Source organism: Pteropus vampyrus, unplaced genomic scaffold (assembly GCF_000151845.1).
Source record: "Pteropus vampyrus isolate Shadow unplaced genomic scaffold, Pvam_2.0 Scaffold149, whole genome shotgun sequence".
Taxonomy (NCBI): Eukaryota; Metazoa; Chordata; class Mammalia; order Chiroptera; family Pteropodidae; genus Pteropus; species Pteropus vampyrus.
Window position 1 is genome coordinate 2,777,542 of NW_011888930.1, and position 72,089 is coordinate 2,849,630.

General features: G+C 34.2%; 1 protein-coding gene, 1 non-coding gene and 1 pseudogene across 2 annotated transcripts; 1 reads left to right on the forward strand and 2 right to left on the reverse strand.

Moving 5' to 3' along the window:
• Positions 1-3,475: 3,475 nt before the first annotated feature.
• EIF3E (eukaryotic translation initiation factor 3 subunit E) lies at positions 3,476-48,490 on the reverse strand. Its single transcript, XM_011369458.2, has 13 exons — positions 48,307-48,490; positions 43,674-43,788; positions 42,062-42,179; positions 39,417-39,459; positions 38,243-38,347; positions 34,176-34,301; positions 33,385-33,509; positions 21,020-21,146; positions 20,115-20,216; positions 18,665-18,774; positions 5,090-5,192; positions 4,662-4,796; positions 3,476-3,666 (listed from the first exon to the last, which is right to left on the reverse strand). Exons 1-13 carry the CDS (start codon positions 48,394-48,396, stop codon positions 3,628-3,630), a joined length of 1,338 nt encoding a protein of 445 aa, XP_011367760.1. The 5' UTR covers positions 48,397-48,490; the 3' UTR covers positions 3,476-3,627.
• LOC111745229 lies at positions 22,826-22,944 on the reverse strand (annotated as a pseudogene).
• Positions 48,491-65,997: 17,507 nt separating the features above from the next.
• On the forward strand, positions 65,998-66,070 carry TRNAG-UCC. Its single transcript has one exon. It is a non-coding gene; the product is annotated as a tRNA-Gly (tRNA).
• The last annotated feature ends 6,019 nt before the right edge of the window (positions 66,071-72,089 follow it).

Genomic DNA, 72,089 nt, shown 5'->3' on the forward strand with positions numbered 1-72,089 from the left:
TGCAGCACAGATGACAAAGATACAAAAATATGGTAGGGAGGTTTTTTTGGACGGGTAACTCAAACACCTGAGGAACTAGGAAGAGAAATATCTATAGAGAATTTTCTAGAATTGATGCAAGACAAAAGCCACTTTTAGAATCAAGATTAACTCCCAACCAATGCAGAACATCGATAAAAGGGAGATCCTAAAAGCAATCTGAGAAAAAAGTCTAATTACAAGAGGAATAAACAAGAAAAATGGTATTGTGCAAAATGTCTAATTTTTGAGGTTACAATAAAAAAGATAGCATATGGACAAAAATAACAATATGGGAGGAAGATGGCTTCAGTAAAAGCCTTCCTCATATTGTTGGAGAAACAGAGATATTAATTTTAAGACTTCAAATTAAAAATTATGTTACAATTTCTAGCGTGACCCCTATAAAAATAGAATGTTTAGTTGTCCAACTAGTAGGAGAGGAAAATGAAACCTTATGAAGAAATGCAGGGGTCAGGGGAAAGCCAAATTGAGACAAACAGAAAGCTCATAAAATGGTAGAAACAAGCCCATATGTTAGTAATCTTAATAAAAGGAAAAGGATTTAACTCTCCAGTTAACATACACATATCAGGCTGATTCCAAAAACTCCAGATAAGCAAATTGGAAATATCCAGTGTTCAACACTTCAGTGAATTAATATGGTATATTCAGACAATGTAGTACTACAAAGCAGTGAAAAAGAACTACAGCTGAACATATTAGCATGAATAAATCAACATGGATATCTGTGTTGAGAAAAGCAAGCCACAGAATATCAAGTATGATTTCATCTAAACACATCAAAATATATTTAATGTGTGTATGTGTATATATATATATGTGTATATATATGTACATATATATTTGTATGTATATAGATATATGGTAGATAGGAGGCATATAATCTTGTATATCTCATATTTTAAAAAGCATAAACGCAAATGCTTATGAATGCAGGGAAACTTAAAAAAGGACACCTCTTCACCGTTTTCATAAACTCTTGTTCTTCGATATAGTCCCAGTGCCTGTAAAAGCTGCTAACATATAGGAGGGTCTCACTATCTATTAAATGGACACAAAGAGCGCAAAGAAAGATATTTAACCAGTACACAGTTTGTGCTCAACATCTTACTGGGACAGTTTACCTGTTATGAAATCTTAAGGTTAAATCCAGAACCAAGTAATTTGTTTTTATGCAAATTTCAAATGCATCTTAGTGTTGAACAAATGTTTGGCAATGTATAAAAATAGTCAGTTGTATTTTTTTCCTGATATTAGTAGTCCATAGTGGCATTCTCCCTCAAGTTTAAAGGGTAACAATATTTGAAAAGCAAAAAGTGTTTAAAAAAAAAGTGAATAATTATGCATATAATAGATAAAGAGCATAAATAAAAAAAAAATCAGGAGGTTTTCATCAAAGTTTTCTGTTACAATAGGTTTTATTGTAGGGCCACTATAGTGATTATACTGGTAGAAAAAAATATAATACTCTTTGCTCTCATTTGAAGATAATGGTGCCAAGAGACTGGAATAATTTTGTGGCTCACGATCCTCATTTACAACTTACTAAACATATATCCCTTAACCCTAAATTTGTAAATTTAGACTGGAAGGATTCATAAGGCAATAATGATGTAAGGAGGGGCAGTGTGATATAAAAAGCCTGTTTCCAATGCCTTGCTTTAACACTTACTAGATAGATATGACCTTGAGTAATCATCTACATTTCCTCATCATTAATATACAAATGTTAGAACCAAAATTTCAGTGTTTCTAGGCATAAGTGAGGTACTCAAATGTTTAATTCCTTTCCTTCTCCTTAGGGTTGTTTGGAGATACAGATGTGAAAATGCCTAACACAGAGTAAATGTTCAACATTAGCTTTTTCTTTTTCTTCCCTGTGGTTTGTATTAGGCCACTAAGGCACATTAAATATCTGTTAGACTTGCTTTTAACTGATGGCTATGTAATCACCTAGAAATCTTTGCTACTAATGTGGCTTGGCTGAGCTACAGTCTTAAGATAAAAATTGAAGATTAATGATGCCTCTAAGAATATTTTGCCCTTAGGTCACTGGTGAAGAGAGAAACAGGCATTTTAACATCCATCCCATTTCTACATAGCTTGAGTAATGCATGCAATTTTATATAGTTTTATGTAACTATAGCTCTATTTCTCATAGGTCTATATTTGCGATTTACGGAATTAGCTCCTACAAATGAATTGAGGAAGGTCTATTTCTATGTACTGATGTCAATTTTTGGTACTTTATGAACCTCAACCATTTTGTACTACGAATGATCCTTAAAACGTGGCATTTTCATATTGGTTATTAATGAATAAAAAATTAGCAGTTGGCTTACCCTGACCACTAACGTTCCTCCTAACTTCAGCACCTTTGGGCTACAACTAGTTTAGAACTAATAATACTGCAAATGAGGGGTCTGAAACCACAGCCCATGGGCCAAACCTGGCCCGTATTTTCTAAACTTAACTAAATGTAAAGGGTAGCCTGATCAGACAGCAAATAAAAGAAAAATATGAATATATCTGTTATGTCTGTACCATGCCTTAGAAGCAGAAACAGAAATTTCTACTATTGGACTGGGTTTTAGTTCAACAGGCAAAGAAAAAAAATCAAACCACTTCCTTGTAAAAGAAACTCAATCAGGGCTTTACATTCTTAAATGTCTTGGGTATCCAGTAAAGCGTGTTTGTGTGTGTTGGGAGTATATTTAAATATTCAAGGAGGCATTTATAAAATTCAACTTATTCCTATTTAATAGTCTCTGTAGCTGACTAGTGAGTGACTAAGGATTTACTTTAAGAAATTAAGAAACAGCATCTTTCTTTGTAATAGCCCCAAACTGGACACAACCAAAATACCATTCAATAGGTACAAGGTTAAACAAGGTGGTACATCGATACCATCGAATACAACTTAGCAACAAAAAGGAACAAATTACTGATATTTTTCTTACAACTTAGATCTTAAGGGCATTATGGTGAGTAAAAAAAAGCTAATCTTAAAAGGCCACATATTATATAATTCCTATAACATTCTCATAATGACAAAATTATAGAGATGGAGAATAGTTTAGTGGTTGCCAGGGGTTAGAGCTGGTGGGGGTGGTGGGGGGTAGGTGTGACTACAAAAGGGTAGCATGAGGAAAATATCTGTGATGATGATAGTTCTGTATCTTGATTGCAGTGGTTACACAACCCTACACATGTGATAAAATGGCATAAAGCTGTTCATACATGTTGTATCAGTGACAATATCCTGGTTTTGATATTGCACTATAGTAACATAAGATGAAAAAATTAAGAGAAACTACGTTTAGGTTACATGGGACTTCTCTATATACTCTTTTTGCAACTTCCTATGAATTTATAATTATTCCAAAATAAAAAGTGGGGGGGGGGAACCCACACATTTGTATACACAAGGAAGTTCACAAAATAATGAAACACAGCCAATTTTATTCAAATTCTCCAAAATTTACTCAATATGTTAATTGTTTCTAAAATGTATGTCACCCTTTATATAATGGTTTTATTATTTCATTTTCTTTTATAGTTTTTTCATCTTTTCTTTATAGTTCTTCAGTAGAAGCCAGAGTCCTGAGTTGCCCAGTTAGGAGCCTAAAATACACAGAGAGACAGGGTGAAAAGAAAGTATCTTCTGAAAAACTTTAGAACAAACTAATACTAGCGTTTCCTTTCAGCACTACTCCTGTCAAATCATTTTCTAAGATTTTAACAGTTTCTATAATTACTAAATGTCAGGTGTCTCACCTAGAACAAAATACATTAAAATACTATCTGATACAGTTTTTGACCAATTATAAAGTATAACAATGACAATATCACCAATACTGTAACAAAAATCAATGCAAATTGATCTTAAAGCATACAAAAAAACCTCATTATGTAGAAGTTATTTTTTAGGCCCAGTTATTCTAGAGTTGGTTCAAATAGGCATTGACAATAATTTCCTAATTCCTTCTTCTCTTTTAAAACTGAAAGACTATTCTAAGGCTACAAACCTGTTGCTAAAACTTCAAATCAAACAGGGTTCTTGAATATTCCACAATATTCCACAACTGCTTCTTAAAAACTTCCTATCCTCTAGTTACACATAAACATAATGGCTAAAAGGCATTTAAGGTGGTTTGGGATTCTAAAATACAAAGCCATTCAAGTTCTTTTAATATTAAATATGTAGGATCTCTATTAAAAAAGGGAATATATTTTTTGACATAGTTAAATATGAATATCAGAATACAAATTTCAAGCACTTGATAGAGGTCTACAGATGTAAGTTATCAGCAATAGCAAAATGATGTGTTGAAAACCCTGAGGATTTAAGTTACTGAAATCCATAGGAAGAATAAGAGGAAAAGAAAAATAGTTATAATTAACTAGGAACACTTAATTTTTTTCAGTTTCCTTAATACATATAATACATCTAAGAAAAATTCTTGTAGTTTAGTAATTTCTTAAACAAATGTTTCTACCCTTGACAAACAGAAATACAAAATAAGAAACTGATATTATGTTCTCAAATTAAGTCAATATAACAGTTATGTTACTTTATCACTAAATCCCATACAGAATAGAAAATGTGTGATTCTTACCTCTGACCTACTATTCTGATTAAGTTTCTTCTCAATATTCATGGCCAACATCTGGCTTCTAAATGAAAGGCTTTTGGTCTTTTCTATCACTTGCTGGTAGGGTGAGACTGCATTGTTACCCATAACCACATGACCCTGAAATGAGAGAGAGGGGAACTGATCTTGTACTGTTAATGACTAAGTTTCCCAGGTAAGTCACAAGCAGGACATCACACCACCACATAACTGCTGCAATCACATATTTTTATGCACTCCAAAGAGATAACATTATTCCAGCAAAAAATAGGAGGATGCTATTGCCTTCAAAGAGCTACTACATTAAAACAAATTCTTAATAGAATAAAATACCCTAATAAAAATTCTCCCCCAAAGCATAAAATAATCAGCAACTTATGTCTAGCATGTGGGATAGCTAACAGAATACTCACTAATTTAGAATCAATCTTGGCATCCAGTCGTGCATTTCTAATCAAATTTACAATCCACCTTTCAGCTTCTTCTGGAGTCATGTTCAGTTTATCTGCTAACATGCTAATGAAAAAAGTAAAAATGACATTAACCAAGTCTAAAAACTTAGTATTAAGTTTTAAGTAGATAGTCTTTGACCTACATTCCACATAGAGACTTTTAGGTATTTATGGGTCACCTTCTCTTAAGTACTATGAGTCTTAACAGATGCTTTTTTATGTTTGTGCTATTATCCATGTACATGACTATCCCATTTCACCAAACAGACTGTAAGATCCTTGAGAGCAAGGCACTATATTCTGCATTTAGAGAAATCCTTCTAGCTTCTAGAAAAGTATCTTACACTTAACAGGTGACTCAACTAGTAATGATCTAAGAGAGAAAGTGTTTTATAATGTGTAATGATTATTCAAATTAAAAATATACAAGGAGCATCAGCGATAATTATAATGAAAAACATAACTAAAACTCAGGGCTGCTGTGCATGTTTATGTTGTAAACTCTGAGAGCACTCCCTGGAATTGTACATTATATAACCTAAAAGGTCACTACATTTAAGAGACAACAGGCATGTACATGCGTGCACACACACATGCACCATGGGAGGGAAGGAAGGATGAAGGGAGGGAAGGAGGTGACAGACACCAAGACCCTGATCTACAATCTCTGATATCAATCAAATTATGATCAAGTTGAAACAGAGGCCATTGAAGGGCTTAATTTAATAAGTCTAAAGGCAAGCCCCAGCCCTTTTAATAGGTAAGTCAGTCAGTCAGCTGATGAAAAAGTATCTATGTTTGCATAGATAGTATTTAACAGTATATAGTATACATATATATACATATATGGGTGTTTACAAACATCTTTTCACCTGTCTTCACTGAAGATATTGTACACTTGCCAGGCCTTCTAATATTATTATCACTGGTTTGATGAAAAGAACTAGAATATCAAAAACAAAATCATTCCTTAGAATATTATAAACTAAAATTTCCAATCTGATAGCATTCCCAATTTTAAAATATAAATATTCACGACATTGATACTTATGTAATTATGTGATTCCAGAGTTCTCAATCCAAATGTAACCAACCTATTTAATAAAAATATCTTATGGGACTAATACTATCTGTGCTATCCCTATAAATTTTGAAAAAGAGCTAATAAAATTTCATTCAAAATGTCAAAATTAAGTTAGGCTATTAATAAAATATTACAAACTAAATTTATAAAGACATACTCATTTAAAATCTGTCCTTAGAATATGCTTGGAGTTAAAAACATCATGGTAAGTACGAGCCAACTCAACTATAAAATTCCCTGGATTTAGGCATCAAAATTTTGTTTTCTGTTTTTATGACCAATTTTGCTGCAACTGCACATTCTCAGTAAACATAAAGAATAATTAATCCATGACTATTACTTCGATTTCATGAACAGATTTCATTTTATTCTCTTTACTGCTGTTTTCTAACTCAACCTTATTTTATTTAAGCTACTAAAGACAGCGAAGTGCATCATTTTACTCAAATAAGCAGGCAGTTTTTTTAGACCAGGAAAAATTCCTAACCCTATTGTTTCCTGTGGCTTCCCAATAAACTCCTTGTGTTTCCTACTGGTGTTTGACTTTAGAGGTGTGAATTCCATTCTTTTGTACTGCTCAGGTAAACCAATATCTGATACTTTTACCTGAAGCTGCTACTCTAAAAGAACAGATTTTCTAAAACATACTTATTATTTTATCACCTCCTATAGTAATTTATCTTTTGTATGCCTCCCGCATCCTCCAAAATACAACTCTTTAAAGTAAGGCCAAGGCCATTTTACTCTGAAAAGCACAAATGAAACAATTTACACTAAATATATTAAAACTCCAATCTCCAAAATCTCTACAGTCTGCTTTTAAAAAGCAGAAACATTATTCCCAGTAAGTCACTAATTATGTGTAGTAAGCATCATGAAGATTTTTTAAAAATTATAATATAAAACCTGATTACGAAGGCTGTTTATAACTAATATTATAATGAAATATTCAGTAACTAATATTATAATGAAATATTCAGTCTTGAAGCTTAGATTACTGGATTCCTCTTCTTGCTATCTATATCCAACTGAGAAGTCTTATCAATTATCTCTTTAACCATTATGTCTTACCTAAGGTCCTTACCAATGTACTCTCATTTCAAACTCTCCTCTCCACCAGCCATACTATACCTCTAGGTTCATCAGTTAAACATGTCTTGTTTTTTAACTATTTCAGGGCCTTTGCACACATTGTGTCTTCTGCTTTCATCCACCTTTCTTCATTTAGCTTTGTTACATGGGTTTCGGCTAAAACACCATCCCTTAAGCCTTATAAGACCTCTCTCAACTGTGACAGATCTGTCTGATGCTTTCATGGCCCCTTACTTTTTTTTTTTTAATAGCATTCGTAACAGCTGTTGTTGTTTTTGTTGAATATCTGCTTTCATGATAGACTGCATATGTAACCCAAGAGCATGCACCATAGCTTCCTCGTCCACTGCAATATATCCCACAATTAGGACAATGCCCAGTACACAGAAGGCAATTAAATTTACTCCTAGGTTCCTACCCTAATCGCTACCCTAGTTCAGACTCCATTACTATTTACTAGTTTTCCAAGTAATCTACCTCTTGAGTATCTCCTTAATCTATTTTACATAGTTGAAAGGTTAGTCCTAAAACCCAACTAATCAGTTTATTCCTATGTTCCTTTCGAAACTTTGACTGGATTTAAAACTTCTACCAAAACAATAAAATTCTAAATTTTATGTTTCTCATTCATGTTTTTCTACAATCTAGCTACAATCTAACTTTCCAACCTCTTATTATTCTCTCTCATGAATACTAGATGCCAGCCAATCCAAATCATTTCTCTTCCTTCCCTGTCATTCATTCAACAAAATATCAACTGTGTTAGATGCTACGCTGGTGACAAAATAGTCTGTTCTCCGCCTTTATAAAGTTTAAGCAGAGGGTCAGAGTAGAAGACAATCATCTAATCCCCAAAATACATATAAACTATTTTAAGTGTAATGATAAACAAAGTGGAAGAAGTTATGGGAGATGCAGAGGGTTTACCGGTTCTAGCCTGGAGGTTTAGGGACAACTTATCTAAGAAAATATTTATGGTCAGCTTTTAAGATAAAAGAAAGAAAATTCTATTTTAACTCCACCTAGAATTCTTCATCTCTACCCTTTCTTTACACTCATAGTCTAAATTTCATATTCCAATGTGGCGGGGGCAATTTGTCAACATGTATCAAGGCCCATAAACGTCTGCATGCTCTGACCCAGAATCCCGCTTTGGGAATTCAGTGGTTTGCATTGTGCTTGTTGATCCTTTACTTATTAAATCAAGTGAGAAAAAAACTTGAAATAAGGTCCAATAAGTATGAATAAATTATTGATGGCATCTCAGGTTATCTAGGCTATCAATCACTCTGAGAATGAATTAAAGCAGGGGTTCCCAGTCCTCTGGCCGTGGCCTGTTAGGAACTGGGCCACACAAGAGAAGGTTAGTGAACCAAGCTTCATCTCTATTTGCAGCTGCTAGGATCATCGCCTCAGCTCCACCTCAGATCATCAGGCATTAGATTCTCATAGGAGCACTGGTCTCTGGTGCCAAAAAGGTTTGGGCTCACTGAATTAAAGAAACATGACAATAGTGCAGTTTCTTTTAAGTAACAGAAAAATATACACAGTAAAAGAAATTAATAAAAAAAAAAAAATCCTCAACTGTTCTTCCATTCTAATGATTTTATGCAAAAATAGTAAAGATTAGAAAATAAAAATGTAATATCTTATTAAAGCTGAAAAAATGAAGTTGCCATAAGCTATTCTACACCATGCTTACCTTGCGTTATTTAAAATAATTGTTTATTAATAAGCTAAAATATAAAATGTATCAAAATGCAGAATTTCTGAAAAAATATCTGATTCAATCTAGATTTTAAACACAAAAATAATTTCCAGATTATTCAGATTACACTAAAAATATCAACCTTGTCTGCAGGCAGTATAAAGTATATATTGAAATATTTTTGTAATCCCTTATACACATCTTTTAGTTGACTAGCTCTCCTGCTCAAATGACACATTATAGTGAATATATGTTAAATAAGAAATACATATTGAACCACAAAAGACCCCGAAAAACCAAAGCAATCTTGAGAAAGACGAACAAACCTGGAGGCATCAGGCTTTGTGATTTCAAACTACATTAAAAGCTATAGTAATCAAACTACTTTTGGCATTAAAAACAGACACAATGGAACAGAATACAGAGCTTCTGCAAAGTGAAGGAAACTATCTGCAAAATGAAAAGGCAACCTACCAAATGGGAGAAAATATTGTAAACCATATAACTATCCAAAATATATTCAGATATATAATATATCCGAAATATATAAGGAACTCATATAACTCAACAGTATTTTTCCAAAGACATAAGAGACTGGCCAACAGGTACATGAAAAGGTGCTCAATATCATTAATCATCAAAGAAATGCAAATCAAAACTACAATAAGATATCACCTTATACCTGTTAGAATGGCCATTATCAAAAAGTCAAGAAATAACAAGAGTGCGCAAGAAAGTGGACAAAAGAGAACGCTTGTATATGGTTGGTGGCAATATAAACTGTGCAACTAGTATGGAAAACAGCATGGAGGCTCCTCAGACAATTAAAAATTGAACTACCATATGATCCAGCAATTCTGTTCTGGACATTTATCCAAAGGAAACAAAATCACTAACTCAAAAAGCTATATGCACAACTATGTTTGCTGCAGTATTATTTACAATTATAGCCAAAACATGGAAGCAACCTAAATACCCATAGGTGGATGAATAGATAAAGAAAATGAGACACAAACGCACACATGAATATCATTCAGCCACAAAAAAGAATGAAATCTTTCCATTTGGGACAACATGGACAGATCTTGAGGGCATTATGTTATGTGAAATAAGTCAGATAGGGAAAAAAATTACTGTATGATCATACTTATATGTGTAATCTAAAACAAACAAACAAACAAACAATCAAAACCAAGCTCAAAGATACACAGAATGGATGGTGGTTGCCATAGGCAATGTTTGAGGACTAGAGGAAATGGGAGAAAGGAGTCAAAAGGTACAAGCTTTCAGTTATAAAATAAACAAGCCTTGGAATATAATGTACAACATGATGACTATAGTAAATAATATTGTACTGTATATTTTAAAGTTGCCAAGAGAGTATATCTTAAAAGTTCTCATTAGAAGGAAAAAAAATTGTTAACTGTGTGGTGATGGATGTTTACTACTTATTATATGTACAAATATTGAATCATGTACACATGCAGCTAATACAATGTTGTATGTCAATTATCTCAATAAAAAAACTAAAATAAAAATTATCCTTAAAATCCTTTAAAAATTAAAAACTATTGCAATATTGCATACATAAAATAAAAAGTTGGAAAAAAGATGCTGAGAAAATCTCAGAATGTAGAGCAAAAAAACAAAAAGATGAAAAATAGGAGAAAAAAATATTAGAAGCCTGGTCCAGGAGGTCCAATATTCAAACAGGAATTCTAGAAAGAACAAACAGTGAACGTAAAAGAGAAGAAATCATTACAGAACTAATTCAAGAAAACTTCCCAGAACTGAGAGCATGCGTTTCCAAACTAAAAGAGTCCAGTACGAAAAATTAAAATAGAGCTATACTACAGCATATCACTGTAAAATTTCAGAGCAATGGGACAAACTAAAAAAAAAAAAAAAAAAAATTCCTCCACATTTCTAGAGAGGACCCATATAAAGGATCAGAGATAAAAATGGCTTCTGACTTCTCTAACAGGAAGCAAGAAAGCAATAGAACAATATCTTCAAAATTCTGGAATAGTTTTCAAACCAGAGTACCACGCTTTGCAATACATTATTGAAGTATTAGAGTAAAATAAGACAATTTTAGATGTGAAAAAAATTTACCTCCAAAGCACCGTTCCCTATAAAGTTACTGAAGGATATGCTTTGCCAAAATATGATAGTAAACCAAGAAAAAAAAAGGTATATTGTCCAGGAAACTGGAGCTCTATAGCAGGACACGAGCTAAGGTAAGGGGACTCCCCAGGACAAATAAATGACAGAGGGAGACAAATACGAATCAGACAGAGAGATCAACGAGTCTAGATTTTTTTCCAGGAAGATAAAACTGATAAAACAATCTTGAGAAGAAATTTATAAACTGGCAGAGTTTGAAGTGGAATTAATGATAAAAATATTAAGAAAAAAATGAGGACAAAAGTGGTGATTATCAATTCCAGGACAAATAAACACTGAATACTAAAACACTCTACAAATCTACCTTATTTCAAACAATCTAGTGCTGACTCAAAAATCAAAAGACAATTATAATAGATTAAAGAGTGCAGAAAAGTCCCATATACAAATGAGAATTCATAATGTGATATTGGTGGCATTTCAAAACAGTGGGAGAAAAGAGTTTTTCAATATATCATGTTGCCTAGCTATTTAGGGGGGGAAAAGTAGATGTCTTCCTTACTCTCTATTCCCAAAATAAAACCTAGATGGATTTCCAGAGAAGAAATAAAGCTATAAAAGTCTTAGAAGAAAACACAGGTAAAAAAATATATAAACCTACTGTGAGAAAAAACTTTGAAATACAACAATTCAGTACCATAAAGGAAAAGATGAATAACTTTGACTACATAATTATGTAAATCATTCCCTCCAGGGGAAAAAATACATAGAATCCTAAGTATTATTTCAAAAGACATAGTAAAAGTAATTATTACACCCTCAGTACAATTTCATTAAGCATGTTCATACCAATAGCACACAAGTTACTTGTTTCTGGGCAGTAATTAAGACCAGTGGTTCCACTTAAGAACATAAGACATATAAATCTAAATCTAGAGAAACAGGGTTTTACCTTTTTACCAATTCTAGGTTGATTTTCTATTCGAGTTTCAAAGACTCATCTTTTAAATAGTCTCTCTCCCACAGCCCCAGCCCCAGCCCCAGCCCCAGCCCCAGCCCTAACATATCTGCGGTCTAGCATTTCACATGCTTATTAATTACATCTTTAAATAACCTGGCTTTTCAAATTTTACTTGATAAACACGATGTACTTCAAATACTATTGACAGCATAAAGCTCTGGGAACTTCTGGCCTGCTTTTCACGGAATACTGTGGCCAACTATTTAGCATATCCAAAGTGCTTCAGTCTTTTATAAGGATATGCTATGACAACTAATTAAAGAATAAGTGCTAAGTGTAAACTGTGTTTAACTGTAAGATTAGGAGAAAAAAAGAGAAAATTGAGAAATGAAAACTGCTATGTGTGAAAACTTAAAATTCTCATTGAATTTTCTAATATCTCATTAGTCAAAAGAAAGAGTAAATTACTTTATAGTTAACAAAGTTAATAATGGCTTTTGAAACTACTTTATCTCCATCTGGAAATGCACTTTTCTATCTCTCTAATATCAGGAAGTATAATTATGAATATAAATTATGTGGTAATAAGTATTTCAAGAAAAATACTAAGGTCTAAATGTTAATAAAATAAGCAAAGTAGAATAAAAATGTCTTCATTTTATAACGTAAATGCAAGAGCAGTTGGCAAATCCCTTCTTTTGTGAAAAGCCAAAACTAACCCCCTATAGAGGAATTATATTAATGTATGCTCCAACATGTTTATCATACATATTCAAAATATTACTTCCATACTTTGTTTTTATCTACAATTGAAAACTGGTCCAAGAATTATTCTAGAACAGCTTTTAAATTTCAGACACACACCATATCTGATAAACTATTCAGCTATACTAAATTAAATCCCACCACAGTAATCTTTTTTGACATGTGTTGCATATTTTATGGTAAACAGATTCGTAACTTATCCTACAAATCTATAGGGTTGTATATACACTGATAAAAACATTCTTAATATGCATTTTTATGAAGATATGACTATCACATGTGCTTACAGCCATTTAGTCAAGAAACCTATCAACAGAGAATGTTCCAAATAACAAATGAAAAGAGTTGTTTAATAAACAATCTTGGATTTTATAATACTATTCTACTCAGCATTTGAAATATGTCCACTGGGGGAAAGAAAGGAGGCCAGAGACAAATCCTTCCCCTTCCCTCTGCAAAGGCTGATCGAATATCAAATAACTTTAATTAGAGGCAGAGATAGGCCAGCATAAACTAGTGAATGGAGTAATTTGTCATAATTAGTAAACAGTGGAAATGAGTCTGTTTGGAGCTTAAAGAAAGTCCATTTAGAGAGTTATCAGGGTTCACTGAACCTTCAATCCAGATTACTTCTCTGGTTCTCCAATATACAAATTATGTCCATGTTATTCTAATTACTCTGTATTTTTCTCAAAACATCCACCATAATTTGTAACTATCTTTAATATCTGTTTCTTCTATCTTTTAAGCTTCTAGGGTGTGCTCCTTCCTTTCTACCCAGTGTCTGGCCAGAAGAGTTGTTCATTCACATCTGTAATATTTTCTTTTTTGAACAACTATACTAGTTACACTGCTATTAACTAATGATATCATAATCATAACACGTATTGTATTTATCCTCTTCAGAGAGTTGAACACTACATTTTAAAAAGGTTTTGCACATTCTTGAAATGACAAAATTATAGAAATGGAGAATAGATGAGTGGTTGCCAGGTGTTAAGGAGAGGTGGGGGAGGGGCAGTGGGTATAAAAGAGCAACTCAAGGGATCCTTGAGATTGACAGTAATGTATCAATGTCAATATCCTAGTTGTGATATTGTTTTGCAAGATGCTACCATTGGGGGAGACTGCATAAAGGGTATCTCTTTATTATTTCTTACAACTGCTTGTGAATCTAATCATCTCGAAATAAAAAGCAAAAAAGAGAAAAAAGAAAAAAAAAAAAGATTTGCATCAGAATTACTTATAGGAGCTTTAAAAAATACAGATGCCAAGATTTTCCTGCCAGAGAACGTTTTAGTTTTTAGGGGCTGGGCTCAGTCAACATTAATTTTCCTTATTTCTTTTTAAAGCTTCCCCCTTGATTCTAACATGCAGTTAGGCCTACACATCACTAATTTAGAGCAATGATTCCCCAAGGCTGATTGCAAAAGAATCACCTAGGAAGGTTTAAACGCAGATTCTCAAGCCTTGATACCAGAGATTCTGATTCAGAAGGTATGGGTGATGCCAGAAAATCTATTCATTTTGTTTAAGTTGTTGTTTTTAAGTTTTTCAGATGATTTTTCTGTAGAGCTAGGTTTAAAAACCTCTGAATTAGAGAACAACAGTTTTTCTACATATTGTTTAAAGGTAAACATTAGCTCTATTGATCATTATCTTAGAGTCTGAATTAAGATGTTTAACTGTATTTATAAAAGCCCAACTTATATGCTTAATATTTTCAGTCATATTCCTAACCTTTTAAAAACATTTAGAAGCTTACTCCCTGAACTGAGTCTCACTGAATGCTCCCCTCAAGAATGTTTCCCTTCTTTAAACTTACAACCTAAGATTTCATTGCTGCTCTAAGAAGAATATTTCTTTTTTCATATGAAGCTACACTTTCTGCTCACCCCTATATTCTTAATTCATAATATACCAAATCACTGTTCACTCCATTACTCCAGCAAGCTTTAATTATGTGCATAAAAAACTGATGCAGTGGTTCTCAATCCCGCATGTACTTTGGAATAACCATCTTTAACAAATAGCACAGTAGCCCTATTACACATCACGGCATATAGCATACTCAGAAAACCTGATCCAGAAAGCTTGGAGTGGCTTCAGGGACTCTATTTATAAAACAGAACTCTATAGAAATTCTGAGACACAGAGTTAAAACACTGACTTATGGTTTCTACTTTTATCCTCTGGCTCAAGTGACACACTAATGAAAAATTTGTTTACATATGTTATTTCTAAAAATATCTACTGTCACAATGAAAAATAAAGCACTTATAGTGAGGTACAATACAATGAATGTCAGAGAACTATCAGCCTAGGCTCCAGCATTAAACAAGACTTAACCAGCTTAATGTCTGAGCCTTAAATTTCCCAGGTACAAACGAGAAGCTAGAAAACAAAAGGATTGTACTGAATCAGTGTTTTGTAAAACTGTGTTTCCAGAAGTCTTAGGGTTCCATAGAGGTACCTTAGCAGCCGGGAGGGAAGCTAAACAGAGTGAAGGCCCTGATTTGATCTGCTTACACATATACAGTTGATCCTTAAACAATGTGGGGTGTTAGCTGTGCCAACCACCCACAGTCCAAAATCTGCATATAACTTTTGACTCCCCCAAAACTAAACTACTAATAGCATACTGTTGATCACAGCCTTACCAATAACATAGTTGATCAACACATATTTGCTATATGTATTATGTAATGTATTCTTAAAGTAAACTAGAGAAAATGTTTTATAAAATATTGCAAATGAAAATAATTCTTACACACATACAACACACACACACACACACACGAGTTAAAAAACGTGGTTCTATAACTTAAAACCTAAGCCATATTTAAAGGGTTCAAAAAGCCACATATGGCTATTACCTACTATACCCTGGTTATTCACATTTCTATCACCACAGAACATTCTACTGAAAAGTCCTATTGTCAATGATTCAATAACTGTGTGTTGTCAGATTAGAAGTTCCCTATGATTTCTTCCAGCTCTGAAATTCTTCTCTAATATTTGAAGAAAATCCTTTTAATAAAACATTCCATAGATATCCAAAAATGTTTAAATAACCTAAATAAAAAGGAAATACTATCCCTGGAAGAGAGAAAAGATTTCTGGACTTTAGAAAAGACAACCTACTGAATGGGAGATTATTGCCAATGTTACCTTGGATAAGGGGTTAATATCCAAAATATATAACGAATTCATACAACTTAAGACCAAAAGAACTCCAAACAATCCAATTAAAAAATGGGCAGAGGACCTGAATAGATATTTCTGTTCAAAGAAGACATATAGATGGCCAAGAGACATTTGAAAAGATGCTCTCAATATCACTAATCATAGAGAAATGCAAATTAAAACCACAATGAGATATCACTTGGCACCTGTCAAAAGCTATCATCAATAAGTCAACAAACAAATGCTGGAGAGGAGGTTGGAGAAAAGGAAACACTAGTGTACTCTTGGTAGGACTGCAAACTGGTACAGCCACTATGGAAAACATTTTGGAGATGGAGGGTCCTCAAAAAATTAAAATTAGAACTACCGTATGATCCAGCAATTCCATTTCTGGGTATTTATCCGGAAAAAAATCCAAAACACTAATTCAAAAAGACATATGCTCCCCTTTGTTCATTGAAGCATTATTTACAATAGCTAAGATATGGAAGCAATCTAAATGTCCACTGACAGATGAATGGATAGAGAAGGTGTGGTACATATACACACTGAAATATTACTCAGCCATAAAAAAAGAAAATCTTACTATCTGTAACCACATGGATGACTGTAGAGGGTATTACGCTAAGAGAAATAAGTCAGACAGAGAAATATCGTATGATCTCACTTATATGTGGAATCTAAAGAACAAAATAAATGAACAAATAAAATAGACTCATAGATACAAAAAACAAATTGGTGGTCACCAGATGGGAGGGGGTTAGGAGGATGGGTGAAAAAGGTGAAGGGATTAAGAAATACAAGTTGGCAGTTATAAAATAGTCACAGGGATGTAAAGTACAGCATAGGGAATATAGTCAATAATATTGTAATAACTATGTATGATGCCAGATGGGTACCAGACTTATTGTGGTAATCACTTCATAAGGTATACAAATACCTAATCACTATGTTGTACCCCTGAAACTAATATAATATAGTGTGTCAACTGTAATTAAAAATAAATTTAAGAAGAAAGTAAAAAGAAAAAAAGAAAAAACTACACTGACGTAAGTTCAAAACTTCTTAGGTAATGATATCATACAAAAGTTTATAGAAGCAGTCCCACTATATTACCTTATTTGAACAGCACATCTCTCTTGAGTAGACAGGACAAATACTCAATCTATTTTACTGGTAAGGATAGTAAAATGAATCCCAAGAAGGAAAATAATAAATACACGGTGCCAGAGTTAGTAAAAAGCTAGAACTGGAACAAACCTTCTTACTCATGGTACCTCAGAAACAAACACCAAAGTGACAAAACATTATCATGGACAAAAATATAAGATCACTAATACAAAGGAAAGAAATTCATTCATTCGACAAGTATTTATTGAGCATGTAAACTGTACGAAGTTAGTATACTAGGTGCTAAAGATATAAAAAGGAGAGTCGGCTTTCAAAAAAAAAAAAAAATCACAAACAGCAGATTCTAATTAGAAATGAGGAAAATTCCACAAGAGAAACCAAATATTAGCATCCCTCTTTCACAAGCCCAATTTATAAGTCTTAAAAAAAAAAAAGCTAGAATTCAGTTATCTATTTATTGTCCACCAGAGTCCCACATATGCTACACCTGTATCTTTATTTCACAATCAACAACATGTTAGTAATTTTCAAGTATTCTTTAAGAGAATCAGACTTTTTAAATTATAAGTCCACTAGTTATAGTAAAGTACTAATAAAACTGAAGTCAAGGCTTCAAATCCCATAGGAAAAGCCCCAAGATCATACTATACTTCTAGCTCTGAATAACCACTTCAATGACAACCCACTAAAATTAGGCAAGCAAGTATGGATGCCTTAACAAAAACAAATGGCACAAAAGAAAAACTTTGGTCTACACACAATTCCTAAGAGGCAAACATTAAAGTGGTAAGTTTTCAAGTATTTATGGAGCATTTACTGTTTGACTTCATCTATGGTCAAACGGCACTGGCTATTTTTCAAATTCTAATACATAAAACTAGTTTCTAATAGGTTATGTAAGTTTCACATTTTTTCCCCAATACTTTTCTCACACAACAGAGAAAATTTCAACTAAAATTCACCATAATTTTTCCACGTTTCAACATTTTAGGATGTCATAGGAGTTTACTATATGAGAATTCAAATATATAATCAAATAAAACAAACTCAATTTACTGAAATGATTACCAAATGTGGTCTTTCAACAGCGTTTTCCGATTTACTAAGGGCTAAATCCTTATTTGAACTCCTGTTGAAAACGATTCTAAAACTGGATACTTCTCTTTTCTTCCTACCTAATGGTATAATAGTATTGTTTAAAAAAGTAATTGACAATCATAATATTGCCTTGAAGTTATCATTTTCAAAAATCATGCTGTGCCATTCACAGAAACTAAAGAAGATACTTTTGATTCTGCAGTATCCCAGAATTCAAACATGTCAGAATTTTAAATAAATCTCTATAGATTGTTTCCTTTTCTTCTAAAGCAAAGTGAAATAAAATCCAATGAACTGGAATCTTATTAAATGTAATGTTACAATAAGTGGAAATCTTCAAGAATATAAAAGTAGAAAATATAAGTCAAATCAGGATGTTCTTACTTAATGCTGATACACTGGTGGATGCGACAAAAAGTCTCAAATATGAAGAGACGAGCATTTTCAATGAAATCCTCAAGACAAGCCACCAAGAAGAAGTCATTCACAAGCACCTATGTGTGTAAAATATAAAAGAAAAAATTAATGGCACTGACAAGCAATTTTAAAAAATCTGACTCAAAAACTTTCTGTATGTCTTACTCACTGTTCCATTCACTAGAATTTTCTCATCTAGTATCACACGATATACCACAGCACTTTATAGAACACTATGTTCGAGCCTCTAATAAATTAAATAAGTAAACGAATACTACAAGAAAAGACCTAAAGAACCGCAATGCTTCCTTGATCCACTTATGAAGTGAGCAACCTTGGGACAACAGAGCTCTCTATCAGGTCCATTATCCTAAAGAAATGCTCTGTAGATAGCATATCTTTTCCAGCTATTTAAGAATAGTTATGAATGGATTAACGAGATGTATAGTTCCGTGATTGTAAGTAGGCTTGAAAATCTACAAAAGATAAAAATTCAAAGGGTAGCTCCTACTCCACAGACAATATCATAATTAAGACAGGATATTTTAACTTTGAGAATAGCAACCAAGTGCCCCTCTGCTTTACTAGGGCCTACATACTTAGCATAAAAAATGTACACCAATATTTAATAATGCCATATGACATTTAATAATACTGATAATGACTACATGAATACATATTATCACACTAGGTTCTAACTTTAGACTTTGTCCAATGTTTAAAAATCACCTCTGAGGGTATGTTTATAAAACTTGCTTTTTCTTAGAGAAATAAGATCTTGGTCTTTCAACAAACTTGGCCTATTTTTGTGCTAACATTTGGGTCCAAAAATGAAATTGGCAATTAGTAACTTGTAGATTTGGTAATGCACTTAACAGGTAAATTCTTATTTAATTTCTGAAAAATTACATACTAACTTATTAAAAAACCACATAAATCTCTTTCAGTTGCTCTGAAGGTACTTTAGTTTCTACCAACCAACAGAAAACATTATAGTTATAAAAATCACACTTTTAGCTTGACTGGTTTATAGCAAACATTAAATATAATCATGTGAAAAATTCTAAAAAATAGGCCCACTTAAAACAAATTGAGAATCACAGTTGTGATATGCAGTTCCAAACAACCTTGCCCATACATATGAAATAGTTCACATATCTACTCATTCAAGATAAGACACAGAATTATGAGTGTATGTATGAATTTATAATACTTCCAAAGGTTTAACAAACTGTCCTAACAAAAGGGATATACATGGCAACATTAAAAATGTCTTCACCTCTACACATTTCTAAACATTATGTCACTTTACTATTATCATATATTTGATGTAATTAATAAAAAAGATTACAGGATTAAGTCTTACAATATACAAAAATTTAAAAATATTAATTTATAGGTAAATATTCATACTCACAGATTCGCATTCCCTCAGCTTCTTCTGAGCCCCATCAAAGTCAAAGTTGACATATAAACATTCAACAAACTCTGTAATTGGGTCTTTATATGTGTAAGACTCCTGTAAAATTAAGTCAAAGGTCAAATTGGATCTAATTCAACATTGTTTAATAGACTGCCCCTAGAATATCCCAATCTTCCTATTTTATCTTCCCTTACCATTAATTTCTAGCAAATTACCTAGTATTATCTTCTCAAAGCAATTGCTTGTATCCTGATTCCAGGCCACACCTTAAGCTTTTAATGCCTTCCAGACCTAGTTCTCTAAATATTCATCCTAAAACCATTACAAAAGCTTTCAGATTCCTCTATTGCTAAAAGTATCCCTTAGTTAATAAATAGTGATGAACTTCCCCAAGTAGAAGGGTATTCATACCCTATTGAATAAAATTGTCTTTTTGAATTTCATTTATTCTTACATCGAATAAATATTTAGGTTCTTTTTCTAATCCTTAGTTATTGCTGAAAAACTCACTATATGTAGGGCTGCAGCTTTTGCACAACTATTGTATTCTATTTAAAAGTCACTACTCTAGAATTATGTAGGTAGTGACCTCCCAACAAACAATTGTAAGCTTCAGATCTCCTTCACTCTTTGCAATAAGAGACACTAATATACAATGTATATTAGGGATCCACCTAGCAGAGAGCAGTACTCATTCATACCTCATCTCTAACATATCTATAACTCATTCGTACTTCATCTTTAACATATCTATAAAGACAGTAAATGCTCATTTGGGGCATTTGGTCTCTTCTCTCTTCATGTACACTTTCCTTCTATATGTAAACATTTTAAAGAAAAAGTGGTTAAACCTAAAGTTCAGGCATGTTTTAAAAATCAGTACAGATTTTAGTTTTTACCTGTTGAATGACTTTGACCAGATCTTTTAGCACCTGTCGGCGTTTTCGAACATCTTTGTTTGTTATGACTGCTGTAGTCAAATAGCGAAGGATATGTGGACACATTGTCTGAATTGCATTAAGATACCTAAGGTAAAAATATAAAGGCTATTTAATATTAATAACTTGCCCAGTTTTTCTAGACCTACAATCACATGTGATTTAAAGAAAACACTTGAAGAACCCATTAGATTGCACTGTTTCAGTAACCTAAGATTTTGCAAATACTCAAGAATGAATATTCTAAGGGCCATCTACTCCAAGGAAACAAAGAAACAGAAGTACGCCAGCTGGTATTCCCCAACTTGAAGTTCACTAAAGAGGTAAATAATTCCTATTATCATTGTTTAGTAATAGGATTTTGAAAGACCCTTATACACACTATCGGTCTGTTCCAAAAGACTGCTAAACTATGTACGACTTTCAGTCGTTCACTATGAGAACAAATGTGTGAAAACCTATGTGCAAATCACTTAGAAAACCAGGCACTTACACAAATTAAAGAATTCAGGAAGTGAAAGATTGGAAACTATAGAGAGAAAGAAACTATTAAAGTATTACAGAGTTTTGGTTAAATTGGTAGTGCTGAGAATTAGAAAGGAAGGACTAGATGTCAGACAAACATCAACTGGGCCTTGGCTAATATTCAGCAAACCTTGCTATTCTGATGATCTGCAGCTGGCCACCCTATCACTTGGTATTTATCTTGTATTTCTCCTGCTCAAGTTCCCTTAAATAAGTCTCCAATTTTTATCCAATAAGTACCTCAGAGTGCCAGAATCTATGCCAAGCTTGGCAATATTTGTCAATAAAGTCCATTTCTCTTAGCTAAATATTCAAGCTGCAAAGTACCCATCCGGCTCCATCTCCCACCACACTACTTCCTGCTTTCTTCACAGCTCACTCCACATGGACTGCTCTCCTAAACACAAACCTCTGAAGCCTAAGTTCTAGTCATCTTCCAAGGTCCAGCTCAGATACCTTATCTTCCAAGTGGTCCCAGACTATATTAACGCATCTTTGTATTTTATTATATTGTAGGTTCCCGATAAATTGTTTGAATTCTTTAGAGAACCCTAGACTCTGACAATAACTTAATACCTAGTCCCACTGAAATCCCCTTTAAACAAGGCAAGGTATAAAAAGAATCAAAGTCACTCAAGAATAAAACAATTTCTAGGAATAGATTAAATAAATCAGCTAAAATTTTCATTACCTAAAAAATTAAGCCTGAAATTTAGGCAGAAACTTTTAAACTGTAATATTTGTTCAGAACCATTATTTGTTTCTATACCCTCTTGCCACAGATCTCATGTACAATGTCAAGAAAGCATGACTTTTTCCTAATATCCATTTTGATGTAGGTAATTTTATCAGGCATTTATGGAACTCATTTATAAATTTATCCATATAAGCTAAAAATTTAATTTATTGTATATAATGTTAAACATTTGTTTACTTATCTTCACTTTATATCATTGAACCACGTGTATCTTCATTATTTCTCTGGAGAATGATTTCTTTGGGAAACCACCTCTCCCTTTCTGTGAGTATATGGCAGGGGTTGGCAAAATTTATGTAAAGAGCCTGATAATGAACATTCTAGGGTTTGCAGGCCAAGAGAATATTATGCACTTTTATAAAAAGGAAACAAATTTCCAAAATATTTTATTGACAAACTCAAAATTATAATAGCTGAGTATAAAAATTTGTTATACGTGTCCACTAATGAGAAAATAAAATTTCCTTATTATTTATTTTTTTAAATGCCTACAGCACCTGGTCTTCCTAGGTGGTCTCCCACCCAAGTACTAACCAGGTCCAACACTGCGTAGCTTCCGAGATCAGACGGGATAGGGCTTGTTCAGGGTGGCATGGCTGTAGTCCTTATTTTCCTTATTGGAGATAACTGGGTTCAAAAGTTAGAGACCTCTATCATTAAAATTTATGGCAAATGTTTACCTATTAATGATGATATGTAATGAGATTTTACATACTTAATCTTTAAAAACGTTTTCCGTACACATTGATTGGTACCACCAAATACCGATATCGATTGACAAGCATATGATTTTAATTTAGCGTATTTGTCACTGGGAAAGCATTTATATAATCCTGTTAAATTCCTCTTTTGATATTGCCTTTTAGCATATTATTACATTGCAGATGAATCACTTCCAATTCAACTGCACAGTTAAATGAATTTTGAAATATGGAAATTTCTGTTGTAATTACAATGAGGTCTCAAACTTTCTGGAACTGTAATCTGAGCTCAAAAACATATATGCTGCAAACTTGGATGGGAATGATGGTCTCATTCTCTCTGGACATTACTTGTGATTCACACTATGTTAGTCGTCATCAAAATGACTACTGCAGTGTAAGTTTTGCATATAAGTACTGTTTCACTTTGTAATTTTAGGCTGAATTGATAAAGAAACATTATCTTGTCTATAGCAAAAGTTAATTTCCAGAGCCATTCAGGGCCCAATAATAGTGGTTGAGGGATTTTTCTTGTTCGGAAAAATTTCATTCTCACCTCAAGCTCAAAAAAGTCATAACAAAATTTTGTCACTGCTAAGCCATCCAACTGCTGTGGAGTAGGGAAAGTCAAGATATTCTATTTCTATTTCTGACAAAAATTCATGGACTGATAAGTCCACAAGAGCAAATAAATTCACTGTTGACACTAATTGTTAATTAATACACCACAGATTCAAAAACTTTACACAAAGTACCTGGTGATGAATAATGCAATCAGTAACCATAAACTTTGACGACCTCACATTTTTAAGAGCTTTGTAAATTTGTCAACTGAGACTTTTCTCCCCAACATATTTACCACTAAAAGTTTTAGCACGTCTTAGCAGATTCCACTTCAGACTGTACTAAATTAGTGTTTTTTCAACTCTGAAAATATTTTCACCTATAGCTGTTCCACACAGACTATTCATAGAGGCATATTCTTCAGTCACTTCAAATCCAGTACTGATTCCTCAAATCAACAACTAAGCCACACTGATAACATCTGTCGGACTCATTAAGAGCCAAGGAAAACCACTAAAAATCATGTGTTCTTTTTAAATTCACTACTGATGTTGCCCCCAATATCGTTAAACCTGAGTAACTGTTCCCAGTGAAAGGCTAATAGTTTTAAACAAGTTTATTTTTCTTAGACATATTTCTTTGGCTACGTCAAACAAACACGATTTAATAGAATCATCAATGGTAAATGGCTTTCCTTACTTGGCTAACAAGAGCTGCTCAGATACTCAACTTTGGTTGAAACCTCATTTTCGTTAATTTCTGAGGAAACTCTGTTATGATGAGATATTGTTTTAAATGTCCTAATTTTTCTGACAGTTGCTTTGCTGTCAGTGGGAATACTGTAATGAGTACTTACAGTTTGGTAATGTGGTTACCCTAACACAGTGGTCCCCAACCTTTATGGCACCAGGGACTGGTGCTCTATGAGAATCTAATGGCCTACTGATCTGAAGTAGAGCTGAAGAGGTGATGCTAGCGCTGGGGAGAGGCTGCAAATACAGATGAAGCTTTGCTGGCTTGCTGCCGCTGACTTACTGCTGTGTGTCCTGGTTCCTAAAAGGCCACAGACCTGTACTAGTACGGAGGGTGGGGACCCTTGCCCTAGCATCTATAGTGTAAATTCAACGCTTTGCTTTCCAATTTGATACAAAATAAACCCCACTCCGCAGTGCCTTAAAAGTAAATTTGAAGTCCACTTTTCTTGATTTGACATGATGAATATGCACTGGTAATAAAAGAGGTAAAATGTTGCAGTATGTAGATACACAGCCCTTGAACACCCCTCCAGGTTTAACTGTAGCATCACTGGGATTCATAGTGCATAGAGTACACAGTGTGAGGCAAGGAGGGTGCAACAATGTATGATCTCTCACAACAACTCAACTCTGCCATACAGTTCAAAAGTAGCCAAAGAACATACAGTAGTTCCCCCCTTATCCGTGATTTCGCTTTGCACAGTAGTAAACCACAGTCCGGAAATATTAAATGAAAATTCCAGAAATAATCAATTCATAAGTTTTAAATTGTATGCTGTTCTAAGTAGTGATGAAATTTCAAGCTGTCCTGTGCCATCTCACCTGGGAAACGAATCATCCCTTCCTCCAGCATATACGCACTGCATTCTCTATGTACCCATTAGTCACTTAGTAGCCATCTCAGTGATCAGATCTCCATTGTTGTGGTACTGCAGGGCTTGTGTAAAAAGTAACCTTTATTTGGGGTTAAAAATGGTCTCAAAGCCATTCACGTACATTATATATATTGTTATAATTATTTTATTAATCTCTTACTGTACCTAATTTATAAATTAAACTTCATCATCAGTGTATACATAAGAAAAAAACACAGTATATATAGGGTTCAATACTATCCATGGTTTCAGGTATTCACTGGGGGTCTTTAAATATATCCCCCATGGGAAAGGGGGGACTACTGTATGTAGAACAATGAGCATAGCTGTGTTCCAATAAAAATTTATGGACATTAAAACTTTAATTTCACTTAATTTCCACAAGTCACAAAGCATTATTTTCATTTTTCCAACCATTTCAAATGTAAAAGCCATTCTTACATCTTAGGCCATAAGAAAAAAGGCAGTAGGGCACACTGATTAGCTCACAGTCCACAGACTGCAGACGCCTGTGTTACAGCATTACCATGGCTCCTGACTTCCAAACATAACAGAAACTCTCGACCTTCTAGGGTAAAAGCGATCCTTCCTATGTATGCATGTGTGTATATATGTATGCATGCATGCATGTATGTATGTATGTATGTATGTATGTTTTATATAGATCGATACATAGAGGAGGGAAGTGGGGCTCATAGGTGATTCCTGTGAAATTATCTTAGTTCACATTCCTGTAGGGAACAGTAATTACATATTTAGTTCAAATACAAGCAAAACCACAGATGTGGTTTACAGCCTACATATGACCATTGTGCACTTTTGTTCTACTTCTCTTTATCATTTCCTTTCTTCTCTGTCAATTGAAATTCAAGGGCAGATTACTTTTCATCCTCCCTGGACTCTTCTAACTTCTCCAGGTATCACTGACAGCTGTTACAACCAGTGTGTACAATACATCTGTACTTAGCTAAATATGTTCTCATACTACCTCCTGTTATTTGTTTGGGTTATAAACTATGTAAGAACAGAGGAAATACCACCCCTATTTTTGAAATCTACCTTTATTATTTTTCTCCTTTAAATAAGAGCCTCAGTATTTATAGTATTCTAAAGTATAATTTCATAATAGGTCAGTAAAAATGTTTTAGTTTATTTTTGCTCTAGCATAATCCTGCTCCAAATGTGCAATTTTATAAAGTTTTTCTACCAAGTTTTCTAATTCCAAGTTAGAACATTTAGTAACCAAAGAATAAGACAAAATATGCCCCAAAATATAAAATGTTTAAGTATCTATTATGTGCAGGCTATTACTAGAATATAAAGAATAAAAATCCTGCCCTCAAATACACTTATAATCTAGTTGGAAAGATAAGGCAATTCTAAGTTTTTTGTTTATTTTAAAGGCTTTACACAATAAAATACCAAATATATGGTAGACACAATATACAGGACTTCATGAAGAAAGTAAACCTGGGCTGGACCTTGAAAACCAGGAAGATTTTGAATAAGTACAAAAAAAAAGAAGACAAAGGCACTTCTAGAAATGCAAGCTAAAAGAACAAAAAATGGAGAACACTTAGTAGAACTTCAGAGGATGGATTTTTAGGTGGGGACCTTATAGGTCATCCTAAGCTAGAGCAGGTAAAATAAATGCATGAAAAAGATCAGGAACAATTAGAAAATACAGGAAAAACAAATGCAAAAAGGTCAACCAGGATAAATTCTGAACACTATCTAGTTGACTCTTAATAGTAAAACTTGAAATTTCTTAGGAAATTTATGTTATTTTTATTTAGAAAACAAACGCTCTGTGCTAACCGAACTTTTGAATTTTTTTTTTTAAACTGGAGAAATAACTAGAGTATTGTATTACGAATGCATTCTTGTCCCTAATAACATCTACATTTGGTGGCAAAACCTCATCCCTAATAGCCTACGAACACTTATACATGATACTGTATCTTATATATTATGTTACATTTAAAAGTTCAACATTTTTCAAATGTGTAAATCATCTCCATTTTAGATTCAGAATAAATTACAGCAGAAATAGTAATATATATGATGTAAGAGACTATCACCTGCAGTTGCATCTAAACTTTCACTTCGAGGACAGCTATATAAATTATCTCCAAAGTACTTTTATATTTTAAAAACCCTGATATCGCAATCTATATAAACTATCAATTTAACATACAGTCTATGAATCACATTAAATTGTATTACTGTGCTATTAGAAATTAAAAACAGGAAGAATATCTTTCTCCATTAATTTCTACTACTGTCAGAGACCACTGAAAAACATACTGATTGTAGACATATCAATGCAAATAATATACCATATGGCTATTCTACTTAAAGGATATGCAATCCAGGTAAATGAATGAAACAATGATCTGTTAAGCCAACTGGGTGCTCTCTCATATGAATAAAGAATCAAGAAAAAAATAAAAATGAGCCATGAAGACATTACTAATGAGGAAGAAACTATGATGGCAACCTGACCCTATGGCAAGTGAAAACAGTAAGCACAGTATTTGGGCGGAAATTGAAAGTTGTAATACTACCAAGTAGTTTTCTTTTCCACATTTTGTTAACAGGCTATTTCTGTTATTTAAAAAAAATAGTACTATAGGCACAAGGGTTCTTACTGGGTGGATGAAAATGTTACAAACCTGATTTATGGTGATTGCTGTACCACTTGGTAAAGTTACTAAAAATCACTGAATTGTAAACAGAGTCTTCTGGTAACCTTAGCACAAATCAAAGTAGTGCTAAGGTTACACTAGTAGTGGCTGTTATTTTGTACCACTATGTTTTTGCAGTTAAAAAAAAAAATATGCCAGTTTCAACTATGTCCTTGATTAGGCAGTAGAAATTCTTAATTTTTAAAAATTTCAGCCCTTGCATACTTATCTTTTAAATATTCTATATGACTAAATGGGAAATGTGCATAAAACTCTTCTGTATACTTTAGTGTCATGGTTGTCTTAAAGCACTGTATGACTGAGTTGTAAACTGAACTAGTTGCTTTTCTCATAGAATACTATTTTTCCTTGAAAGAATGACAAACGAAAGCTATTTGGACAGCTATTTGGGAAATATTTTCTAGAAAATGAAGTGAGCTTATCCTTCAAGAAAAATAAATAAAATTAGAGCTTTCAAAACACAGCATTTTGGAAAATTTGTATATCGAGAGCTTGACTACTTTCCAAGCCCTTTCTAAAGGAGTTAGTAGTGATAATGCATATGATTTTTTGGTGTTGTATGATATCAACATATTTGGAATACCTGTTTAACTCACTGAACCAGTACTTCCCCAGCAACCAATTGCATGATGCTATGAATCATGCTTTCAGATTCCACATTAGAATAACCTTTAAAAAACTACTACTTGTATAGTCATGGTGTATTATCAAAAACAATATTCACAATTATCTGAAAAGGTTATTAAAATAACAACTCTCTTTCACAACTACATGTATGTGTGAGGCTAGGTTTTCTTCATATCCTTCAAAACACACTGAATAAAAACCAGGTATGAAAGAAGGTATAAAAATCTAGCTGTCAATTAAGCCAGAAATTGAAGTGTCTGAAAAAATGTAAAATGATCTCACACTTCTCACTAAATTTTTTTTTAAAGTTATTTTCATAAAAATATCAACTATCATCAATTTACTATTTGTCATTTAATAAATATACTTTTAATTTCTTAGTTTTAATTTCTAATATAGCATCTATCAATAGATTTAGCCAATAATAAAACTGCACTCAGCTATTCTTAAAACTGTAAAAGGGTTCTCCAAGACCAAAAAGTTTAAGAGCTATTTACTTCTAACAATAATATTCCCAAAGACAATTATGAGGTCAATTTTTTCTTCTTCTAAACATCCAATGGCTCCTCAGTGTGAATATCTAATCTGAGTCTTAAGCGGGGTGAGAGGCTGTCATTGGATTTTCCAATAGGGTCCTATTTGCCTTACAAAGTTAGATGGAGAACTACCTCCCCATATACACATACTTTTTGTTTTTTGGCTCCAAAATAACCGATAAATCCATCATGACCCAGAGACCTTTTAGTGGAATCATAAGAAAACTAAACAAAACATCTCAACATTCCTTTCCTCAGTTAACTGATCTGGTAAGGTTACACTTGTGTCGCCTGGGGCATTTCAGGTTTTGAAAAATATCATGCAAGTATACATAGTATTCACTTATGATTTTTAATTTTTCTTCTATCACTTGTCATATAGAGCCATTTTCATTTCTATCTTTTCCATTTTTGAAATGAAATTAGTTTTAAGAGTATTTTCAACATTTTCTAATATATTGCTAATTTCATTACTCCTGTGTTTTTCTTCACTTTTAATCAAGGTTTTTTAAAAGCTAAAGTATTCAAGCTGTGAATTAATTTCTGGGTGTTGCTTTCGCAGATATTTCATAATTAACATTTAATCTCTTCTTTGATTCAGTTATTTATATGACGTTTTAGTTTTACTTCATTCTTTCCAAAAACTAAGAAATTTCTATTTTTAAAAACATATTGGGAGATTTTAAATGACATAAGGTATTGTCTTTTTTGTGTATGAACCATGGAAATACAAAAAAAGCATTAAACACATTAGTAAAATATAGCTTGATAATTTACCAAGTCTTAATTTTAATTCTAAATTATTTTAATTATATGACCATGAACCTTTATCTCACTTTAAAAAAAAAAAACTTTTTTGCATTGTTTTCCTTTGTAAAAGTTTATCTTAAAACTTTCTTTAATCTCAATGAACTAGCTTTCTATTTCTAATATCTTTTACAAATGGTTTTAATAATTAAATATACTGTTGTAATCTCACGTAAGCCATAAGGTTGTCAGGAATTAACTTATAATGTTTCTCCCTTACTTGTATTATAGAATTTTCATAATGGGTTTGAATATTTTTATTCTTATTTGCATGCTTCATTTCATTACTTGAAAATATTCATAAAGCCACTTGCATTTAATAATGTTCCTTTCTGGATACATACATAACTGCAAAAAACACAGATTAGTTCCATTAATAAGTAGCAGTATGGAAAGCTAATTCTTAGTGATTCCTAGTTCAGGAATAGCTGTCTTACCCTTAACTCATCCACTAAGTGTCAAAAAGAGCCAACTGTTACAGGCTCCAATAGTCATAGTCAAATCTCCTCATTCAAGGGTAGGCTCATTTTCCTATCCTTAATTTTGGAGATATCAATCAATCCTTAATCTTACAGGTTTTATTATTCAAGAGGGAGGTAACTACATGTGTTATTTTTAATCTCTTCTCATTTGAATATATGTTTGACTAATCTCTATAAATACTGAGAAATATATCTTTAATTCTTGAGTTTGAAATTCTCACAAAACTTTTTTTTTATAAGATGCATAGATAGTTTAACATGAAAGACATGTTAAATAGATAGGTAGATAGCTATTTCATTCACTCACCAGCATTCTCAAATTTCTTGCAATGATTTACCAATTATTTCTCTGGATACTCTAGATTCATCCAGTAGTGGTTAAGTCTCAACAACTACATGCAATTGTAATTGTCAGTATCAAACACACAAAAAAAGCCTCTTCTAAAACATAATATTTGCACAAAGGGTACAGGAAAAAGGTATTTCTCAAGAATCAAGGTATAAGGAGAATTAGACTGCCTTCAGAGGATTAAATACACAATGCCCCACAGCAGAGAGAGATTAGTAAAAGAAAGCTACCAGATTAGGAAAACTTTAGAAGAATTTGATAAAAGCTATAAACAGTTATGTCAATATGAGATAGTTGAGGGTGGAGCAAGACAGGACCAGAGAGAGAGATACTGATCTGAAATGAAACCATGAAAAGTAAAAAGCGAATCTTGGAAATGTCACTCAAATGTTTAGGGTGACATACATGCTATAAATGTTCATAATCTGGTCCTAGTAGCAAGAATATCTCTATTGCAACAACATATTAGGACAGCTTAACCTGAGGGTGCCATTAAACATTCCAGCTATATAAATTTTCTATCCTGATTCCAAGTACTCATGAAGAAACCATATGTTTATTATATGGCTTCCTATGTACTAAATCTACAGGGTCAGAAATATCCAGCTAAATGTTTCATGTACTTAGTCTTCTTAGCACTTATACTTCTCATAAATTATTGATGGCCTTCTGGTTTTACACATTAATCTTTTTAAGGCTGGTTCAGCTTTGCACTTCATAAATCCACCCCTAGGATACTGCCAAATAAAGCTGAAAGTTCACAATGCAGAAGGACAGAGCAAAGTTAACACCACTCTAGTAGAATCTTATTTTGACAGACATTGGCTTTTCTAAAACCTTTTCACTAGCTTTTTACTTAATTCGGCATATGGACTATGACTTATATATCATTCCAGATTAAAACAGCCTATCATATAATCCAGAGCAAGCAATATATATATAATTTTAAAATTATATCTATACAATTTTGAGTTTCCCACAAAGATTTAAGAACAGCTCAGACAATACAAGACTGTTACATACACATTAGTGAATCTAAAAGGTGTACTTAAATGCTATAAAGTAACACTAATAAAAAAGAAATAAATATAATGCTGTGCAAATTTAAAATTTTTTCTTGTAGTTTACATTTAAAATTTAATGCTGGGACCCAGGTAAAGACCACACATTGTCCTCTAACTCATTTATTACCATGTAGTTTTTTTTTCTTTTGTCAAGGAGAAAAAAATAATTTTATGTTACAAAAACTCCTCTGCCCATGTTCAGTTTTAATATACTGGACCAGAATGTCATGTAAATACTGACTCAATACATTAATACTGAATTTAAGTTGTAATGTTAACATGAAAAATAAGCCAGGCATATGTCTGTTAAAAGTCCTTCTATTTACTTTCTATTTGCTTTTATTTAGATTCAGAGGAACACTAAGCATTTAATGCAGAGAATACAATATATACCATTTAAAAAAAATGGCTCTCTATTTCTACACAAAACAATTTACTGGCACTTCTTGGATGGATAAATATTTTTGTCTGTATTATTACTAGTAACTTAATTTCTCTTAAATTCAAAGTCCTGTTGGTTATGATAACAACTCTTCAGAACAAATATTTTAGAGTCCTAAAAATTTTACTAAAATGAGCATTTAAAGAACAAGTTTATTAACACGACTCAGTTTAGATTATACCTCATCAACTTATGCAAAAACATTACCAGAGAGTATTACCTTATTTTCAAGACTCTAAAGTTATAAAAACAATTTGTTCAATCTTCATTGATATTTTAAATTAGAAAGGTACTATATCATCTATCATCTAAGCATATGTACCGGTTATAAGAGCTAATACTGCCGCTGTACTCCGTAAAGCTTAGATCTAAGAATCCTAGAATAGAAAATTTCAAATTTAAAGATCCAGATTTTTAGAGTGCTATGAATAAACTAGCATTTATCTAAGGAGAACCACTAAAATACTAAAGAATCTGAAAAACGATCTGGTTATTTGATAAAACCAGATATTTAGCCTGAAAGGAGAATATGGAAATATTATCCTCATATCTAAAGTGTTATCATAAAGCAGTCTTGTTTTCTGTTGTTCCAAGCAAATAAGAAATAACAGAAAGAATAATTCAGAGGCACTGATCTCAACTGAAAGAATGGTTTTAAAAATGATTTCTAGCTACTAATAAAGCAGTCAATTTCTTATCACCAAAAGCTGGATGATCAAGCAAAGATGGTATAAAAGAGATTCTTCTGGGATGTATATAATCCTTCCAAATAACATGGCCTAATGCCTTAATTCTAAAGCTTTAATGTATAGTGCATTACCTGGGATCTTGTTAAAATGACTATTCTGATTTAGGTCCCCTAGGGTAAGGCTTGAGAGTCTTCATGATACTTATGCTGTTGGCCCAGGGACCACACTTAAATAGCACTTTAAAGGGCTTAGAGTACACTTTTATCAAATAATTTACTTGAGTTACATGTAAGCTTTTTCAATTAACAAGCACATATACCACATGAAGAGGGAAAAAATGGATGACGACAAATTCAAATGTTAGAGAGAAGTAGATTTTTAAGTTTTAAAAAACCCATATAATTTCATATAATTAAAGCCAAAATTATATAGTGAAATAACTTACTGTGGCTGGTAAAGGAAGAGATCGATAATGTTATCACGCCCTTTGGGGTGGTTGAAGAAAACAAAGAGAGACCAGTGAATGAGCCATGTTCGTTGCTGAAGAGACTGAAGTGGAGAACTGACAGACTAAAGGGTTAAAAAAATGCACACATAGGAAATATTAATATAAGAGAAAGAGGATAGGAATAAACACTGCTTTCCTTAGAATTTAGTTAAAAATGAGAACCTTCTAAGGCACTAGGGTCATTATGATCAAAGCCCTATGTCCTAGACTTTATCTACTCTGCACAATCCCAACATTCAAAATTTCTGTGCTCTCAAGAGAGAGATTTAATAATGCCCATTTTTATAAAGACTAAATTATACTTATTTCAGAAAACATTTAGCAAGAAATGAACTAAACACTCCATAAGTAGTAGTTTTACCAGACATTAATTGCAGAAGAAAACTGTCATCTACATAGGGCTTTCAATAATAGATGGCACTGACAGTATTGTGACATTTTCACTGATAAAAAAGTGCAGAATAGTTGTAATAAAAACAAAAACTTGAGTTCTTTTCTCTATGAGACAAAAGAAGTTTGACAGCTTCCTTCAAGCAAATTCAGTGAAACTAGCCAACCCATTAACCCACTATGATTTTTATGTCAGGTCAACAAAAGCTATCTGAACATTTTAGTTTTTCTTCTTCTTCTTTTTTTTTTTTTTTTTAAGTACACAGTGTTTTCCTTATTAGAAAGTATGAAGAACACATAGAAATTTCAGAGAATCACCCTAAAAAAGTTTAACTCACATTATTATCTATGGTCTCTTTTAACCGCGTAAGGTCCTCCATGGCTGCATCCCAATTCTGCATTAAAATTTCAGAGGCCAGTTTTCCCCAGAGTGAACTCAAAGCATTTCTATCTGTTGCTGGAACCTGTTTAAGATATAATTAATTATATTCTAAATATTCTGTAAGAAAAGAAGATTTCAGACTACTATAAGTTGTTTACACTACAGAGACCATAATAGTATCTAATTCAGATCCTGCCTACAACTGAGATTTTTCGTCTGATAGCAATAATTAACTCAAATGCACTGAATAACATTTAGCAAATTCTAAGAACATGTGAAAAACAGAGATTAAATTTGTAAATTAAATTTTGAAACATATCCATGAAACCAATGGTTATTATTATTACAATGTATGTCCACAAAAAAACTTGTATACAAATATCCATGACAACTCTATTTGTAATAGACAAAAACAAAGTAATCCAAATGTTCAAAACAGCTGAATCCATAAACAAAGTATATTATATTCATATACTCATAGAATAGAATACTACTTAGCAATAAAAAGAATCAAACTTCTGATACACATAACAACATGAATGAATCTCAAAACTGTGCTCATCGAAATAAGCCAGGCACAACTTACATATATCATTCTTAAATGAAATTCTAGAACAGGCAAAATATTCTTATAGAAGAACAGATCAATGGGTAAATCAAGATAAGGTATGACTGCAAACAGGCACATGGGGTCACTCTGGGGTAACAGAAATGTTCTTTATCTTGATTTGGTGGTGTGTGCATTTGTCAAAACTCACTGAAATTAAAAATTGATTTATAAAAATCAATAAAATCTTTGTTCAAATTATAAAGGATAAAATGTTTGATCCTTACAAAAGAATCTGAGTATTAAAATATTTTATCGAAACTGAGATGCCACCAATTTTAAGATACACTCATTTTATCTAAAACAAAAATCACAATCAATTCAAGACATCTCAATTTCAGATGTTAAAATGTGGTAATCTGAGAATCAATATGAATTGACATCTTTTATACTGACGTTATCAAACTGAGTAAATCAGATCCAAAATTTCAGTAAATATCTTATAGGTTCCAAAATTCATCATTACTCAAGCTTTCTTGAGTCAAAGAAAAGTACCTTTAAATCAAATGGCATGTACTTAATAGTAGATAAACTTCAAATTCTGAGTGGAAAAATAATCTACAAAAAAGATGATCAATAGTCCTAGGACCTTAAAGTCACTTTTATTTCAAATAGCTATTGGATGAGGGGAGGGGTTATATTTTGGAGCCAGACCAAAGGCCACAGTTTCGGCAGATTTTTAACAAAATAGTTAAAATGTAGTGTTAATAACTTTTCTAAAAAAGTTAAAATTCCTACCAAGTCTGCTTCACCATGTCATTTCAAGTTAATGCGTTTCTTAGAGCATAAATCAAAGAAGTTTCACATCCAAATAGGGTGCATCTAAACAGTCCTTTATGTATTCTAAAAGCCATCAAGTCTTTTTAAAATAAAGGCAGATTCAAGGGTTACATAGCTTTAATTTATACAACACTGACCTATAATAAGTCACCCAGAGAGTCAAATTCTAATCTCAGATCATAGTTACAATGGTTCTTTCATAGCTTATGTTTCCCTAACCATAGATTTAAAAGAATAACCAATCACCAGAAAAGAATTTAGAAATGAAAAAAAAGGCTATTGCAAAAAAATAAGTAAAATTAAAAAATAAGCAAAACTTTGACAGTATTCATCCCAAATCCAAAACACAATTTTTATCTTTGCTATTAAAAAATCTGAAACAAATATATAGATGTTATAGTACTGCATATCCTCAACCAAAAGAAAAAGAGAAGTAATCTATACTTTTTTTAAAACTTAGCTTTGTTAGCCTCTATCAATATACTAACAGGAAATAACCAACTCTCACCTAACTCAACTGTCTTGTGGCACAAGATAGGGCAAAAATTTTTAAATGAATAGCACACAATTTCTAAGCACTATCCAATGACTATATGTTGACTGCTTTTAAATGTAAAATATTAATTTTGTGTTCATATCATGGTATTCACTTAATCAAATACTACTTCAGTCCCAGCACAAGATTTTTCAGAAAATGTTAACAGCTTAAAACTAACCCAAGATCTTCATATTTTAAAATGTAAACATAAAAACTCCCAAACTTTTAAATATATACCTATCGCTTATAGAAATTTTCACTTAATTATAAAATTATACTATAAAAACATAATACTATTAAAACTAGAATACATTATGTGTTAGGATAAAAGCTTTTTGTAGCAGCACAGCAAATTTTTTAATCCCCTAAAGGTTCATGCGCACTACTCTGGCTCAAGTCCATGTCATTACAGTTGGCTCTTCATACTAACCTGCTTTCAAGGGTGGATATGCTAGAAGAGTTTCAATATCTGGATTTCCAGCAGTTACCTTAAGTTTCCATGTCTTAGCAAAATGGCACATTCACTCACTGACCAGCAACAATAAATTTACTGTGCTAGAACTCTAACATGACACTAAATCTTCATTCTCAAAATTCACTCCCAGCATTAACAAATGATATGAATAACCAGCTCTTTTCATGTACCTGTAATCATATCAGGCTTCTGATTTTACAATCCTGGTTTAAGCTGTTTACATTTCCAAAGTAATCAACTTTTGCTCTCCTAAATCCTTCATAATAGTCAAAGTAAAACTGATAGAATTTTCTGATAAGTCACTACAAGTTTAGCATCACTGATTACCTTCAATGCACTTGCAAGCTAACCACGGCTAATCTGTAAATTAAGAATTTGCTTACAAATAGGAGCAAGAAAAAATTTTTCCCCCCAAATCATTCTTAGAAATAAACTGGAAATGTTTATTTCTTTGAAGAATGGTAGTTTTAAAAAATGAAGTTATCTAAGTATTTTTTATAAGTTTACGAATTACCAGAATTAATAACACCAGTTTCATTCCACAACCACCACCACCAAAAAACCCAAAATTTAATTTCCAAGAAAACTATCAAAATAGCAGACGTAAATCTTTTCTTTGTGGCATGTGGGGCTAAAAGAAAAAAGGCACCGGAAAATAGATGAAAGAAATAAATTCTTCCAAGGTCGGAAGACATAAAGTTCCTGTCTTAAGAGGTCATTTCCCAATTTCTAGGATTCACTAGAGAAATGAGAGACTTAGGTACTAGTTTACTAACCCAAAGTGCATAACAAATTATAATTTCTCAAATGAATGGTTAGTTAAAACCAGGGCATTTTGATAACTCTAGAAGGTATTTATGAATACAATTACATAAACGGAAGGCAGAGGGAGAAAGAAATCTGTCAATTTGAAGGCATAATTTTTTCTTTAGCTTCACACAAGTTCTTTTTCTCTAACAAAAGCACTGAATCTAGAAACTTGTCAAATAGACAAATGAAGATAACAGGGCATGTTATGATTAGGAATTTGCTCTAATAGTACCATTTAAAGCAATCTACCCCCTACATAATAAAAAGCCATTAATTAAGCTTTATATTCTAATAGCTAAAGACATAAAAATGGAAAAGTTACTATTAAGGCATAAAATCTTTTCAAATATCATTTCCACGGTTGTTTATAACAAGTTGAGGGAATACATATAGCATTAAAAATTGAACTTTGAATTCATTATCTAGAATAATAAATAATAAATTAAATTATCCAGGAATAGATTTATTCAATAAATATTTATTAATTCCTCACAATGTACCACTCACTATGCTGTACAGTAGTATTTCAACAAATTCATTCCATGATGTAATTGTGCTAATGCTAAAATCATACAATCAGACATAAAACAACAAATTAGTGGTTTCCACTTTAGGGAATTTCAATAACAAGTTCAATCTCCTTCCAAATTTTGAGGCTCCGATATAAGGTTTCCTGTATCAATCTGGCTTTTGTTGGAGAAAGTTTTTCTCCTTTTACCAATGACTGTTGAAAATAATAGGCTCAAATCTACAGACATGTTCTGAGGATCCAAAAGACTCTTACAAGGGAGGACAAAGAAAAAAATTACTTACCAATACTCTAAAGAAGTAAAGATATTCTGCTGCTCCAGAGTAATTTCCACATTCGTATTGGAATTTTGCATACCTGTAGAGTGTATCTAAATATTCTTGCCTAAACTAAAATAAAGAAAGAAGGCTGAAGTTCTTTTGAGTTTTAAAATTCAACCCATTTACCCTTTAAATGCTCTCAGAAGTCAATTCTTTCAAAGTATCCCAAAAGTTGCCACCAATAGTAAATACCACAATCTCGGAGAACCACATAACCCTTGAAACATTCATTAGGAATTGGTGAATTTAACATTCACAGTGATGGCCTCAAAGAGTTATGAATTGTAATGATACCTACTATGTTACAATACAAACCTGAATCGCTATTGAAGTTTTGATGTGAATCCTTTAGCAGGTGACTGATCTTCAATGACTACCGATTATATGGATCACCCTGTTAGGTCTGGTGATTTTGTACAAATAATATGCATTGTAAACTGTCCTCTGTGAAAACTGGTCCCAAAATATGCCAACTCTTAAGAGTTGATGCAAGCAAAGTGAAAGTGAAGAAACCTAAGAGAAGGGCTCCCAACCAGATCATTAACAAATCCACTAAGCATGAAAAGCAGAAAAAGTAATGTGCACAGTCCTCAGCAAGCTTCTTGTTACAGTAATTGTTAAATGAGACAAAACTTGAATGCAAGTTAAAGTAATTGTATGCAAAGCCTCACACTTTGAGTTTAAATAAGAGAAAGGAAATTGGAAGATGGTCAGAAAAGCCTATAACATTCCTTTATTTGTGAATTTGGGGATTTATGAAGGCCTTGATAAAATCAAGGGCTACTGTATTCCACAAGGCAGCCAAAATACTAATTCTATTGCTCAAGGCATTTCTAATTCAAATTAAGTTGTCTTTACTTACTTGTTAAACCACCACAAATATAAAATGCTAATGACTATCTGATTATTCTGGAAAAAATAAATCAAAAGTTTTGAGACTTTCTGTTATCTAAAGATAAGTATATTATTTCCCTATCAGCACGAATTTTTAAAAACAAAAGTTTCAAAACTTACTAGCTATTATATTTAATATATTAATTTAGAAATTATATTCTTGTCAAGCCAGGAACCTATCTATACAGCACTATTCTTTAATTATCTTTAAAACAACTAAAAAAAATTTAAAGACATCACTTACACCATGCTTGTCCGCCAGGTAGTCAAACAACATCCGACCATCCCTTAATAATAAAAATACAAAAATTATTGCACTTTATGTCCAAAACAGACAAAATAAGCATATCCAACTTCTAACGTCTTAACCATGTAAAGCCATTTTAAATATCTTTGTACCTAAACACTAGAATATAGGATCTCCATAATGAAATAAATGACATTACATGTTTTGAACAACAAATAGGAACTCAGGAATTGCAGACTTTAAAATTCATTTTCAGGTTTCTTTAATCCTAACTGAAAATCATGTGTTCTGTTTTATCACATCATTTTAGGTAAGGCCTTTAAAAGTTTTGTTTTTGAAGTTTTTTAAATAAAACTAAAACATTACTTTTTACAGTGAGGTCAATAGTCTACGTAGGTGGTAACCTACTAAGAATGGTACAGATGGTCCCAGACTTAAGATAGTTTAACTTAGGACTTTTGGACTTTCGGTGGTGCAAAAATGGTATGCATTTTGAATTTTGATCTATTCTTGGGCTAGAGTATGTGGTGTGATACTTTCTCATGATGCTGGGGAGCAGCAGAGAGCCACAGCTCCCAGTTAGCCATGTGATCACATGAGTAAACAACTGACATGCTACAGTGTATCCATTGTGTTAGATGATTTCACTCAACTGTAGGCTAATGCAAGTACCCTGAACACAACTAAGGTACGTTAGGCAAAACTATAATGTTCAGGAAAGTTAGGTGTATTATTACATGCATTTTGACTTATATTTTCAACTTACAATGCATTTATGAGGACATAATCCCATCGTAAGTCAAGGAGTATCTGTATTTGTGCTCTTGAGGGTACATTTTCAATAAATAATATATTCTTAGTATAGATTGGAATAAATGTACTGTATAAACTAGAATTAATGCTATATATAAATTTTGTCCTCCTCACAAATTTGTTAATATTTTTCACAAATTTTTTCACAAAATAAAGGTCTGGCAAATTAACGAAAACAATAAATCATGCCTAACTTACATGATACCTATGCTATATGCCCTATATAATTATTGTCCATACATTTTCTGATGCTTCTCATGAGAAGGAATATTGTAGATGTCTTTCAGGAACATAATTTTACTTTAAGATTTACTGAGTAGATATCACTAAAATTAACATGTGTATAATACTGAATATGAAACGTGCATGAAATTTTAACATAAAAAGATTTCAAAAAAACTTAAACACTTGCTGTGGAGCATAGTAAGTAACTTTGTGTTACATTCCTCACACCCCTTAGGCATATGGCTGATGAGATAGTTCTGGAAAAGGATGAGAAGTACAACACTGTATGTTCAATAAAATTTAAAAGTGGGGAAAGGTTACTACTTTGAAAATAAGTAATTTATAATAATTCATAGCCTAATCCCATTACTTCCCAGCGTTTAAGCGACTAGTCTAAATTTAGAATTTAAATCCTAAATTTTCTGTTGTACCCTAACTTCTGGGTTATTCAGCTATACCTCTGTGGACACTTACATGTGACTTTAAAGTCTATAATTACTCCTTATAAGTATATACAAGTAGTTTTGTATAATATACTCACAGATAGTTATATATATAGATATATATTATATATGATAGCTTTACAAAATATATCTATCTCTTCTGTGTATGTGTATATATTATCTGTGTGTATATATATATATATAATATCATATAGTACAGTACAGTATATGTTATAATATAGTAGTAGTGTAGTATTTGCTGCTTTTCTAAAAAAATATCTGGTAACACTTTCCCAAACCACAAACAAAAACTCGGACTCAATCTCTCTAACAATCTGACTTGATCATATATCATAAGATACAACAGGGCAAAATTGTCAGCAATTCCTCAAGTGAACACATTGGTAGCTAAGTTCACCACAATGGCAATATTCGATTTTAGTAGATTTTATTTTTAAACATTTCTAGTAATCTCAAGAGCTTCAATTAGTGATATATATTAAGTCAGAGTAAGACAACATGGTTTCTTTGGAAACCAAACAATAAGTCTATTTCTAGCTAAGGGGAAGTTAGGAATAAAATAACCTTATCAGCTCTTACACTACTCTCCTTGGGCTGGGCATCAAGGCTGGAAGGATATGAGAGAATGTAGCAAACTGATAAAGTAAGCTCAGGTTTTCCTTACAGCTAGCAACCCATGCGCGCTAGGTTACTGCCCAGGCACAGTCATTTCTCAACCTCAGTACCACCACCATTTCGGGTTGAATCATTTTGCGGGGGAGGTGGGGTACGAGGTGGTTAGGGTATTGTCTGATGTACTGTATGTAGGATGTTTACCAGCAACCCTGGCCTCTCCTTATTCGGTGCCACTCTCACCCCTCAGGTTGTGACAACCAAAAGTAGCTCTAGAGACTGCCAAATGTCCACTGGCAAGGTCAGAAGGAGGCAGAACTGATGCAGCAGAACTGGATTTGGGTAAATGGTAAAGAAGTTCTAAAAAGTATTTAGTATTAACATTTATTATTAAGGACTTCCTGGCCCCGATACAGTAAGAATAAATGAAAATAAACAAATAGAAAAAGGACTCATTTAAAGTTTTAATTAACATTTTTATTAATCCAGAAAAGAGAATATTTAGAATTCAAATTAAGGAGAGTTTACCTGGTTGACTGCATTTGCCTTGTAGTTTCTGGATCCTCAAACATCTTCACAATTGGTTCTGTTTCAGCCTGAAGCTGTTTCAGCTGTGCGACAACTGTGGTTCTTTTTTCTCTCAAAGCTAATTAAAAATGCAAAGGAGTACTACAATGTTAAACTATACTGCTTCTCATGAAAATGTCTCTGGAAATTTTTCATTTAATTTAAATTGTGCACATATGTATTTACCCCTAATACATTCATATGCCAGTAAAAATCAACTCAGTAACTCCCCCAGGTCATATTTCTTCTTTCTAGCACTGCAAAGGCATGTAAAGAAAGAGGGAATCCTCTTCTTTAAGAGAAACTGGGGAATATACAAATACAGTCTGGGGTAAAGGAGAGAGGGAAAGGAGGGAGGCCTGTTAAGGAAACAATGATCTAATTCTACATTTCAGAGACTTCATTCCCAGTGTTTTTATATTTGTTCTCAATGAATTCTCTTAGGTGAGTACTATCCCAGAGTTTCTGATCAGAGGTTCAGAGGAGTTTGCACATTTTTACTACAGGTTTTCAACTAAGTTAAATGGAATTTAAATCCAGTCAATAATCTCTTTTCACTATAATGTAGTTCTGTAAGTTCTCAAACCCAATTCTGTTGTTTCTTTCTACTGCCTCATAATCAGAGAATATTCACACATAACCTACCTTGCTTGCATGTTTTAAAGTTTCAATAAGATAGTTTACTTTATCATCACGAACTAAAATTTAAAAAGCTAATATTATTACAGGTAACTGTGATATAAGTCAAAAGATGATTATGCTTAATGTAATAATTCTCCATTATTTATCACAAAGTATACACTAGAACAGTGTTTCTCAAACACAGAAGGGGAACTGTGATTTAATTTTGAGAAATGTCAATTTAAACAAAGTAAATTGTATTTCCCTACTGAAAGAGTTCTTTGAATCTCTTAAAATACTATGTGCGTAGAAGAAATGATATAGTATTTTCCAAACTTATAGGACCACCTTTTATTTTTTTAAGGAACATCTATTACCACAGAAAACAAGAATTTGGAAAACACTATACCACACCAAAGTTGTTCTCCAATTTGAGTGTTGGGCCTCAGCCAACAGTTTCTGATTAAGTAAGATCTGGGGTACAGCCTGAGAATTTGCATTTCTAACAAGCTCTCCCAGGTGAACTGGTGATGCTGGAACTGAGGATCATACTTTCGAAGAGCATGGCTGTATACCCAGGTGCTTCAAAATGAAAAATAAATCTCTACAGCACACAAGAGGGTAACTGAAAAAGTTAGCAAGCCAAAAAACTGCCACATACTCAGATAATTCTAACGTAACAATCTGATTCATAAGCATAACTTTGATGATATATACTATAAACTGAAGGTATGTGAAGACCATGTTTTAAAGTAATTTCACACCTTTTACAGTGAAACAATAACATGCTTTAGAAAGCCTATAACTTTAATATCATCTTCATCCAAAAAACTTTTAAATCATTCAAATAATTATTAAGACTTTTGGCTAAAGCTCTTCTACCAATCACAACATTTTAATACACACATCCTCAGTTCACAAAACAAGCTTCAGTTCTGATGACAAAACTTACCATGAGGAATATCATCGGAATAAAGGTTTTTGTATACATCCATAGCAAAGTCTACCATGTTGGTATCACTAAGAAGATCCAATTTCCCTTGTAATAATTCTTTTTCATTATATATCTGCAAGAGAAAATTATTTTCTAATAAATATACTGAAGTTCCCCAAAACAAACTGAAATACTATTTTTTAAAATAAAATACTTCATACTATTAATTCACCTTTTTGTAAGAAGGCAAACAGTCAACCTACAGAGACATAGAATATTTTGTTTACATAATAATTTTAATATGAAGGCAACTACACACTGCAATGCCATTCTCACCTACTTCTGATTTATTATCTTACTTTAATGTGACCCTACAATCCACCTTTTATCCTTCCTAGAACAAGACTGTGCATAAATAACCACACCAACTCCTCTGGTAAACACACATAGTTGTCTCCTCTCCACATCCAGGTAATTAGAAATCAACTCATAAATTTTTTTACCATTTTAGTATCTCTACATGCACATGACCCCTACCTAGCCTCTCCTTTACCCCCACATATTTCCTCATTAAACAGTTACAATTCTTTACAATGCCTCCCCGTCCACACGACTAAAATATAAGTAGAACCCATTCTCTTAGTCAACCATGTCATATCAGATTTTTGCTTTGTAAAGAGTTCAAGAAATATAATTTAACCCATAGTACAGGGAACAAATAAGCAAACTCACATAAACATGAAGTGTATTGAGCAATATTTAAGAATTCTATACAACAGTATTCAGGGAGCTAGTAACTGAAAGGAAGGAAATTTTTAATTAGCTGGTCATCAACATAAGCCTTCAACAAAAGAAAAGGTTTTTGTACTTAAGTTTGCCAACGAAAAAAATTCAGGAAGATTCCACATTTGTGAAAAGAACACACAAAGGTGGTCAAATGGTATGGCCACGAAATCAAAACCGAATCTTCTAAACTACATAAAGAACTCCAACAAAATAGTTAAGACAATCCAAATGAAAACGGCTAAAAGACTTTAATAGGCATGTGACAAGAGTTTAACCAAATGGCCAACACATATCCAAAAAGGTTCTAGACCTCATTAATCATAAAGGAAATGCAAATTAAAATCACACTAAAAACTGAAAACTATTGACATTTCCATTATTGGTGTAGATAGATACAGAGTAACTGAACATTCATTCTGCTGGAAGGAGTACAACCACTTTGGAAAGCTGTTTTAATCTTCTAAAGTTAAACATATATTTTGATTCAGCAATTCTGCTGCTAGGTACCCAAGAGGTAAAGAGTAAATATTTTTGACTTTGTAAGCCAAGAAGCAAAAAATCAAGGATAGTATATACATAAGTACCATAAGAAACAAATATCTACACTTTTCTTTTTGAAATATAGATCTACTAATGAGAACAATGAAATTCTTTTTGAGCAGGAATTATTTTACTTCATTGGGGCACAAAATTTGTGTTCTATAATTGAAAATGTCTGCCAACATTCGTTTGTTAAAATTTATTTTTAGCTTACAGACCACACAAAATAGGCACAGAGTGCTGTATTTGGTTCAGGGGCTATAGTTTCCCAACCTCTAGTCTATTAACCTCTTGAAAATGCCTACTTTTTAACAGATTAAAAATTTTCTTCTGGCATCTCTTCCTGTGACCCTCCACAAATCCTACACCCCATACTGGTGATTCTCTAAAAATTCAACCCTTAAAATTCCTTTATCCTGCAAATTACAACTTTCATCCAATACCTCATCTCTTAAGACTTCCAACTTAAATTCATGCCCTCTTCCACCATTATCATTAAAATGCTTCATCTCATCATACCCTCTGCTTTTCCAATTTTTTTTATCACCCTTTTTGGCTGTAACTTTCTACATAAATTTGGCTATCGTTTTTAGCTATTTCAAAGATTTTCTCTTTAGCAGAATCACTGATTCCATTAATTTTCTTCTAATACAATTCAATGTCAATCTCTAGCTCTGGGAAAATAGTCACCTATTTTTTTTTATGTTTGGCTGTTTCAAAACTAGGCAAGATATAGTTAACACCATTTGTGTTTTTCTGTTAATCGACAATCTTTTATTAATCTTTAAGTATTTATCTGCAAGCCTACCTCCAAACATTTCTACCCCACCCCAGTAACCTTCCACTGTCCTCTTTCTGAGAATGACCGTCATTAGTACTATAAATGTATAATTTCCAATCTCAGTTGAGCCCTCCACACTTACCAATCCTTGTACTTGTCTTTGGTTGGTTTCCTCAAGTCACCATTTCCAGTCTTTACCTCACTCCTGTAAACCTGCTATTGGTTCTCTCTCTTCCCTCTCATATAGAATGGCCTAGCCTCCTAGTAGAAAACATTTGGGAGTATTTACTCTGTCCCAGAAAGCTAAGTGCTTTATATTCATCATCTCATGTAAACTCCACGAGGTTGGAGGCAGTACCAACATTTTATGCAGGAGAAAAAGCCTAGTGAAGATGAGAAAGAAAATGCCCTCAAGTACACAGAGGTATCAAATGACAGAGCCAGGATCCTAATCCTAGTAGGAATCCAGCGCCTAGGTTCCTAAACACTACCTTGCCTTCCACATCACAAGAGAATAAAGAACAGGACACATGAATATGTATTTATTTACTCATTTATTAATCTTTAAAAGCCTTTATGCCAGACGCAAATTTTATGTGCTGAGAACACAGCAAAGAACAAAACAAAGTTCCTGCTCTCATGGAGCTTATATTCTACAATAAAGTATAAATATATCTAATTGTTGCCCTCATGTATCATGATCACTGACTCTCCTAACCACGCAGCCTTCAAAACTCAAAACCTCTCTTCCTCAAAGTCCTTTTGCTCACTGAATAGTCTCCTCAATTTTAACAGCACTCTGCCAGCACTTCTCTGACTTAATTTTTGCCTTATAATTGTAGGCATGTATCTTCTCTAAAGAATAAGTTTTTAGGAGTGAGATATCTGGGTTTTATCATGGATTTATCACAAGCCTATTGGAGCCCTATACCTAGTAATTGTTAAGTAAATATTCCAGCATGTCTGCCTTCCCCTTGGTGTATTATGGCCATTTTACCACCATTCTTTCCAAGGAGGTCTTGGGTATAGTTATTCTCCTATGATTCTCAGCTGTCATTCATAGTTTTGGTCTTGCCCTATGAAGCACTAATTTACACTTACATATTCCTCCTTGTATCTGTCTTGAAAAACGAAAGTGTAAATAACACATTACAAAAAATATGAAGTTTGGTTAGTTTAGAAGCATTCTACAATAGCTGGTAACGGATTTCATAATATTGTATTTCTCTATTCCTTGATCTGTGGTGAATTACCCTTATCCAGATAAGAAAACAGAAGGCGACCTGGCTATTATATTCAAGCTCTAAAACATAGGTGTAAGCACATCTTATGTAAAGAAAAACCAAGGCAAAAACAACATATCCTTTCAAAATAAAGTTTTGTATTGGTAAGACATCCTTGAACATTTATTGAAAATGACCTTTGCTGTTCCCTAACATCAACGACTTGAGTTGTCTATACGTTTAGAAAAGGATGTATGAATTTATCTAATAAACCGTAACCGCCAGGAAGACTTGAAAAGTTATCTGAACAACTTAATGTTTATTTGTAGGGCTTTTTTGTTCTATAGCTGTTGGGAACATAAAATCTATTCCCCAAATCTACTGGGTATCCTAAGCAGACCTATGTTGTAATCTGCTTCCAGAATAGAATTCATTTATCATTCCTGACCAATATTCTATTCTCTTCATTACAGTAATAGTACTTTATTCTAATTATTAAAATGCACCAAATTTCCCAATAAACTCAAACTATAACTTAAGCTCAATATTTCAAAACTCTTAGGACTGAGATGAGACATTTTTAAAACGAGGTACCAGAACCACATAGTACTTGTTAAAGATAGCTCAAATAGCTAAATGAACGTTAACGACCAATTCAATATATATATACAACTGGAAAACAACTTTTAGGTTAAAATTTTGTTGGGTTGTTTTGCTTTATTTTCCGGGAGGGATGGGAGTCCCCGTCACCATCCGACAAAACATGTTACGCTTATAGGAAGTGGCCACTTATCGAAAGACCAGGAAAACACAATGCAAAGAACTCACGACTTTATGGAAATTAAAAGTGCTACATATTTCAATTAAGTGTAAGAAAATTATTCCAAACCATCCGGCAGCCCAAGCACACCCTTCCCACAGTTTCAGAAAGAACGATAAAAATCTCTAAACCTCCCAATTTGCTTTTAGAAGCCGGCCTGAAGCAAGGTTCAAGCATGACCACAGCGAAGCCAACAGCGAGGAGTCAACTTCCTAAAGGAACTGACGCGGGAGTCCCTTGGGCACTGGCACCTCCAAAAGTGAAGCTTAGACCGCATTCTCCCGTGTTTCACCTGTCACCTCACCCCTCCTCAGGGCCAAATTCCGCGGTACCAACCGACTCCTATGACTCTAAGCTACCAGTAGGTCCCTCCTGTCCAACCCAGGACCAAACTCGCGGCTGCTCACACGTGTCAGGCCGCGGGATACCGCCACGGCCTTTCGGCCTTGCCCCGCATCGCACGCGCTCCCACAACTTCCTCGCGTTCAAAGCCCCGCTCACCTCCTTTACGGAGAGAAACTCAAGCAACGGAAAGACTAAATGCCGATCCAAAAAGTGCGCGATGCGAGTAGTCAAGTCGTACTCGGCCATCTTGTCAAGGAAAAGGAGAGTCTTTGCTCACTAAAACTTTATTGATAGCGCCGACAAAGGGACAGACAGGCCCCGTAGCGCATGCGCAGTGGTTGAACTCGTCCAAGGAAAGGGGCGGGGTTCAGGCCGTAGTGCTCGGACAACAGTGGCGCACGCGCGGGACCTCTCAGACGCTGGACTGCTCTGGAACTGAGCCGTGTGGTGGGCACATTTCTTGTTTGCAGGTTTGTCGGTGTCGTGAGATCCGTTCCGTAAATAAACATTGAAAACTCAGATTGATTGCTGATGCAATGTCGATTGCATTGGGATACGGCAGAGGACAAGATAATGAAGCCCGTGCGCTCCGGGAAGTTACATGCAAGGAGAAATAAGCGCTTTCATTTGGCATTCAGTAATAATTTTGTAAATATTTGTTAAATTGTTTCTAGACAGTAAATAAGTAAAATAATTTCAGATTATAGCAAGAGCCATAACTTAGTTTGGGGTGGTCGGGTTGGGCCTTTTGAATGAGGGTAGTTAGAGAAAAATTAGATGGGAATTAGATGGGTAACAATTTAGCTGAGAGTTGTAGTAAGAGAAGAAGGTGACCAAAATTAGAGCCTAGGTGAAAACATGCCTGGTGGAAGGTACAGCAAAAACAAAGGCCCTGAAACAGGAAAGGACTTGGTGTATTTCAAAAAACAATATTCTGTGTGACTGGAAAGTGAGGTTAAAGACTTGAGAAGGGTCCTATAATGATTAAGGTAATGTGGATTTTATAATAAATGCCCTGAAATCTCCTTTGCTAGTTCCTTCTCATCTGTCAGGCCTATTCATTTTGGAATGCCTTGAGGTCTTGGACCTCCTCTCTATCAGGCCAATGCCTTAAGTGATATTGTTCAACTTAATGACTTTAAATGGATTCTACATGTTGACAGCTCCCAAATTATAGCCCCAACACAGACTATCAGTTAACTGCAGATTCAAATATATCCAATTGCCTACCCAACATCTCAACATTATCATATCCAAAAACAGACTCTCACGTGTAACTTGTCAAAACCTGTCCTTTTGCACTCTTCTTCAGCTCAGTGAATACCATCTTCATCTGTCCAATTGCTCAGACCCAAAACCTTGGAGTCATGCTTGCCTTTTCTCTTTCTCTTACACTCTACATTGAATCCACAACAAATCCTTTGGTTTTAATCTTTAAAGCATATTCAGATCCAATCAGTTCTAACTATCTCCAAAGTTAATCCCTAGTCCAAACCATCTTCATCTCTTGCTTTGATTTTTGGAATAGCCACTTCACTAATCACCTTGCTTTCTCTCCGTGTGGTCTATTCTATATTCAGCAGCCAGAGTGACTTTTAAAAGTCAAATTATGCTCAAAACCCTCCGGGCCTTCTTATCTCACTCAGAGTAAAAGTTATGTCTTATAATGGCATAAAAAGCCCTAGATCTTCTAGATCCATTATCTCTCTGACTTCATCTTCTCCATCTCTTTTTCTTTCTCACTCTCCTCCCAGCACTAAGCGACTACTAATCTGCTTTCCTTCTGTGTAGATTTCCCTACTCAAGACTCTCATGTGAATGAAGTCATATAATATGTGGCCTTCTGTGTCTGATTTTTTTCACTTAATATTTTCAAGTTTCATCCAAGTTGTAGCATGTATCAGTACTTAATTTCTTTTTATGACGAAATAGTATTCCATTTTATGGATATACCACATATCATTTACACATTCATCCTCATGAACATTTGAGTTCTTTCTACATTTTGGCTGATATAAATAATGTTGCTATAAACATTCGTGTACATGTTTGTATGTGGGTATATGTTTTCAGTTATCTTGGGTTTATACCCAGAGATGGAATTGCTGGGTTATATAGTAACTCTGTGTTTAATTGCTTAAGAAACTGCCAGACTGTGCTACAATTTTGCAAGATGTTACCCACTAGATGAAACTATGTAAAGGGTACACAGAGTCTCCCTTTATTGTTTCTTACAACTTGCATATGAATCTACTATCTTAGAATAAAAGCTTAATTTTTAAAAAATGATTCCTTTGGACTTAAGAAACTGGATACCTATAGTGACTAATACATGGGGGAGAATGGCAAAGTAATTTGTATGGATGCTAAAATCAGAAATTCTATTTGAGGCAGAATAAGATCCCTGTTAAATATCTAAGTGATGATGTCTAATATGCAAGTGGTAATACTATTCTGAATCAGTTGATATGGTTGTTAATCACTTATCGTGCATGTAACCTTGTACTATATATTTTCAAGGACTTGGGAGTATGACGTGATCTCTGCCACTATGCCATTTACAGTATTCTTGGGAAAGCAAGTCAAAATTCCCATGAAGCAGAAAATATAGACTCCTAAATTGTGGGGGATAGCCACTAAGAGCTGAGAAATGAGAGTTATAATCTGAGTTTCCTGGAAGCCCAGAAACTAAAGTTGAAATAGAATATAGATAGGAAAAGAGAAAGTTAAAGAAATAGCAAGAACTGTGGCTTCTAGCAAAAATGAACTTCGACAGCAAAAGTGAGACCTCCGCTGAAAAGGAAGTGAGAATCTTTAAGAAGCAGAGAGAAATAACATGCAATTTAATTTGACAAACATTTAAAATTTTTAGCATATGAAAAGTACTAAGCTAGGTGTTAATGGGAATATATAATCAGAGCTAGTTACTGGCCACAGAAGCTTTCTAATAAGTGACAATTATTCATTCACTTATTCAATGCAAATTGAATACTGACAACATTCCAGGCACTGTTCTAGGTCCTGGGAATTCAGTAGTAAAGAAAACAAAACACCTCTCTAAAGAAGCTTATATTCAAGTGGAAGAAGACAAATAAAAAACATATTAACAAATATATACAAAATCCAGTTAATAGATTACTAAAATAATTCAAGCAAGAGATGATGGTGGCTTAGACCAGAGAGGTAGCAGTAAAAGATTTGTGGACAGTAGTGAAATTCTAAATGTATTTTGAATGCAGAGCTAGCAAAATTTGCTAATAGCTTAGATGAGGAAGAGAAAGGTCAAAGATGATTCTGAGATCTAGAGGAACAGAGAGGCCATTTGCTAAGAAGAGGAAGGGTATGATAGAGGCATATTTTAGAGAGACGAGACATCAAGTTTAGTTCTGGATGTTATATTTGGAATGCCTGTTAGACATCTAAGTGGAAATATTGATTAGGCAGTGGTACATATAAATCTGGAATTCAGGAGATGGGTAAGAGCTACAAAGAGAAAATTAGATCTTGTCCGTGTATTAATGGAATTTACACCCGTGGGACTAGATGAGATCAGAGGGTGAGAGTGTTGGGAAGAGATGAGCAGGGCTGAATCTTAGGCACTTAAACTTGCGAAGGTTGGGACAGTTCAGATCAAGTAAGGAAGTCAGAGAAGGACTGGCCAGTAGGTGGAAGAGAGAAGAGGAGGAGCAAGAGAAAAGTGGTGTCTCAGGCACCAAAGGAGGAGAGTGGCCCAAGCAGCAAGGAGCAATGGACTGTGTCAAATGGTGCTGCTATTTCAAGATGATGACTGAGTATTGCCTATTGGCTTTGAAAATACGCATGTTATTGATGGCCCCAGGTAAAAGTAGTTTCAGTGAGTGGTGGATGAAAGTCTGTTTGGACTGAGCTTGGAAGATAGGAGGAAAGGAAGTGAAACAACATATGTAAACAGATCTTTTGAGGAATTTTACAAGAAAGGGAAGCAGTGAAATAGAGCATTAGATATGGGGTCTAGGGAGGGTATTTTAAAAGATGTGTGTGTGTGTGTGTGTGTGTTGATAGACATGATATAATACGTAAATAATTATCATGGAAAGATAAGAGTATTATGAGAAGCTGTAAGGAATATGAGATATCATGGGGTCCCAATCAGACTGTGCTCAGAGATTGAATCTCAATGTGGGTAGAAAAAAAATGCAGGAAGCTTGGTAGATTGGATTCTTTTGTGTTAGGACTGCTGACTTTCACAACAGATGTGGAAGAGAGTATTACAGGTGGTTCAGGAACAATTTGAACACTGTAGAGACAGAGAAACAGGAAAATGTTAATATTTGAGAAAGACAACTTGGGAAGTTAGCTGAAGATAGACCAGAAAAGAAAGACCAGGGCCAAATAGAAAGCTTATGGAAGAATTTGAAATTTATCTGAGTTCATGAAGAGCCTTAAAGTATGTTTGAATGTGAACGTGAACAATCCTATCTGTGTTTCAGGAAGGTAAGTCTGACAGTTGTGTGGACAGCGGACTGTATAGATGAAATGCAGCCAGTCTGTGGAAGTTTTTCCAAACCATACTGGGAAACTTGGATTTGATCAGATAGGCAATGGGAGCCACTCACTAAGTTCTTAAAAAGAAAAAGACATGGAGACAGTGGTGTTTTGTCCTTTAAAATTAAACTGGAAGTGATTTACAAGATGGATTAAAGTGGTGACAGATTGGAAACACTGCTGATTTGCCTGGCTTTTCCTCTGGAATTTTCCTTGCTGGTTTGTGAAAATATCTTGTTTCTTTTTATAAGAGAGATTTAGCCCCAAATATGGAAAATCTGACTTTTTTGCTTTAGTCTCTAGCTAGTGTTTTAGTTAGAAAGAGATACTACAAAGGAAGGACAAGCAAGGGCTCACCTGCTAGAATCTAGGTAGTATCAGGTGAAGACTTTGATTCTCATACATTCATAAAGTATTATTGCATGTTTTCCATTTGCTGATCACCATCTCAGGCTCTGGGGAAACAAAGAAAGGAACCTAATTCCAACCTACAAGGAATTTAAAATTTAATGGGAGTGGCAAGCATATACAAAGTAAAATATTTGTAGCACAATGTGAGAGAGTCTATGCACAGAATGCTCCTGGGAGTCCAGAGGAGGAAGTGATTTACCACCAGAGAAAGCTGGAACTTCATGGGGAAGGCCACATTTGATAACCTCTACCTGAATAGATTCTCAGCTGCCTAAGAAAAGGGGAAAAAATATTTCAGGCAGAGGGAAAAGCAGGCACACAGGCTTAGCTTGCAGAAAAAGCACAGTGTCATTGGAGGCTTTAAGAAGGTCTTTGTGCCTAGAGGGTAGCTTGTATAATGTCCAGTGGCAGGACATGAGTCTGCAAGTAGGGGTCAATAGCCAAGGGCACTGTGAACTATGCTGAGGAGTTTGAATTCTATCCTGCAGGTCAGTTTCCGTTTGATACACTTTCTTCTGTTTTTCTAGTTCAGGCTATGATCATCTCTCATAGTCTACTCCTTGTCCCTGGTCCTGCACCTGTCTGCTTGTCCTCCACCCTGTCTGGGTGATCTAAATTCACACCTAACCCTGTTATGAGTTGAATTGTGCATGCTGTGCACCCCCTTCCCCTCGGCGGAAATTCATTTGTTGAAGTCCCTAACCCCTAGTGCCTTAGAATATAACTACGTTTGGAGATGGGATTTTTAAAGAGGTAATTAAGTTAAAATGGAGTCATTAGGTGAGCCCTAACCAATATGACTGGTGTCTTAATGAGAAGAGATTAGGACACAAACATGTCCAGAGAAAATACCAAGTGAAGACACAAGAATATGGCCATCTGCAAGTCAAGGAGAGAGGCCTTAGAAGAAACCACCCTGCCAACACCATGATCTTGGACTTCTAGCCTCCAGAACTGTGAGAAAATAAATTTCTGTTGTTTAATCCGCGGGATCTGCTATGCTTTGTTATGGCAGCCCTAGCAAACTAATACACTTTGCACTTCCTATTTCATATTGTATAGAGCAACTTTATACCATATGAACTTTAGAACTTTATCTCTCTAGAATCCTGCACCCCTTCCATGCTAAACTCTGCTCATACAGGCCACCAAGTTTATTATTTCTTGTTCTCCAGCAGCTCCTTCAATCTAAAATGCCCTTCTGCCTCCTCCGACTCTGTTAACCACATCTTCAGTTTATAAGACCCAAATGAAGCACCATCTTCCCTATTCTGTGTTTCCCATTTATAGAACATATCAGAAGTAATCACTCTCTCCTTCTGCCTCTCTCTGCTGGCAACAAACTTTTGTCTCAGAGCCATTTTAATAAACATGTTTCCTCCTACTAGACTTTAAACATTTTGAGTAGAAAGACTGTGAATATCTGTCTTTATAATCTCAATTCCTATTTTAGCTCCTGGCACATAACAAATACTCTAGAAATGCCGTAGAGCCTGGATATCCAGACATAAGTGTTCCTGAAAGAAATTCACTCATATTTTACAATAGTCTAATGTAGATGTTACATTTTTTTTTAAATGCTCACGTCTGTTGATTAGCTCTCTTAGATATTTCCAAATACCACTAAATAACATTATTTTTAATCCAATCATCCTTTTTATATACTGCATGCAGATGCCTGCTGCATTTTAATCTGTCTACCTTCTTTAGTTATATTTCTAGTCATTTATTCAACACATTTAATCTGTGCCAGACAGTGCTAGATTCTGAGGGTAAGAAAACAACTGAAATGTTGTTCTTACACAAATGAACTCATGGTTAGGCAGAAGGGACAGATACATAAACCAATTAAACTGCAGTGTGGTGAGTGCAATGATAGAGATGTGTGTACGGTATTAATGGAATGATTTAATTAGATGGAAAGAACAGGCACTTTTTACAGCTAGGTGTTTGCTAACTTTTATTTTCCAAAATAATTATTGCTTCTTGTAGTGTGTGTCTTTAGCAGGTGACTTTTTCCTGACCTTATGGCCTTGCTCTGGAGGGACCTTATTGAAACTCCTTATGTACTGATTACGCCCAATGCCTGTGTGAGAATTTCCAGAAGCCTCGGCCCTGCTGTCATCCTCATTAAAGAATCACACAGAGAGAAGGCGCCTTCAGAGGACTTAAATCCCCTTCTTTCTTCACTTACCACCTCATATAAAGCTGGAATTGACAGCTAATTCTACTCTATTCTAGGACCTTGTAATATGTGAAGTGAAGGATATAGGGCAGAGGAATTATCACTGCTCTTTCTCATCTGTCCCCAATGCTGGACCCTGGAATGTGGCTACCCCGTTCTTTGCAGGAAAAATAGCAATTCCCAGTAGTTAAGAGTATCTGAGAGGAATCTCAAAGAACTGCGATGAATCTAAGAGTTGACAAGGTAATATAAACCACTAGCTACTTCAAAACATAAAATACCCACGTATCTGTTCAAATACTTCCAATTCTCCGTGTCTTTTATATAACATTCTGTGTCTGTGTTATCTGTCTTTAAAAATTCCTACAGTCCAAATAAACGCTGCCTGATTATCAGACCAACATGGTTGGTTAACTTACTTACTGATAGAAATACAGTGATACTGAAAGGCAGTACAGATTTCTAAGAATGACAGTTATCATTTGCACACATTCTTTTGCGTGATAATCAGCTTCAATTATCTGGCTAAAAATCTTATTCAGCATTTATTTGAAAATTTTGATGTGAAAAATATGGGCTCTTTAAGAAAGGAATTCTAAAATAGATTTTCCATGTTACTTTAAGTTATGTATCTCAAGCCAATGCCAGGATCTACTGGCTATGAGAGAATTAAGCTAGTATTGTATGCAAGTCAAGTTTCTTCTGATCTAGCCAAAAAATAAAACGTAAATATTGAGATGATGCAGGGAGCCAGGTGAATTTCAGCCTGGACCCAAACAGGAAAACAGGGATTTCCAGGGGCTCCAGAGGCCATGGCAGAAGAGTTAAATGCCGTTTATACCTGTGGTATGCCTTTGTCATGTTATATTTACCTGTCTGTTTACATGTCTATCTCTTCCACTAAACTATGAGTTCTATGAGGTCAGAAATGAGTCGTATTTATATCTATACCCATGCACCTTTTAGAGGAAATGAAGAAAAGGGAAAGAAGACAGGTAGGTAGTCCCAAAGAGGAATAACAACTGGGATTCATGGGGAGGCACTTGAGAAACTTAAACGAAGCAGATGATAGGAAACTATGGATATGGCTAGAGAAGTCTTCCATGACTTTGCTATCTAGAATAGCTCCCCCAACATTTCATCACCATGTTTATTTCCTTTCCAGTACTTATCCCAATCTATAATGGTTTTGTTTATTTACTGGTTTATGAGCTTCTTACCTCAGGGTAATTCTATGAAGGCAGAACCTAATCTGTGGTTTTGTTCATTACTGCCCAATAACTATTTGTCACATCATAATTATTTGTTTTGAATTACTTAATCTATGTGACTTGGGATGAATGAATATATTTGTGTCCTGAAAATTTTTTTACATCATAGAAAAAGCTTACTTACGTATAATGGGCACAAGGAAGTGGAACCATTGAAAAAGGAAAGAACATGAAAAAATGCGGCGATTACTGGTATTTGATCTCTGAAAGGGAGCTCTCCTTTTTATCCTCCTAATGGAAAATTAACTCAATGTCAGTGAAGGAAGGGATCTGGGTTAGTGTTATTCTTATCTTTGAAGGCTCCTCCAGTCTTGAAGATAGGAGATGAGAGAGCCATCACAGGAGTTAAACACCGCTTATTTAACAAAAGTATTCTGTACTTGCCATGTGACAAGAACCAAGTGGGGCCACAAGATACAAAGATGCCTAAGAGAAAGTTTGTAAAGCAGCAGCGGGTAAAAAGCAAAGCACGCCATCTGCTGCAGCTGGAAAAGATCTGTGTGCTAGCTGTGTTCTCATTCTTTTCTTTTTGATTTTTAAAGCAATTTCTTTAAAAACAATTTAAAGAATTCCTCTTTATGCTTGCTATTTCTCTTAAGGCACTGTTGTGTTTATTTGCTCTTATATTCCTATAGTTTCATCTTTTTTTTTCTGAAATAATTAATTTGTAATACTTCCCTGAGTTCTGTCACTTCAGTGCTGAACTTTTCTAATTTTGATTTATGATGTTTTTCACATCTTGACGCATTTTCGTCATGTCTTTACGCTCTTTTGGAAATGGTAGGTTACAGTTCGGGGCTGTTTTGTGGGCATATCTTCCTCCCTGCCTGCTTTCCTTGTATGTAGGGATGTTAGTTTGTCCTGTATTCTTTGTTCTTATAATAATTTTGTATTGGATTTCCCCTCAATACTCTCCTTGTGCTCATTTCTAAGGGAAATTCGATTTTTGTTTCTTTTCTCTATTTCTTTTTCTTTTTTCTTGAACTTTCATAGCGAGGCGAGTGGAGAAAGGCTTTTCTAACTTCAGCATGCTCCCTCTTCTGTTGTTCTGTGTAGTGGTCATAACCTTGGTGGCTTGCTCTCTGGGATTCCCTGGCCCAGGTTCCAACCCCCTGGACCTTTTATTTACTTTGTCACAGTTGTCCAGGTGCTGCTGAGATTTATTTCACTTGCAGCATCTTTTCCTTGTGGGGCTATGTCCCAATTTGGAGCACCAGCAAGCCACAGTTTTGAAGGCACAGTGGGATTCTGCTGCTCAGGCCCCTGAAGTCCTGTGGGCTGGAGCGTCACCCAGGCGGGAGCGAACGAAGTGCTGGCTCCCATGCGGGCTGCACTCTGAAGACTGCTGAGTCCTGAGCGGCCTGCGCTACCGCAGCGGCCCAACGCACCTGCCTGCACCTGCCCGCACCTGCCCACACCTGCCCACACCTGAGCTCACCTGCAGCTGTTGCTGGGCCTGAACTTTGCAGTGGCCGCCCACTGGCTTCCTTCTTCCTGCGCAGACTCCTTCTGAGAATCTGACTGTTGAGGGTCCTCTAGCTTTGTTGCAAATTTTGCCCAGGCGTTTTGGCTTCTCCTTTCAGTTACTCTGCTTTTGTAGCTGTTGTTTGCTTGTTTTTGCTTTTTGTTTTATAGGAATTCAGAGATTTAAAATCTGGGCTTCTGCCGTCTCTCCAGAATCCCTGTCAAATGCATTTAAAGCAGGTAGAAACCTTGGGCTAAGCAAATATGTCCTTCCACTCAGGCTTTTTGAATTAAGGAGCAGCCTTAAATATTTATGAAGTGTATTACTCCTCTTTATCCCTATCAAGACTCTGTATACATGTAGTAGCTTATTTCTTTCCTGACCAGTTCTGCTGTGTTCACCTTCGCCCTAACCGTCCATGACTGGTTTTAAGTAATCTCCAGAACATGCAAATATGACTGTGTCCTTCCCCTGTCCCTACTGAATAAATCCTAAACTCCTTGGCAGGGTATGCAAGATCTGCCATAACGGGAGCATTTTTCTTTTGTCTGACCTATTGCGTGACTGTCAAACCCTGTGCATTCATACTACTGGACTGCTCATGAACACACACATATGACATTGATTCAAGACTCAGTATTTTTGCGCATCTTATTCCTTCTCCTGAAATGCCTTTCCCAGCTTTCTTCTAGCTAATTCTTATTCAACTTTCCAGACTTAACTGCCCTCCTCCAGAATCTCACAGCATTTTATATTCATGTCATTTACCAGGTTAGAAGTATATGATCTGCTAAAGTGTATGCGCCCTCCACTGGACAGTAAACTAGGAACCCTATCTTACTCACCGTTGTGCCCCCGAATCATGTATAGTAGTACCTCGTACATAGATAATGTTATCATTTTCACTATTTCTTGCTTTTACTTTTTCTGAGTCATTTTATCTGTCCTTGGTACCTCAGCTATGCCCTATTTTACTACCATGATACATTAAAATAAAAAAATAGTCAAATTTCTCTCTCAATCAGGCTCTTCTTCTGAGCTGCAGATCATTTATTCAGCTGTTTGGATAACATCTGCACTTGCGTGTGTCCCAGGAATCCAAAGTCAAGATCCAGCTCTTCCATTGTATTCCCTTTTCTTGATCAAAGGCGCCTTGCTGATCATGCCAGAAAATAGAGGTCATGCTAACTCATTCTATTTCCTAAACCTCCGAAGTGTCAAAGTCTTATTGATTCCATCTTCCAAGCCTATCTCAGATCTATTTTTCTCTCTCCTCATCCACTGTCATACACCAGTGGAAGCCGTATCATCTCACCTGATGCTATTTTAAAAGATTACTAATTACATTCCTGTATCCATGCTTGACTTTCGCTAATCTATTTTACATACAACAGACAAAATTACACTTTGAAAATGAAAGCCTGATCATGTGGTCCTCTGCTTAAAACCAATCAATGGCTTTTCATTGTTCTTAGCGTAAAGTTTCAAAATCCTTAAATTGTCCTCTTAAGTTTCCTGTATCTTTTTGCTCACTGGCTTCAAGTTCAGAGTAGTGGAACTTCTAGAGTTCTGAGTCAAGTCAGGATTCCTTCACTGGCACTCTCTCCAGATGGAGGTGCTTATTTAACATTCAGTCTCAGGGAACTTATCCCAGCCCCACTGATATTGAATCCCTGGGAGTTGGCCTAGGAATGTATACTTTAAACAATATCCTCAGAGAAAACTTATATTCCTAAAATTGAAGAAACGTTGTCTTTTAAAGGTTCTCTATCTTGATCTGGTCGGTGGGTCATGACTGTAACTAAAAATTCATCAAGATGTATACTCATCTTGTATACTTTATGTAACACTGCAGTAAAAAGTAAGAAGAAACAAAAAAAACAGTCATTATACATTGCTTTAGCAAAATAAATAAACGTCTTATATAGTAAATTTTAATTAACATGTCATAATTCATGTTTTTGTTTTCCTAAAGCAGATTATTTTACATTTTTATTAGAAATTTAGGCTCTAGTCATTTTAGAAAAAATCCTTTACATACTTTTGGTTTGAAATACAATTATTCTAGTGTATAGTCAAATTTATTTGTTTTAAAAATAAGCCATTGTTGTCTTTGATACAGATAAAATTCATTATTTTAGATTTAAAAAATTTTGTATTTCTTTAGAAAGTTGATGTTTCAAGTAAATGGTACTTTTAAACACCTGTATCTTTTTGTGTGAATATGAAGATGTCTGTACAAAGGAAGGGAAGAAAGAATGAAGTGGGGGAAGGAAGGAGGGAAGGAGGAAGAAATGGAAGGAAAGAAGGAAAGAAAATTAAAGAAGCCAGTGCCCTAAGGACAAAATATTCTTGCCCATCCTCTCAAAATAAATCCTCTCAAGTAGCTTAAGATATTACACATGTTTTGATTGTTAGTTATATCTCTAGCTATTTAGTCTCTGGTTGAGAACAGCCTTCTTAATTGCATAATAGCTTATTGTAACACTTTATATTAAAAAATATTTTGTTATTGCGTCTAGTGTATATTTATAAGCCTTATTATTATTATCATTATTATAATTTAAAATATATGACTGTTTCTGTGTCGGTGAGAGGAGCAGGGACTCACTGTGAGAGACAGAGCACCCTTAAGAATTTGTGGCCTCTCATTTTGATACCTGATTTATCACACACCTTCACAATTTTACCAGTTTCAGAAGGAGGCCTGTTTTCTCTTGGAATGCTACATTCTTTGGGGATGAAGTGTTCAGAGTCTTTAACACTGTATTGGAGTGTCTCTTGAGTATTTAGCATCTGGATACAGCCGTCATCACAGTAATGAGAGATAGAGCAGGCCAGAACTGACTCTGTCCAAGGGAAAAGCAGGATCAGCACCAATTCTACCATGGCTTTTCCCAGTGCTGCAAAAATAATGGGTCAACAAGGTACTTTTATTAAATACATCTGCAGCATTGCATTTAATTTTTTATTGTCACCCAGCCTACATACAGTTAGGAAATTGCTCTAATAATTAATGATATGACTATAAAAACTTAGGAGATTATAAATATTATAATAATTTTCATAATAGTTGCAGACTGTTGTTATAACTTCTGTTTTTCTCATATACATTTATAGTATCTTTTTTAAGCATAATGCTAAAAATATTAGAAGGAATTCTCAAATAAATAACCCAAGTTTCCTCAGAATGATTTATTTAATATTACCAAGAGAGACAAACTTCTAAACTAGATGTACCATCTAACTTATTTTGTATTCTTAAAAAACTTTTTATTGCTTTAATTATAAAAATCACACTTGTAAAAATTATATGTAATAAAAAGATTTAAAAGTTCAGATAAGCTTAGAAGAAATAAGTAAAATCTCAGGTAGAACAATCACTTAGAAATAATGTCTGTTAACATTTGTTTGTAGAGATACATCAAGAGTGAGGTTGACAATGGAATAGAATAGAGTCCAGAAATAAATCCACACCTATATGGTTATTTAATCTATGACAAAGGAGGCAAGAATATACAGTGGGATAAAGATAGTCTATTCAATAAATAGTGTTGGGAAAACTGGACAGATACATGCAAAAAAAATGAAGCTAGACCACCTTCTTATACCATATACAAGAATAGATTCAAAATGAATTGAAGACTTAAATGTTAGACCCAACACCATAAAGTCCTAGAAGAAAGATTTTAGAAGACATAGTAAACTCTCTGACATTGGTCTTAGTAATATTTTTTCTGATATATCTTCTCAGGGAAGGGAAACAAGAAAAATAAACAAATGGGACCTACATCAACTAAACTAAAAAGTTTTTGCGCTGCAAAGGAAACCATCAGGAAAACAAAGACAACATAATGAATAGAAGATATTTGCCTATGATAAACCTAATAAGGGGTTAATATCCAAAATTTATAAAGAACTCATACAACTCAACACCAAAGAAACAATCCAATTAAAAAATGGGCAGAGGACCTGATTAGATATTTCTCCACAAGGGACAAATAGATGGTCAATAAACACATGAAAAGATGCTCAAGATCAATAATCATCAGAGAAATGAAAATTAAAACCACAATGAGATATCTACCTCACATCTGTCATCAATAAATCAAAACACAAGTGTTGGCAAGGATGTGGGAAAAAGGGAATCCTTTTGTACTGTTAGTGGGACTGCAAACTGGTACAGCCACTACAGAAAACAGTTTGGAAGTTCCTCAAAAAATTAAAAATAGAATTACCTTATGACCCAGCAATTCCACTTCTGGGTATTTATCCAAAGAGTACCAACACTAATTCAAAAAGATATATGCACCTCTATGTTCACTGCAGTGCTATTTACAGTAGTCAAGATATGTACGCAAAGTGCCCATCAATAGACAATTGGACAAAGAAGTGGTACATATATATAATGGAATATTACTCAGCCATAAAAAAGAATGGTCTTACTATTTGAAATAACATGGATGGACCTAGAGGGTGTTATACTGAATGAAATGTCAGAGAAAGACAAATACCATATGATCTCACTTATACATGGAATCTAAACAACAAAATAAACAAATGAAACTAAAACACTCATAAATACAGAGAACAAACTGGTAATTGCCAGATGGGAGGGGGTTGGGTGAAAAAGATGAAGGGATTAAGAATACAAAATGGTAGTTACAAAATAGTCATGGGGATGTGAAGTACAGCATAGGGAATATAGTCAATAATATTGTATTAGCTATGTATAGTGCCAGGTGGATATTAGACTAATCAGGGGAATCACTTCGTAAATTATATAATGTAAAACCACTATGCTATACACCTAAAACTAATAAAAAATAATATTGAATGTCAACTGTAATTGAAAACGAAAATACATACAAAAATTTTTAAATGAGTGAGATTGAGGTCAGTGCATTTTATTTAGACCTTACTTTATGACTATTAGCTCATCTAATTCAAAGAACAATTCTGAAAGGTAGTCCTATTATAAACTCTATTTTACAAAAGAGAAAGATAAAGAACAGAGTTATTAAATGATTTGCTCGAGGTCACACCACAAGTAGGTGGCAGAGCAGGAATTTGAGGCCAGGTAGTCTGACTTTGGAGTCTGTGTCCTTAGTCACTAGCTGAAATTACACTTATTAATATATTTTTTAAACAGCTTTATGGAGGTATAATTGACATACAATAAACCACACATATTTAAAATATATAATTTGAAAAGTTTTTTAAACCATCTTAACTATTTTTAAGATGTGTTTCATAGTGTTTCATATATTCCCTCTGTTGTGCATAGGTCTCCAGAAGTTTTGCCCTTGCAAAACTGAAACTCTATATCCATTAGATGACATCTCCACTTGCCCCTCTTCTTAGCCTTTGGTGATTGCCATTCCACTTTCTTTTGCTATGAATCTGACTATTATAGGTACCCCACATAAATGAAAAGATATAGTAGTTGCCCTTTTGTGATTGGTTTATTTCACTTAGCATAATGTCCTCAAGGTTCATCCGTGTTGTAGCATATAATATTTCCTTCCTTTTTAAGGCTGAATAATATACCATTATATATAGATTGCATATGGTTTATGCATTCACCTGTCAATGATACATGGTTTGCTTCCACTTCTTGGTCATTTTGAATAATACTGCTATGAACATGAAAGTGCAAATATCTGTTTGAGATCCTGCTTTCAGTTTTTTTGGATATATACCCAGAAGTGGGATTGCTGAATCATATGGTAATTCTATTTTTAATTTTTTGAGGAATCGCCATATTGTTTTCCATGGAAGTTGTAAGTTGCACTGTTCCCACCAACAGCGCGCAAAGATTCCAATTCCTTTTTTTTTTGGCACATTTATTTATTTATTTATTTTTAATTAATTAATTAATTTTTTATACTGACTGGTTAATGAAATCTGGTAAGTTTTAGATGTACACTTTAATAGTAAGGCGTATATATATTTACATTGTGTGTTCACCTGCCATAGTTAAATTTCTTTCTGTCACCATATATTTAACCCCTTTTACCTCGTTTACCTCCCCCCACCCCCTCTCCCCTACCCTCTTGTAACCACTAGTCCATTGTCCATGTCCATGAGTTTCTGTGTTTGTCCTATTCATTTGTTACTTTTAGGTTTATATCTCACATATAAGTGATATCTTGTGATTTTCAACTTTTTCTGTCTGGCTTATTTCGCTTAGCATGATTATCTCCACGTCTATCCATGTTGTTGTAAATGGCAGTATTTCATCTCTTCTTATGGCTGAATAATATTCCATTGTGTATATGTACCACAGCTTCTTTAGTCGATCATCTTTCGTTGGATACTTCAGTTGCTTCCATGTCCTGGCCATTGTGAATAATGCTGCTATGAACATCAGTGTGCAAATATTTTTTCAGATGTGAGTTTTCAAGTCTCAAGTTTTCAAGTAAATACCCAGCAGAGGGATGGCTGGATCATATGGTAGATCAATTCTTAATTTTTTGAGGAACCTCCATAGTGTTTCCAATTTCTGTACATCCTTGCTAACGTTCTTTTCTTTCATTTTTTTTTATTATTATAGACATTCTAATGAGTATAAAATGATATCTCATTATGGTTTTGATTTACATTTATCTAGTGATAAATGATGTTGAGCATCTTTTCATATGTTTGTTAGTCACTTATATATTATATTTGGAGTAATGTCAAATCCTTCGTCCACTTTTTAAATGAGTTATTTATATTTTTGTTGTTGAGTTGTAGGAATTCTTTATATATTCTGGATATTAACCCCCAATATACCTTTTAATCCACATAGAATAATACTTATACTTTGAAGGCTGTCTTGCAAAGTGCTTTTTGTGCATTTTGAATATATTATCTAAAATTACTTTGCTGATATTATAGTCTAATTTTTAATGATCCCTCTATTATAGATATCTTATGGTATTTTCATGTTTTGCTATTGTAAATAAAACTACACTGATTATATTTATTTATTTTATGATATTTTCTGTATTAGTTTCCTGAGTCAGCTGTAGCTCATCACCACAAACTTGATAAGTATAAACAACAGAAATTTATTCTCTCATAGTTGTAGAGGCTAAAAATCTGAAATCTGGCAGAGCTAAGCTGATCCTAGGATTCTAAGGGAGATAATGTTCCTTGCATTTTGTGACTTCTGGTGGCTGTTGGCATTCCTTAACTTGCGGCTGCATCATTTGCCTGTGGTCACATTGCCTCCTCCTCCTCTATGTGATGTCCCTCTGCCTTAATTTTATGACCTTTGTCATTAGATTTAAGGCCCACCCAGATAATACAGAATGACCTTATCATCTCAAGATCCTTAACTAAATTACATCTGTAAAGACCCTTGTTCTTTATAAAGTAACATTCACAAGTTCTGGGGAATTAGGACATGGACACAGCTTTTGATGGGCCACCAGTCAACCCACTACAGATTCATTAAGATAAATTCCTAAAATTAGATTTGTTAGTTCAGGATATGTAAAATTTAAATGTTTTTAGATAAATCTTTCCAAATTATGACTTTGAATTGCATTTTAATATTCTTAAACATGTGTATTATGTGTGTTTGCATACATACCATGCAAAAACGTATACTCTATAAAAAATAAAAAAGGAAGGAGAAGAAAATAACAAATTGGAGGTTGAGGAGAAAATAAAAAAAGAATGATGGAGGCTCTCAGAGTTGTCCTCCTTGATCATTTAAGTTCTATCTGTAGTTGTTTCAGTAAAACATACCCCACTGGTTTAGACCTGGAGATGTGGCCAAACTTGTGTAGTTTTATTTATTTGATTATTTCTGTTTTGTTTCTGTCTAGAAATATGTTTTATTTTCAAGTTTGCTTTTTTGTCTAAAATACTTGGTCTTCAATCATGACATACTGTTTTCCATTAAAAAGAAACATTTTTATTCTATTGTCTTCAATTGTCACATACTACTTACAATGTAGAGCATAAATTTTTGGACTTTTAAAATTATTTGAGGACGTGGTTCCATAGTGTAGTGGTTAGCACATCTGCTTTCCATGCAGAAGGTCCTGGGTTCATGCCCCAGTGGAGCCATAGTCCATGGTCTACAGCCATGCCACCCTGAACAAGCCCAATGTCTGATCTCGGAAGCTAAGCCTGTCAGGCCTGGTTAGTACTTGGATGGGAGACCACCTAGGAAGACCAGGTGCTGTAGGCATAAATAATAATAATAAATAATAAAAAAATAAAATAAAAAATAAAATAAAATTATTTGATGAATAAGCTAAGACAAGCTTTATACGTATGTATGATGTACATACATGTGTGTTCTGTTGGGAGGTGGAATACCATGAGGATCAGGTATTTCTTTTCTTAAATGTAATTTAAAGATTCACCAAAAAAGAACTATGTCTCAGGATAAAAGTCATTTTTAAGGTATTTGGGTAATAAATTTTGTGGAGTTGCATTTTCAAAACCTTAAATAACAATGAGCTTCTTGACAGAAGATGACCTTTTTGTAACCAATACGCAGAACTCAACACATCCAGTTGAGTGTGAACTCTTCAAAGTTGGAGGCTTATTTCAGGGATGAGACCATCTCTAGAAGTCGGAATCTGAACATCTCTCTCAAAATTAACTGCTTTTAACTTGTGGCCTAAGATTTTCAAAAGTAAATCAGTTTCATTTATTTGATAAACCCATCTTATATTTTGTCTAAAGTTTCTATTTATTTTTCAGTTTGACTATCCATTGGACACGGCTCTGCGTAACTTTTATCTGGTTCCAAAAATCAAATCTGCTTTTATGAAAAAAAAAAAAAGTCACCAGAAAGGATTATCGACATGTTGCTACATTTTCCAAAAATGATTTAAGCAGTAGCATTATCATTATAATAACTATGGCTTCCTGAGGAGTTTGCTTTGAGAGAGAACACTCAGAAGTGTCATTTGTGGTATATTTTTAGAAATATCCTGATACATTGCTATAAAAGTAACACAATAGCCTTATGGGATACTCTCAAGATTTTCTAGTCAAATCTCCTCAGTTTATACAGGAAAGGTGAGATTCAAAAAATTTATTTAAAAAGTTGCAGAAGTTTAGCTACAACATTACTTGGTGATGGAATTACAGAGATCCAAGTTTTTTATTTAATTTTAGGAATTCTTTTTAAACTATAAGCTGATATAGCTGCAGTTGTAAATTGGTTAGTGACTATGAACTTCAACCTGCAGATGTGTTTGCATTATCTAGAAATTTTAAAATACTGGTAGGTGGGGCAATAATTTTCCACTTCAGATTAGCAAGAGGATTTAGTCTTGAATGAAACAAACAGCTTTTGGATAAAGTGGCCAGATTTAACAAATAAAAATTTGCATTTCTGATTTAAAAAATGCTTAATTTTTTACTATAAGTATGTCCCAGACATTGCATGGGATATACTCATGCTTAAAATATTATTTATTTGGGATTCAAATTTAGCTAGGCAACCTATATTTTATCTGGCAAATTTAGCCTTGGAGTATATAGGCATACATATCACCATTTTGATTCCGGCCTATCAGCCGTGTGTGGCAGAAATTATTATTCACTAAATAGCCTTATGTTCCTTCATCCCCATATTTCACAGCTTCCCTGAAGTTAGACAGAGCTACTTGACTAGTTTTGGACAATGTGTAGTGGTTAGAAATGATGTGTATCTATTGATTGATGCATTTAAAAGCCATAGTGCAACAACCCCCCAGGTCACTCTTTCTCTCTTTTAGTGAACTAGAAGCCATCTGTTTAAGACGGCATAGATGCAAACACAGCAGCCTTGGCTCCCTGAGGAAAAGTTGGAATGAAGGTACCCAGGAGAACCATTGGGCCCTCAGCATACTCTGTGTGTAAGACATAAACCTTCATCGGTTAATCCATTGAAATTTTAGGGTTGGTTTGTTACTGCAGCTTGGTATAGCCTATGACTAACATACTGTGTATCATTATATAAATTAAGTAAATTCTGTGAGCTTAAATTTGCTATTGTCTTTTCACCTTTATGGAGTTGCCATCAACTGTGCAGATGTTTGGAGGACTGAATGAGAATTACAGGTGAAAAGCTTCAGCACTCTGCTGCACGGGAGCAGATGAGAATGATGTTTAATGATAGCTTGCCCATTATGAATATTGTTTTAATCCTTATAACAATCTTACGAAATTGGTGTTATCATTTCCATCTAAGCACTAAGGGAAATTAGAGTGGTTAAGCAATTTGCCCAAGGTCATTTCACAGAACTCATTAAGTATAGAGCTATTTCTTTATTCCATGACATTCTGTCTCCGAAATCTATATTTTCCCATCTATGTCACATAAACATTTGCCTTTGACATACAGAAGCCTGTCTCTATGTCATTTATTCATTTAAAAACAGCTATTGATTGCCTACATATCAGATGTCCTATATTAGCATTAGAATACAAAGATAAAAAACCAAACCAATCTTGCCCCTAAGGAAGTCTCAGTCTTGCTCAGGCAAGTAAATATATGATGATTATATGATGTATATAATACAATAGAGGGAAGCACAGACCTCTGAAAGATCACATATTGGGGGTGGGGGTGGAGTTAGAGGAGGCTCCAAAGAAGTGGTAAAACTTGTATTGAGTCTTGGATGATGAATCTGAGTTGGTCTGATAAAACAAATGGCTTGGTATTATTCTAGGCAGAGAAAGCATGTTCTAAGCATGCACAAACTTACTTTGTGTGTTTAGGAATTGTTAATTACCTGCTTGGGTTACAATCACATAGTGATTTCAGGAGTTAGGTATAACCAGTGGGAGCTAGAAACACAGCAGAGGCTGCCCAGTGGGAGTGGGATTACCAAGGTAAGGACTGTCCAGGAGGACAAATGACATATAGGTACTGCCGGAGATGCAGAGAAAAGGGTCAAAATACCCTGACTCACTCCCTCCTCCTGCCGTCCAGTCTCCCACCACTGCCTCCACTGGGCAAACCTAACTGGAAGTCAGTTGGCAAAAGAGTCAAAGAAATGTAGTCTCAGAATCCAGCTTTCTGCCATACAGAACAGAATAGGGGGAGCACAGGTGAGAAATGGATACAGAAGAAATAACACAAGAATATCAGTTTCATCCCTTGCTTTGTGAGGAACTGCACACGTTCTTTAGTCAATAATATTAAAATATCCTATTGTCTCCAATGGGGTTTCCTTAGCAGCAGATCTTGAGATGGAGATTAGGGTATCAGAAGTTTACTGAGAAGTGCTTTTGAGATCAACACTAATGGACGAGAGGAGAATTAAATACAATTAGGCAGAAGTAGAGGTTGAGCTGCAGTGCAGTCCCGACAAAGACTAAACTGACCCCATGTGTAACTGTGCGGCCAGGACAGCTCTTCAGAGCTGTCTCGAGTTGGGGCACTAGGATTGTACCTTTATACTCTCATACTGATTGGCCATTGGATTTCAGCTATTCTGAGGAGGAGGCATGACCTTGGGGAAAATCCCTACAGAGGATGACAGCTGAGGATCATCTTCCAGCATCACTCTCAGAAGCTGGGGAAATCAATCACAATTTCTACCATAATCCACTCCTTGTGCCCCTCAATCTTTTCATTGTTTCCACAAGAAATTCTCCATAAGTCTTTCTTCCTGAGGGAAATTTAGAAGAGAAAAGTTAGTGGGACAAGCCAGAGTTCTTACTGTTGCAGCTGTCACAGGGCCACAAATAACACTGGCCATCTCCCTCCTCTACTAGCTTTCTAGTTCCCCTCACCCTCAGCTGTCATCTCTACTGGGCTTAGGTTGACCTGTTGGCATAACCCAGACCCTTTTCTCTGAGGTTTCTGAGCACTGCTCACCATGACCTTCTCTGGCTAGACTTATTATACTGGTCAATATTTCATCGGAATTGGCCAAAGGAGTACCAAGGGTTACCCAAGCGGATCACCTGGGCCCCACACATATTCCAACCAGTCCTACCTCCTCTTGATGATCGAGATCAATTTCCCTTGCAAAAATGGTGACTACTTATCTTTCTTACTGGTCCTGGATGCAAAGGGCTGGAAGTGCCCAGGCAGCAGCTATAGTTTGTAATTCAATTGGATTCTTATTGTGTCCCTCGTAGAAATGTTCTCCCTTTGGTAACCAGAATCTCTGTACCCACAGAGCTCATCATTCTATGCAAACATAATGAAGAAACCTTAAAACTTCAGTGAAGATCAATTTGGAGGGCACTTAAAAATTTAGAGTCCAGGAAGAGTAAGAAAAACTAGAAAAAAGGAAGTTGCCAGTTATGTAGGAGGAAAAACACTATGATATCTCTGAAGCCAAAAGAACAAAATTTTTCAAGAAATAGTTTTGATTAATTATTATCAAATACTGCTTTGGGAAAGGTACAGTAAGATGAAGACTGAGGGTAGGACACTGGATTTAGCAATAATCAGTGTTTGAAGGGTGTATTTTTAGTGGAGTCAAGAAATGAAAGCCTGATTAGAGGGGGTTAAAAATAGGAACAGGAGGAAAAAAAGTGAGGATGATGAGTATAGATGCTTTTAAGATGTTTTTTTTTTTTCTATAAAAAAGAAGAAGAGAAAGAAGTTAGCTTGAAGGAAAAGACACAAAGAATTCTTTTGATGAGGCAGACATTATAGCATATTAATGGAAATGACCCAATAGTGAGAGAATGATTGAAAGGGACTAATTATCCATTGTGATGGATGCCTAACAAAAAGTGCTTAGTAAATGCTAGCTACTCTGATTATTTAAAACTACTTTTAAAATCAAACCTTGATAATTAGAAAATCATATCCCCACTTTTTTGAATTTTTTTTTTTAAATTTTTGATTTCTAGCAAGTTTCCAGGTAATGTCATCAACATACCCAGAATTTAAGGTCATTGAATGTTGCTATGAAAAATAATGTTTACTGTTTCTTATGACCATGTAAAAACAAAATTACATACTTTTATGTGGAGAGAAGTGTTATGTAGGCTAGTCTATGCATCTGAATATAACCCTGTTAATTTCCACAAAATAATTCAGAATTTTGATACAGTTTACTATCTGTCAATAATCAATAACAGAGTGCCTTGTAGTTGTGTAGGGCCACAAAAACAAATAAATAAAAACAATAAACAACAACAGAACAAAAATAAGTTCAATAGAACAGTTACAAAATATTAAGCACAATCTGAGTGTTCAGATATAAAGAACTCTCCCACCATATGATCCAGCAATCCCTCTACTGGGTATTTACTCCAAAGACTTGAAACTCATACCCAAAAAGATATTTTCACACCGATGTTCACAACAGCATTATTCACCGTGGCCAGGACATGGAAGTAACCGAAGTATCCTACGATAGATGATTGGCTAAAGAAGCTATGGTACATATATACAATGGACTATTACTCAGGCCTTAAGAAGAGATGAAATACTGCCGTTGTGACAACAGGGATGAACCTCGAGATACTCATACTAAGGGAAATAAGCCAGACAGAAAAAGTTGAAAACCACAGGGTATCACTTATATGTGAGATATAAACCTAAAAGCAACAAACGAACAAGACAAACAGAGACTCATGGACATGGACAATAGGCTAGTGGTTACCAGAGTTTCGAGGGGAGTTTGAGTGTGGAGGTAGACGGGGTAAAAGGGGTCAAATATGTGGTGACCTTTTTCATAATTATAGTAAAATTAAAAACAATTATATAGATTTAAAAAAATAAAAAGTAACTATGGCTACTGGTTAAATAATCAGAGTGCCTGGGATTAGACCTAATACCTTAGTGGTATGTTGTACAGTTTTTGTTATTTAGAACAAAAGAGAAAAAAGTGAACCTCTTTACTTATGAAATTGTTCAGTTTGTGTGTGAGGAAAAGCCATGACTGTAACCAATCAGAATCTTTGTCCAAGTAAAAGATTACAGAGAATTGTTGTCAGATGCTGGATTTTTCCTTCCAGAGAAATGACAATCCTATACCTTGAAAATTTCAAGAGCAGTCTTCCAAACCCCTATAAAATATTAAACTAATATACTTGCAATTTTAGTACAAATCAAGACATGCAGAAATTGCAGAACTCATAGTTATATTAACTAAGTTCACAGGGCACACAT

Coding starts and splice junctions, on each gene's coding strand:
- EIF3E (XM_011369458.2), bottom strand. CDS start 48,396: ATGGCCGAGTACGACTTGACTACTCGCATCGCGCACTTTTTGGATCGG. Junction 38,348..39,416: donor ACCTGGCGGACAAGCATGGT/GTAAGTGATGTC, acceptor TCTTTATTTTAG/TTTAGGCAAGAATATTTAGA. Junction 5,193..18,664: donor CACCAGTGTATCAGCATTAA/GTAAGAACATCC, acceptor TTTTTTCATTAG/CATGTTAGCAGATAAACTGA.